At 32.5% G+C, this 72,089-nt stretch overlaps 3 protein-coding genes across 7 annotated transcripts; 1 reads left to right on the top strand and 2 right to left on the bottom strand.

Annotated features, from left to right (window-relative positions):
- The first annotated feature begins 39,593 nt into the window (after window positions 1–39,593).
- Window positions 39,594–47,061, top strand: LOC114195976 (lipase-like PAD4). The gene is made up of 4 exons (XM_028086432.2): window positions 39,594–39,703; window positions 39,835–40,159; window positions 45,247–45,972; window positions 46,144–47,061. Exons 1-4 carry the CDS (start codon window positions 39,681–39,683, stop codon window positions 46,960–46,962), a joined length of 1,893 nt encoding a protein of 630 aa, XP_027942233.2. The 5' UTR covers window positions 39,594–39,680; the 3' UTR covers window positions 46,963–47,061.
- Window positions 47,062–47,631: 570 nt separating this feature from the next.
- LOC114162324 (amino-acid permease BAT1 homolog) lies at window positions 47,632–51,074 on the bottom strand. Of its 2 annotated transcripts, none has more exons than XM_028046175.2 (8): window positions 50,907–51,074; window positions 50,550–50,669; window positions 50,261–50,443; window positions 50,026–50,145; window positions 48,977–49,168; window positions 48,542–48,847; window positions 48,284–48,466; window positions 47,632–48,174 (listed from the first exon to the last, which is right to left on the bottom strand). In XM_028046175.2, the coding sequence occupies exons 2-8, from the start codon at window positions 50,655–50,657 to the stop codon at window positions 47,683–47,685; spliced, it is 1,584 nt and encodes a 527-aa protein (XP_027901976.1). In that variant the 5' UTR covers window positions 50,658–50,669; window positions 50,907–51,074; the 3' UTR covers window positions 47,632–47,682. The 2 variants fall into 2 exon arrangements, with proteins under 2 accessions (XP_027901976.1, XP_027901974.1); XM_028046173.2 differs by having other exon boundaries at window positions 50,757–51,039.
- A 16,272-nt stretch (window positions 51,075–67,346) lies between these two features.
- On the bottom strand, window positions 67,347–70,104 carry LOC114164710 (Photosystem II reaction center PsbP family protein). Of its 4 annotated transcripts, none has more exons than XR_003599590.2 (5): window positions 69,620–70,104; window positions 69,075–69,230; window positions 68,599–68,861; window positions 68,315–68,370; window positions 67,347–68,214 (listed from the first exon to the last, which is right to left on the bottom strand). XR_003599590.2 is itself a non-coding variant. In XM_028049455.2 (3 exons), the coding sequence occupies exons 1-3, from the start codon at window positions 69,956–69,958 to the stop codon at window positions 68,607–68,609; spliced, it is 750 nt and encodes a 249-aa protein (XP_027905256.1). In that variant the 5' UTR covers window positions 69,959–70,104; the 3' UTR covers window positions 68,408–68,606. The 4 variants fall into 4 exon arrangements, 1 of the variants encoding a protein (XP_027905256.1); XR_003599589.2 differs by having other exon boundaries at window positions 67,347–67,634; XR_014984681.1 differs by having other exon boundaries at window positions 67,347–67,537.
- Window positions 70,105–72,089: the final 1,985 nt, after the last annotated feature.

Genomic DNA, 72,089 nt, shown 5'->3' with positions numbered 1-72,089 from the left:
ATCTCTAATTTTTAATAAGAAAAACTACTTTATGGATTAAATATTTATAGATTGAAATATATAAGTGTTAATTAAAACACCACGTAGTTTTTATTTTTGATTATTGGTAATTAATCTATAATTGTCCAAATTAATATACACTAGTAAAAATATATGTGCTACATTACATTCACAAGTGTATTATTTCTTTTATGATAATAAAAAATAATAAAATTAATATTATTATTAAATTAAATATAAAAAATTTTATAATGTAAATTATTTTTATTTATTACAGAAGATTTTATAATTAAAAATAAATAAATTTAAAAAAACAATCCAATTGAATAAAACAATTAAATTCAACGAAACTGTTACTTAAAAAGCTAAAATTGATAAAATAGTTATTTTAATTAAAAAACTTTTATTCAAAAGATTAAATTAAAAAACAAATACAAACACAGATCTCCTTTATTTATATATATATATATATATATATATATATATATATATATATATATATATATATATATTACCACTAATTTAATCATTACATATTCAAATATTTAATAACAAATAGTTAAAGAGTACAAATATATACATATATTATACTATTTTACAATCCTCTAGAATTTGTATCTAAAATTTTGGAATTACAAAATATCCAAATTATATACATATGTATATATATTATATACTAATGTCGCAACCTCACTATTGCTTGATACTACCATCTATAAAATTATTTACCCATGTATAATATACAATTTGTGCATGTGGATACTACAATTACAAAACAAGGGAAAGCCAATGAAAATTAAGCAATCTACGTACACCAACTTTTTTCTCAAAAAATAAAATAAAATAATCATAACTACTATACAAAGAACCTCAACAGCTCACCCGTTTTATCAGAATCTATCCGTCTCTATCATAATTTTGATTCAATAATAATCACTTTACAAACCAAAATCATCATCAACATTAAATCAACAATCAACAACAAGAATTAAATGTCATAATACAACGGCTCAATCATAATTTAGACATTTAATTATACTTTTAAAAGATCGATGTATTGAGAAAACTCATAGATCCTACACTTGTCATAACTTACTCATGACTCTCAGGATTTATAGTTATAGACTTCACATTGAGATACCAATCTTTCTCGAGTATGACATAGGTAAATTTCCCACATCTGCTAGATGTGATCTTATTTCATATTGAAGCTCTAGATATGCTAGAACTTCCTTTGACTCCCACAACTAGAAATATTTTTGTACATGAGTCTAATACCAGTAGAGTCAGGATAGTCTCTTCAAAATCTCTCTCAATACACCACCTAACACCACACCAGTGTAGCACTCCCTCCCTGGGTGTTATGTTACTACATTCATCACCTCCACACAATAACTCACTCATTACATTCATATATGAATTTAAATCATCATACCATGTTATACATATGTCTCACACCTTAATCCAAACTCATTATATATCATCAATTATATATTCTTCATTTCAATTTAATTTTTGATAATTGATCATTTTTTTGCATTAATATAACATTCAATTACAATATTTCTACAAACCATCCACCTCGCCTAGCGAAGATAAAACACGGAACACAGAACTCCTTAGAATTGAGGTTCCAGACGACGCCTAACACTACCAAGGCAGCGCCCAACGCCCCTTTGGGCACCCAGTAGTGGTTGTTTGACGCCTAGTATTACAACCCCTAGAGCTCTCTAGAATCCATTTTCCAAATGGTGCCCAATGGTATATAGTTAGTGCCCAACGTTGCAAATACCTAGAGCTCACTGTAATTCATTTTTCCTTTTGCGTCCAGCAGTTCTAAGGCTCTGCTTAATAACATTATCGAACTTCAGAAACCTTTTGATGTGACCCCAATAAGGCTTATAGCACTGGGCCAACGCCTAGCCTTTTATTTCCAAGCTGCCATTGATATTGGGCTTGCGGCCCAATTTGTAAGACCCATAGAATTTAATTAATTAAATAAATAATTAATTAATAAATACGGGAGGAGTAATAATTATGACATTAAATTATGGTTGGTATGATGTGGAATAGTGCTAGCTCATGTGGTTGAGAGCACTTTGATTGTGCGAGAGGACTTGGGTTTGAGTCTTATGTATGCTAACTTTTGATGTTATGGTTTTGTTATTTAAATTTATGAAAACATGTTCTTGTATATTATGATAATTGAATTGTGACTCCTAGCAAGAAATATGAATTGGTTAAATGGTTTGATATAGACTTGGTGATTACATGGTTGTGGGTTCGAACCTTGGAGAACTTACATTAAACTATATTTTTGGCATTTTGGCCTTGAATTGAATATGAAAGGTTGGGAAGAACCCTAGATAGTTGAGAGGTAGCCTTGGGTAGCTGGAAAACAGATCATAAAGGTCAATTAAATGATAATTAACAATACCAATAGGTAAATTCCGTTTTAGGTAATTAAACCCTACTAAAAGCCAAGTTTAAAAGGGTAAAAAGTGGCCATAGGGAAGGTTTTGGCAAGCTGAAATAGCAACCTAAATTAGAGCACGAAAATCAGAGAGATTGGTGAGGTTTGAGTGAGGTTCTGGTGAGGTTTGAGTGATCACATCAAGAAGGGGAAGACGTAGTGATCATTGGAATATCTCAAACAACTCAATTTAAGCAAAGGAAATTCCAGGTTAGGGGAGCTGGACGCCGTTGTTTTATTTTAAATAATGATAATATGTGATGTATGTTAAATTGAATGTCTATCTGTTGATGTGTTCACGAATTTCTGCATTTCTGGAAAATTTCCAGAAATCGCCTGGCGGGTGATGAATCACCGCCAGACGACTCATCTGTGTAAGCTTGTTTTGGGGTTCTTATCATTTTCTGGATTTTGGGATGAAGGGCCTGGCGGTGTTGATCCGTCCGCCAGGCGACGCAAGCGTTAGGTCTTGAATTTGATAATTTTGGGGTTCTGGGTGATTTCCAAACGGGGAAAACTCTAGGATAAGTCATAGAGAATAATTGGATGTCGAAATTCTTGTTAAATGTTGTGATATAAAAGTGTAATCGAATAGAACAGTACAACTAGGGATTTAGGTGAAAGATTGGGAAAATTTGGTACTGTGGAGTGTAGGAGAGTGAAGATTCTGAAAGGAAAATTTATGGAGTAGGTACAGTCAGATAAGGGGCTTTATATACGTGAAATTGTGAGGACAGAGTGGGGTCTGGAGGCCGAATGGTGTATTGCAGAAATCTGGAAATCTCTAGATCTGATGCACCGCCTGGCGGCGTGAAACTTGCCGCCAGGCGACGGCGATGGTAGTGCGGGAGTGGCGTTTTTCTTGGTTGAGGGGGGGGGGAGCTGAAGGTTAAAGGAAGTTTTGTACGATAATGAGTTCAGTTAGAAGACAATTGGAGTCATTGGGGATGGAGAGTTTTATGAAATGAAATTCACCTAAATGGTGGGTAGGTTATGCGAAAAAAAAAAGAGTACATGAGAATAACAGAGAACCAAAGTAAATTAGATCGTGATATGAGTTAATATTGGTGTGATGGTGATATGTGAGTTTGAGTTACATAAGTTAGAATTTTGTTTTATGTGCGACAGGTTGAATTGTGAAACCTTATAGGTAATTGGTACGCTCAAGTAGAGGTTAGGACAAGGATGTTAAGTTGTAATGGTAAATTATATTAGCCTTGGTGACATTTTAATTTGTTTTGAGGATATGTGGAAAAGGATTGGAGAGAAATTATCGGGTGAGGTTTGGGAAGATTGAGTCATATAGTCTGGTTAGATAGTTTGGAACTTGTGCTGTGCAGCTACTCGTATGGCGCCTGGCGGCAGGGTTGAGACCGCCAGGCGATAGTCATCAATACAGAGGGCCACTGGAGTGAGTGGCGCCTGGCAGAGAGGTGGATTCCGCCAGGCGGACGGAGCAGTGACAGTGGGAAACGGAAACATCGGCGCCAGGCGGTAGTGAATGACCCGCCGGGCGGTTGCGACTGAGGTTACGTGTTTTGACGCACTTGACGCCTGGCGGTACGCGACACCCGCCAGGCGATCTGGGAGCTGGCAGCACTTGGCGGCACGTGTCCCTCGCCAGGCGATTTGTACTGCTACAACCTTGAGTTTTGTTTATGAATTTGTGATCTACGGTGCGTCTAATGATGCTTTAAGGGTGAGATTGCTGGTGTTCCTGGAGTTGTGGCTCGGAACGTATCCCTTGAGTTGTGGCTCGGGATAGGGGTTAAGCACGTGGTATTCCTTGAGTTGTGGCTCGGAATAGCATCTCTAGAGTTGTGGCTCGGGATGGCGGATGAACACGGGGAACCCTTGAGTTGTGGCTCGGGTTGGCGAGTGTTGCCGGTGTGAGTGTGCTAGTTGTGGCCAGTACGGATGGGTCCGGATAGATTGCCCTCCTCAGTTGTTGGCTGACGAGTTTGGTAGTCTTGGGACGATACGGACTATGTTCGTATATGGGAACTCTACCTGGCGTTGCGGTGTATGATCCGTAGCATGTTTTCTCGCACGTGCTCTATCGGTTGTGGCCGATAGGTATGGCAGCAAGTCACCTTGGAGAAATCCTTAGACGTTGTAGAACACGAATAATCTGATTGGGGGTCAGATGGTAGGAATTAAAGAACTGGGTAATGTGATATGTTTATGTTATGTACGATAACTTGTGTTTATATGCTTATATTTCTGCAACTTTATACATGTGATTTAATTGTTAAGCTCACCCTATCTGCGTGTGTGTGGCGATGATCGTGTACGCGGTACACGGGAGCAGATTCTGTTGATGCAGGTGGCTCAGGTGACGCTTAGCCGCGGAGAGGGGTTAGATGTGGGGAAAATGCTTATGTTTCTTTATTGCCTTTGAAAACAGTTGTAAACCCTGATGGGTAATTTTATGACGTGTTGTTTTGGTATTCATAGACTTTATTTGATGGTTTAATAAAGATTTAAATTTTCCCGCGTTTTGGGAAAATGAAGTATTATTAAAAGCACGTGGTTTTATTTATTTCATTTATTTATTTATAAATCAGTAATATCCTGGCGGGATGTTACACAATTCACCACACCAATGTGAACAACATTTTTCCTGAAAGTGGCATGAGAAGTACGTGTCTTTGCTGGGCCAAGAACCATTGTCAAGCCATTCATTCCATATGTTTCAGCGGCCCAACACAAGCAGCACACGCGTCATCTAAATTTTTCCAGCACATCACACGGATCAAGGATATGCAGCCACGCTTCGTCAACATTCTCTTCTCCATTTGTTGGGCCGAGACTAATCATACATCAACCCAATCATTGTGAGTAAACCACCACTTTACAACACACGACAACACACCTCCTATATCACACCAGTCGTTGCTCATGAATCAGCATTATTGGGCTTAAGCCCAATCTGCATCAACGGGTCCAACACTCCACCGCTTCCAACCAATTCTCCAATGTGCGTCCATATTGAAGATAGGTGCGGCTAGGGTTCTTGCTCGCCCAACTTTCTTCCAGCCTTCACGCATCCAATTTCCTTTCACCCGTGCAACCCAATAACATTCTGCAAATCAGGGTTCTGGCTCGTGAATCCATTCCTTTCGCCTAAAATACACCCACGTCGCAGCTAGGTTTCTACATCACCAACTGCTAGGGTTCCTGAGAGGGTTGCGCCCCTTTAGGGTTCTGTCCTTTCATCCTTCACGCGATCCTTCCACCATTAGATAGGAATTCTTGTCCCGTTTCTCCTTTTTTTTTTGCCATTAGGAATCTGTTAGTTGGCTTCCTCTTTGTCTTTGCTTCACGGCTGCTTTTCCACCTATATAAAGACAGGCCAACCTCATGTATGGTAGCTGAGATGAATGATACAATCTGGTTGAGAACACTCCCCTTTCGTCTCTGCTCAAACCTAAACCCTAGATTAGGTTTTAGCCTCGTCAGGGTTTACCAAATTAGTGAGGAACCAGTGAGATTCGAGCTTAAACACCATTCCCTAAATCTTCTGATGCGTTTCCCTCGCTTCCCGCGAGATTCAATTGGTGGAACGCTGATTGGAAAGGCTTTCCGGCGAGTACCGCGACAGAGGAGAATCATCACCTTTGGATCTATCTAAGTCATTATACTACTTTCTTTGTATCAAAACAAGTTCAATTTAGTTCAAAATCATCTCAGATTACACCCACACACTACTTTAATACACCACACTCAAATCAACAAAATTCACTTCCACAAATCAAATCATCCATACCAAAAAGAAATAAAAACAGAACAAAAGCACAATAACAAAAATTTTCCCATAACCACATTAATATCACAAATTTATCACCACAAAAAAAAAATAAACAATAATATTTCTAAACTTCACTAGCTCACATTGCCTTAAGATAGCTTTTCCCAAGCTAAAACTCCACAACTCAATAACTTAAGCTACTTCCAACTAAAGATTTAGTGCAAAGTGTCCAAACAAGACAAAAATTTAGTATATGGTAAAATAAGATGGAAGGATCACTTCTCTCTCATGTCAATACCCAATTTTGTCCAAATAAATAAAAAATTATTTTCAAAATATCCAAAAAATAAGTGATAATAAATTGTCTAAAAAAATAATAAAATTGATTAAAGAAATGTTTCTTTAGATTTTTTATAAATAAATAAATAATAAGAGATTTTGTTTTTAAATTAAAGATTGAATTAAAATAAAAATAAATTAATAAATTGTTTTTACGTTTTCTTTATTAATTAATTGATTGAAAATTGAAAATTAAAAAAAAGAGGGAAAAGCGGTTTTGACTAATCGGTGGGTACAATTTTTTTATGAGCCTTATGTATACGTTAACTTTGATCTCTTCGGGGATCTTACAACCAACATTTCAAACATTCTGTATTCTTACACACGCTCATTCCTCTTCAGATTATATCAATCTTTCACGCTTCAGGGCTCGCGTCATCTCCTCCATTCACTTAAAGGATTTCAAATCCCTCACAGAATCATCCGATAATTTGTCATTTTTCAGAATCAGAAAGACAATTTTTCAGAAAGCAAAGGTATTTTTTTATACTGTGTCAAATTGAATTGAAAATTAATTTCGCAATCATCTACTTCCTCATCTCTAAGAACATCCAAATAATTACAAAAAATTATATAAATAAAATGGATGAGAAGGAAGAAAGGATTTGAATGGGGCAGAAAGAAAATGTGAACACAATGTCGTGGTGGTTCCAACGGTGATGATGGCAGCGGCGGGCCCCTCTCGGCGGCGTGGTTGCAGCAATGGTTCTAAGTGGGTACGCGATGGTTTAACTGCGTTGGGACGGATGTTTCACGTGAGCATGAAGGGCTGTTTGGTAGAAGTGGTATGCATCGTGAAGGTTGAAAACGAAGTTGGGAAAATTCTAGTGTGGTGCTTTGGAGAATATAAGATAATTGGATTACGGTTTTGGACAGACCCAACATTACCTTTCTTTATTTTCATTAAGAAAGGTAATGTTTCTTAATGAAATCCCGTCGCACCCCATGGTTCATTTTCACACCGCCATTTATTTCTTTATTTTATTTTGGACTGTTTACTTCGTTTTACTGTATGCACTCCCCCAAACCCCCCAATGTAATAATCCCCAACCCAATGCATATTTTGTTCCATGCTTACTGGTTTTACTTCCTATACTTGCATTTTCAATAAACACACACTTCACTTCTTTAATTTTGTTTGTGAACTGATTTACTTCCTGTACCATGTTGTTTCTCATGTACACTCCATTCTCACATGTGTAGTTTTTCTCGTTGTACCCACATACTTAATTATGCATTTCCATTCTCTATTTCTAGTTTTACTATTTTCTAATTAAATCTCACATTTCAATCATATCATTTTTTAAATAATAAAAATATTTTAAATTGAAATAAAAATAAAATTGTTATTGAAAAATGATAAAAAATAATAATAGAAAAATTAAAATTAAAATTAAAAAATGCATTCTTTGTTTTCTCTTTTAGTGTCTACTTGACTGCTCGTGTCTCACGACACTATTTTTTTTAAATGCAAAAATTATAAACATAGTTTTAGTGTCTAATCGACTGCTCGCGACGCACAACATTTTTTTTTAATACAAAAAATTATAAAAATTGTTTTGGTGTCTAATCGACCGTTCGTGTCGCAAGATACTCATTTTCAAAATATGAAAATCATAGAAATATTTTGGTGCATAATCAACTGCTCCCGTCGCACGATACTCTTTTTCAAAAATGCAAAATATAAAAATTGTTTTTGGTGTCAACCTGACCGCATGTGTGGCATTACACTCATTTTCAAAAATGTCAAAAGACAACTTTCTAAATTTAAATAATTTAATCAAACTTTTTTTGTAATGAGAATACGTAAGAGGAATGTTAATCATTGTCGAGTCCTTTTTACTCAAAAAATAATTTTGTTCAATATTTTCTTATTTATGGGAAAAATAAGTATTTAAAATAAACACATTATTTCTACACATTTAATTAAAGGTACCGCCTTTGGGCAGGCGTTATAGGTGTTAATACCTTCCCTACACGTAACCAACTCCCGGACTCTAAATCTGGTTTTCACAGACTTTATTTTATTTTTATGATTTTCCATAGCTTCCAAAATAAACTATCGTGGCGACTCCAAATCTCTATTTTAGAACTATTTTCTTTTTGGTTCCTTGTCCCGTCGCGATTTAGGTTGTAACACCTATTACAATTGATGACTACAACACTACAAAAACTTCAGATAAAGGATTCTATGAAGTATATAAAAACTCACACTATTTTGAAATCCAATCAATTCAAAACGCTCCTTAGCTTCCCAATTACTCAATGACATGATTGATTTCTAAAATGGATGAGATTTGAGGAAAATATTGAGAGAAATGAAAGTGAAAGAATGGTGGCGCAAGCCAGAGCTGAAGGAAGGATGGATAAACACGTTGCAATTCTTTCTTCTATTCTTTCTTTCTTATCTTTCCATTCTATTATAATTTATTTTCTCACTTGTTACATGATTCTACTTAACTCAAACAATAGGACTATTAAAATTGATAAACAATATACAAACACACAATAAAGGGTAAGTAGTGCTTCAAACACACACACCCAGACCCACACCCCCAACCCCCACCTTCCCCCCCCCCACACACACAAACACATAATATTTAACTTTCAAAAATTAAATAATTTAATTAAACTCTTTTTATAAAGAACTACGTAGCCTTGATTTCTCATTTTTAATTAGAATATGTAGGACCATCGTTAATCCTTGTTGGGTCCTTTTTACTCAAAAAATAATTTTGTTCAATATTTTCTTATTTATGGAAAAAATAAGTATTTAAAATAAACATATCATTTTTGCACATTTAATTAAAGGTACTGCCTTTGGGCGAGGTTGTAGGAAGCTAATACCTTTCCTATGTGTAACCGACTACCAAACTCTAAATCTGGTTTTCGTAGACTTTATTTTATTTTTATGGTTTTCCATAGTTTTCCAGAATAAACTATCGTGGCGAATCCAAATCTCTATTTTCAAATTGATCTCTTTTTGGTTTACCGTCCCGTCATGATTTAGGTTGTGACACTTACTACAATTGATGACTACAACACTATTTTGAAATTCAATCAATTCAAAATGCTCTTTAGCTTCCCTATTACTCAATGACATGATTGATTTCTAAAATGGGTGAGATTTGAGGAAGATATTGAGAGAAATGAAAGTGAAAGAATGGTGGCGCAAGCCAGAGCTGAAGGAAGGATGGATAAACATGTTGCAATTCTTTCTTTTATTCTCTCTTTCTTATCTTTCCATTCTATTATATTTTTTTTCTCGCATGTTACATGATTCTAATTAACTAAAACAATAGGATTATTAAAATTGATAAACAATACACAAACACACAATAGAGGGTAAGTAATGCCTCAAACACCGACACCGACACTCACAAAGACACGTGTTAAATTAAACTCACAGATCTACATCTATCATACTACATTCAATATATAAATTGCCAACACAATAAAGTTGTTGCTTGTAAGACCCGAGAAATTTAAATAATTAAATAAATAAATATTTAATAAATGTGGGTAGTGGAAACCTTTATGGCATTTAATGTTGGGGTTTATGATTTGGAATAATACTAGCTTAAGTGGTTGAGAGTACTTAGTTATGTGAGAGGATTTGGGTTCAAGTCCTTTGTATGTTATTTTAATAGTTTATTATTTTTAATGATATGCTTGATCATGATGAGTGATTATAAGTTCCTAGATGTATAAGAATTATCACAAAACATGAATTGGTTGAATGGTTATGCATTTACTTAACAATGATGTGGTTGTGTGTTTGAACCTTGGCTTGTGCGAAATAAGGTTCCTTTTTGCTAAAATTATTTTTGGCATGGATGGAAAGGGTCAGAAACCCTAGCCGTCAGAGGGGGTAGCCAAGAGAGCTAGAAAACCATCTCATAATGGTTCTTGAATGGACATTGCACCTATCATTAAGAGATTCTCGTTTTTTTTTACATTAAACTAAATTAAAACATGAGTTAAGAGGCCATTTGGAAGGGAGAGGGTGCATTGTTGAGGCTGTCAATTGTGAGTACGGTGAGGAAGGATTTCTGAGCAAGTGGACTGGAATCAAGAAGACCTTGTTGCAAGGCGTAAGAGTGGTATCAAAGGGAGGTCGTTGGGTATCAAGAGGGAACTCTAGCATTTTGCACAGTTGAGCAAGGAGACCAGGTTAGGAGAGTTGAATCTCATGATTTTGATGATCAATTGTTTAATTGCATGAAGCATGATAAATTGTATATGCTTTCATTGAATATCTAGGTTTCTGGAAAATTTCCAGAAACCGCTTGGCGGGCCCTCAAAGCCGCTAGGCAACTCATGTAAAACAAACCCAATTTCTGAGTTTCTACCTTGAATCACTTAGCGATGATGAATTGCCGTCAAACGATGCATGAATATGTGAAATAGGGATTTTTCATGAAAAAACGTTGTTTCTCGTATTTTTTATGCAGTAGGGACTATCGGGCAGTGGTTTCCTACCACCAGCCACTAGGTCTCTGGTCTTATTTCGTTGGGCGGTAGGATTTAGTCGTTGGGCAACTACATTTTTCTAGTCTGCACAGTTTTCGTAAAATTGTGTTTTCTAGTTCGTTAGCCATCCGATTTAGGTGAAATTTTGACAAATGATCCATAACATGTTCTTTACTTTGAACGGTGGAGATTTGAATTGGATGTATGTAGCTAGAGATAATCCCTAAGAGTATGAGTAATAATGGATGCTTAAGTGTGCTTAAGTGGTGGAATGGCCTTGATTGGTGAATGTGTGTGTGTGTGTGTGTATATATATATATATATATATATATATATATATATATATATATATATATATATATATATATATATATATATATATGATTGATAAGTATGTTTTTGGTAGTGCTTGCTGAGCCGTGTGTTAAAAAGGCCATTATTGATGATATCACTATGACCGAGTGTTGCATGATCATGACGGGTTTTGGGCAAGTATTGGAACATGATAATCATACTTTAAATGTAATGGAATTGCGGGGATATGCAGAATAAGTATATAGCTTTGATTGTGTCTTGTGTTGTGTATGTGAATTGTATGCATGTAAAGGTTGGGAAAATGAGAAGGGAAAAATAATGTGTGTGTTGGATTAGACTGTGATGTTTTTTTAAGGAGCATGAGTGTGTCTACTGTGTAAAGTGGTTCCATGAATATGAGTGATGGTTGGTGAAACACATGTTTAATATGTGATATTTGTATACAAGTATGTTAAAGTTATCTAAGTTAATATTGTGCATTTGAGTCATGTGATTTCTGGAATCATATATATTCTTGATTGTGCACATGCATAATTGTAAGAGTAGGATTGAATGTAACATGTTTTGAGGTGCTAAACCAACAACGGGTCATTACTGGTATAGCGCCTGATGGCACAGTGGTGGGTGCTAGGCGATATGAGTACCAAGGAAGTCCATGGAGCACGTGGCGCCTAGCAGTGAGGAGTGAACTTCAAGGTGATAGCCACTAAGACAATGACTTTGTTTTTGTCTGGCGCCTGGCGGCAACAAGGTTCTGCTAGGCGATGTTCGCTAGCATTTCACCTGGCAGCTTATAGGCAGCATCAAGCGATAGCATAGAGGATAATGTGCTCTTTTGAGTTGCGTTTGTGTGTTTGTGATATTGGACTTGGACCAGGAGGTGCTTGACAATGTCATGAGCAAGCAAGTTCATGAATGGTGACGAACACGTGGTTAATATGAGCGGGGAGGTTCATATTAATGATACTCTCATGTGAGGATACGAGTGGGGAGGTTCGTATGTTTCGTGCTCACACTTGAGGGCTGCTACAAGCGGGGAGGTTTAATCACGTGTGTTGGACTACGGGTTGGGAGGTCCATGGAGTTGGACTACGAGTGGGGAGGTTCGTAGAGATAGGACCACTAGCGGGCATATTTGTGGAAGCATGTATATCCTAGGTCCACGGTCAAATGTTGGTATGGTATGCATGGAATAGTAGTTATATGTGAATAATGAGATTTAGAGTTTTACATGACTTGTGGCTTGCTTCTTGTTGGATGTGCGTGGTCTACAAGGCTTTGGGTGATATCTTAAGGATGGACTTTGCTGTGGCATTTCTTGAGTTGTGGCTTGGAATGGTATCCCTTGAGTTGTGACTCGGGATAGAGGGTAAACACATGACATTCCTTGAGTTGTGGCTCAGAATGGCATCTCTTGAATTGTGGCTTGGGATGGCGGATGAACACGAGCATTCCTTGAGTTGTGGCTTGGATTGGCGAGTGTTGTCGGTATAAGTGTGCAAGTTGTGGCTCGTACGGATGGGTCCAGGAAGATTGCCCTCTTCGACGTTAGCCGACGAGTTTGGTAGTCTTCGTATTGGAACTCCATTTGGCGTTACGGAGTGTGGTTCGTAGCAAGTTTTCCGCACTTGTTCTACAAGTTGTGGTTCGTAGGTGGAGGCAACAAAAAGTATTTTGATGTTATCATCTAAAGACGTAGAACATAGATAACATGGTAGTGACCATGTGGTATGAAATCAAAGAATAGCCTTCCTTTGAAGGAGTGTATGCATATCTATTTGAATTATATATATATGTGTGTGTGTGTGTGTGTGTATATATATATATATATATATATATATATATATATACACACGTTAGCTCACCCTATATGTTTGTATTTGGTGATGATCGTGTAATTCATTACACAGGAGCAGATGATGTTGCAGGTGATGCTGGTGAGGCATAGAGTCAAAGAGGAGCTATTGTTGGGAAAGCTTTTATGGAGTTTTATTGAAGGATTTTCTTTTATGTTTTTGTACACAATATTTCAATCGGTTTATGAACTTATAATGATTAATGGAAACTAGGAATTTTAAATATATGAGTTTAATAAATGTTTTAATTTTCTGCGTTTTGGAAAGAGGAATTATTATTAATGTTTTTTTTGTATTTTTTTTCTTATTTTATTCATTTAAATTAGTAATATCTTATCATGATGTTACATTGCCCATGGATTTTGATTTGATACTTGTTTAATTTGTTTATGATGAATTGAATCAACTCGACATGCATTTTTTACAATTGTGCTAACAAACTACTATTTTTCGATCTAAATTAGAATGTGTTGCTTTTAAGATTCTATAATTAAAACAAAATTAATGTGTAGACCACTTATATTACATTACAGAGTAATTTCACAAGTATATTTAACTCACTAAATTCTCTTTTAATGTAAATTTTAATTAAGAATTCATGCATTTTTTCCTTCTACAATCATATTTTTGTGTTTTTTTTATATATCAAATTGAAACGGTGTGTGGAAAACGAAAAATATAAAAATGGAGAAGATGTAAATGAAGATGAATTGATAATTTTAAAAATGGAGAAGATGCAAACGGAAAATATACGTTTTCTCCTACAATCCATAATTTTTTTTTCTTTTTATATTTTAGATAGCCTCGAATACAAATGTTATATTTGAAATATATAATCAAAAATACTTTTTTATTTCATATTAAAATATAATTTTGGTATTTTAAAATATATTTTTTATTTTGCATACTAAAATGTATAATTTAAAATAAAAAGTATTTTAGAATACAAAAAATTTATGGAGTGCAAGTTGAAATTATGCATATGCTGACAAAAGAGGGCATGAAGTACAGTTCAATTTATAATTAGTTTATGGGGGAACTATTTCTCCAACTTCATGTTTTCATCGAGTATCTTATAATCTTTTAAATTTTAATTATATTTCTGTGAAATTAATAAAAAGATTGTGCTTTTTTTTTGTGTTCTTATTTTAGATTGTGCAATCCGTATATTTTGGATTACATAATTTAGAGTTTAAAAATATTAAATTTACATTTTAATTATATAATTTAAAATATAAATTTTTATTTGAATTATATAATCCATTATATAAATTTAGAAGACAATCCAAAATAAAAATTATATTTTTAATTATATAATTTATCATATAAATTTATATTTTAGATTGTATAATCTGAAATATAAATTTAAAAAAATATAAGATATAAACTATATTTCAAACGGTATAATTTGTAATACAAATTTATATTTTAGATTGTATAATTTATAATATAAATTTAAAAAACAAACCAAAATGTAAATTACATTCTAAATAATATAATCATAACATAAATTTATATTATTTATATTAAGAATCGTACAATTCATAATAAAAACTTAAAAAACAATCATTATAATATTTATAATAGAACACCAAAATCTCTTGTTTAACATATAAGAGGCGCTTTCACTTTCAGTTTTCATGGTCACAATTTTTTGAGTTAGATATGGTTAACGGATAATGCTTCTTGTCCGATCACCTGAAACAAACTTAAAAAATGAGTTTTTAATTTAATTTTTTTTTTAGTTTTTATTTATGCAAAATTATTTATTAAATTGTCATAATTTATTTACTTAACATTTATTTTTGAATATATAATATGACTAATCCGTTTAATCTTTATTGACACATTGTTGGTTTTAAATAAGTTTTTATTATCTTTAACTTTGAGAAACTCTTTTTGACTGAAATAACTTACACTAGAATTGTTAACATTATTATATAAGTTATATATGCACTCGGAAAAGAATTTATTCCTTTTATATAATTAAGAATGTCAATTGGCTTATCATTTTCTAAACCTATAATTTTCCTTAAGATATTTAATTCTGAAATTAAATCAAATCCATCAATATCCAACAAATTATCATGTTTTAAAGATTTTTCAAGTTTTAAGCATTTTTCTTAAAAAATGAAATATCTACGATACACAAGACATTTGCTCTTTTTTGTTCATAGCTCTTTTTTGTTATGCAATTAAAGTCTCAATTCTTCTTTTCTTTTGAATTCTTGAATAACCTGATTCAAATTTTCTAGTTGACATATTTATATATTTTTATATGAAATAAAAAATGATAACATATAAAAACACTACTAAAGATAAATATATAAAACAAATGAATTAAATCAATAAAATCTAGTTCTGGTTATCAAGAAAATAAACTCGATAGTAGACTTTATCTTGAAGTCTCAAGTCTCTTTTTCATTCTTAAGTCTCAACTTTTTCACAAACTTGCAAAGTTGTTTATTTTAAAATTAATCAATAATAAAAATAAATAAAAAAAATATTATTTTTCTAAACTCAATAGTAAGTCTGTTTTTTCCCTAAACTTGAATTACCTTTCTACAGAAAACTCCAATTAATCTATTATCCACCGGAAGAGTAAACCATAATATAATTAATAGTTTTGTAAACAAATTCAGTTTCTCCTTAAGATATATGCAAAAAAAAAAAACTCTTTAAATATAAAAGTACCGAAAAACAAAACTAGACAAAAGAAACACATTTCTAATTCTAATACAAATCCAAAATAGAATAAAAATAACCACAACACAAATAGAAAGAAAAAACATACTAACCAGAAATGAGGATGAAAAAATTGATACACACGAGCAACATGAGATTCAAGAGATTTAAGGGATGTAATCTGTCAATAATATAGAAAAAAGACTATTAGAAGAAAATAAAGTAATAAGTGTTGGCAAAAGCAAAAGACAAGTCAAATGCTGAAGCAAGATTTTGATGATGATAAAAGAAGCCTAAAAGCCATCTGAAAGTCAATATAAAGAACATGTGTTTTTATGTTTAAAGTAATCTTGTAAATTGTACTTATAATAGTTTAGAATCAACAGCAAGATCAAAATTCTGGTATTTCTCGAAAAACCAATGTGATAATCGATTATTAGTTAGGATAATCGATTATCATGAGTTGAGTACAATTTTTTAGAAAAGCACTGGAATAATCGATTATCACCTCTGATAATCGATTATCTGCTCAAAATTTTGTTTTTAGAAAATACACTAGAATAATCGATTATCACTGATAATCGATTATCCTTGTCAGTTTGAACGTGATTGTTCAATTTTTGACCTAATTTTTGGAACTCCTATTTAAGGAACATCAGAGTTACTTCGAACTGACCTTTTTGAGAAGCTAGAGTGCTAAGTGCTGTGACTGCAAAGAGAGTTCTCAAAAGAGCTTTGAAAATCCTAGTGTGGGTAGAGCGATAACTTTTCCTGAGAGGGTTTCTAGGAGATTGAGTGTTGCTGCTGTTGCTAGGAAAGCTAAGGTCAAGGTTCTCTGTGTGATTTAGAGATAGGTGTTCATCTCTTTTGTGTTTAAGAGAGGTGTTTTCTTTCCTTAATCTTTTATTATCTGATTGTAATATGATGTTTGTTAGTGATTGAGTTAATCTCTTTATTTGAAGAGATTAACAACTGGACGTAGGATCTTTTGATCTGAACCAGTATAAATATCTGTGTCACTTCCTCTTCTCTGTCTCTTTATTTTATCCACTATTGCTTTTAAAGGAATTGATATTTAAATTAATCGGTAAAATTTCAGAAAAATTTTAAAGTATTAATTTTGTTAATTAAAACCAATTCACCCCCCTCTTGGTTTTTGTCCAAACGATAAACATTCTGCTACGCGATACCAACAATAAGAGGTAAGAGAAGTCATAGAGAGACAAAAGAAGAAAATAGAATCCAGATTGATTATAAGAGAATAAAGATAGCTAATCATTCTCTTTCTTGTAAACAAAATTATAATCTTCTAAAAATATTTTTTAATTCATTAATTATTATTTTTACTACTAATAAAATTAACATACACTAATAATAATTTAATTAAATTTTATTTCCAAACATAAACTTATAATTAATTTAATAGAGCTATATTAATAATAAAATATTTTTTGGATGTTTTTTTATCTTAAACATAATTCTATAATTAGTTTAATAGAAATATATTAATTAGTACTAAAAAAAATTTTGAGGCATTTTTTTCTTAAACGTAATTTAATAAACTTTTAATTAATTTAATAGAAATATATTAGTAATAAAATATTTTTTGGGAGCCTTTTTTATCTTAAACATAATTCTATAATTAGTTTAATAGAAATATATTAATTAATATTAAAAAACGTTTTGAGGTTTTTTTTCTTATACATAACATAATAAAAAAATATTAGTAATAAATAATTTTTTTTTGAAACCTTGTTTAAGACCTAAAACGAGTAATTTACTCGTTTTATCCTTGAGCTTGACCGACACTTTAACAATATCTATGTATCCTCACATATAAGCTAGCAAATGGATCTTCTATAATTCACGATTTGTGTTGCATAACGCTACTTAACTTGATACATGTTTTTGTGCAAGCCTGTGGCAATGGAGGTGTGGCAATGATGCTGTGAAAGATGGGAGAAATATTATTTTTAATATTTTTTTTAATCAAAGATATTTAGGTCATTTTCATAAGACGATGGGTGCATGAAAAAAATATGGGGATGCAGAAAGAAATACCTTCGGTTTACCAAGTTGGACTTTTAAATCAATATGGATTGCAATTATCCAGACATGACATTAATAGTTCAAAGTTGACAAGCCTTTAACAAAGTAATTTAATTTTATAAATAATGTAACATTTTTTAGGAAATATGTTGGCGGCATAAGGAAATTTTTAAATTTATGAAAATTTTTCATTAATTTTAAATTTTAAAAAATAAAATAAAATAAAATACATCATACAATCTCCTCTTTTACAACTATATTTTTTCACCCTTCACTTCAGCCTTGATTCTTCCCTTTCAATTTCCTTTCTTTATTTTATTTTATTTATTTATTTCTATTACACATCTCTCTATCCCTTCTCTTTCTTATATAAGACCTTAAGATCATCTTCATCCACAAGTTCTTACGATAAAAATTGATTCATACAATTTTTTATTGTTATAGGATATAACTATTATTTTCAATTAATAAGCTTTTTATTATGTGATCTGGAGGACTATGTAGAGATTTGTCCCCAACCAAGGTTGCTCATATACTACTTAACGATTCAAGGATCTGCGCATGCTAGGATGTCATCAGATATAAAAGGATCATTTGGTAAATGTTCGAAAAATAAACGATGTTATCCTAGTTGTCATGTAGCTCACCATGAAACTACCAGAGTCCTATACTGGCGCTCCATAAGAAAAGGCCAAAAATTGTGGAACAATGTTCACGATTCAAGGGGACACGTACCCAAGTAATGCAACATGGCGGCATGTGGATTGATCAGTATATAAGGAATCATAATTACCTAGAAAAGGGGGAAAATTTCTTAACATTATACCAGAGAGACAATAAATGTTCTTGATCAAACTCGTCTTAAGAATTTAAAAAGAAACATTATGTATGTAAAATATTAAAGTAGATTTGTTAAAATAGAAAAAATATATTTTTGTGTTATGTTATTTAAAGAATTCAAATATGTAATATAATCGTAACGTAAATAATGATAGACTAACTTGATTCACCTTATTTTTAAACATGCAATATATCTAAATAGATAAATAAATTGAGTTGGTTCATTTTGGAGTCAAGTTGAAAAGTCAAGAGTTAACCAATAAGAAATAAGATATATAAAAGAGTAAGAAATATATCAAAAATATTTTTTAAAATTGTATCCTTGCCATGTGTAAAACTCTAGAAAATGGTGTTTTAGAAGTGATAGTAGTTATCCTTAGTGGTCATGTAGCTCACCACGTGATGAGGAAACTACAACAGTCCTATACTGGCGCTCCATAAGAAAAGGCCAAAAACACTGGAACAGTGTTCAAGATTCAACGGGACATGTACCCAAGTGTTAGTGAAAAACCAACACAGCAAGTGCACCGGTCGCACATAGCAAGTAATAAGTATTTTATCATTCTCTCCCAAGGGACTTGTGCAACGCATGACAACTCTCACAATTCACGACTCAATTAGACACAAAGTTCACAAAAATACTAAGAAACTATTTTTGTATTTTATGAAACAGTTGGTGTACAACAAGAAATTAACATAGGGTATTTACAATTTGTCAAGATTAGACTTCAACCATTTCATTGTCATGCATTCTAAATTATCTCAATTCCATATTCATGTTAAAATCAATTCACAAGAATACTCAAATCCTATTCCTAGAGCCTTTGAGCCTATGATTACTCATCAAGTTTCAATTCCTTGAATCCTCAACAAGTGAAATCATGCATTAGTTTCAAGAATCTAAGATTACTAATGAACCAAGTTCTATTCCTAGATACAAGCATCTATTAGGTATTTAATTTCAAATCTAGATTCTAAAGATGTTTCCCAACACCTTAAGAATCACAAATCAAGCATGGGAACAATCCACATCAAGCATTAAGCAAGGAAATCAAATACTAACATGAATTGGAAAAGCATATAAATTAACAACACAATTTTACACAAGAATTCAATGGTTTACATCTAATCTCAACAAATAGAAATTGCTCTCCATGGTGGAGAACCTAGGGTTTTACAAAATTGAAGAATAGGGAAGAAATTGGAACCATAAAGTAGAAACAATCTCTCTCCCAAGGTTCTTGAATATTGCTCCATGGTTCAATTGCGCCTCCCATTCGCATATCTGCCTTCAATTTCGTAGCCCATCATCCTCTCCAACCCAAAAGGGGTAAAACCTCCATGGATGAAGAAGGAAATCCAAGAAGGAGAAGGGAGAGTTTCCCAACACCCCTAATAGCCTCCAAGAGTCTCTCCCAAGCACCCAAGGTGTTTCTATTCGTGAAAAATGAGGAATCCCCCAATACTCTCGTAGAAACATGATTAAATAACCATATTCACGAATTAGGATCGATATTCTCGCCCAGCGGCTTCATTCTCGCCCAGCGAGGTCTAAAATCGACGTTTTCAGACATGTGCCTCGCTGGGCGAGCCACATTTTCGCCCAGCGACTTGAATACTGCAGTTCTGATCTGCCATTTTCGCCCAGTGAGCCACCAGCTCGCCTAGCGAGTGACCCTAGCGCCTAATGATCGTTTTTTGGCCTTCCAAGGGTTGTCCAAGGCAGTATATACATATAGGTGAGTCCTTTCTCCATGTTTGCAGTGCTGGACTTGATCTCGGTGCCCCTCGACATGATTATTTGTGTAAAAGTCAATCTTTCATGTCCAATCATGCTTCCTTGAGCTTTAGCTTGTTTTCTTCCACCAGAATTGCTTTCTATATTTTATTTCACACACTCATAATAGAGATTAGAAGTAAAAAAGCATAAAACAACTAAAATACGAAACAATGTAAAAACAACATAAACTAGAGGATTAAACAAGATAAAAGTTATGTAGGAGTTGATTTTATTCACAAAACTTAACATCAATAAAAGGTAGAAAACAACGTTATCACCAAGTAATGCAACATGGAGGCATATGGATTGATTAGTATATAAGGAATCATAACTATCTGGAAAAGGGGGGAAATTTCTTAACACTATACCAGAGAGATACAATAAATGTTCTTGGTCAAACTCGTCTCGAGAGTTTAAAAAGAAACATTATGTATGAAAAATATTAAAGTAGATTTATTAAAATAGAAAAAATATATTTTTGTGTTGTGTTATTTAAAGAATTCAAAATATGTAATATAATTGTAACGTAAATAATGATAGACTAACTTGATTCACCTTATTTTTAAACATGCAATATATCTAAACACACGCACACACACACACACAAAGAAATGTCAGTTCATATGCATATGCACGAGTTTAAAACTAGCTAAGATTAAAAAGAATAAGACACTTAATCATATTATTGATGAAATTCAAACTTTATATTAATTTAGTGCCTTAGATGATGCATAATCTCTAATACAAAAGATTCATGTTTTAAGTTTTTAATTCACTCGGAATTTGGAAGTGACAATTTGGGGTAGATTTATTACTAATTTGGTGGTGTATTTTGTTTTCTAAGTCAATGATTGAATCAAATAAAAAGTTAGAAGAAGAAAAAAAGGCATGTTTCTTTTATCAATAAAATTTGAAGGCGTAAACAATTTACAACTTATGCATGTTTGTTTTATTAGATCAGAGAAAAAGTGGACAACATAATTGGATTTTTTTGTATCCGACTTGATATTCATGTTTCTTGTAGCACTTGTTTTCATGATGACCAAGCATCTTACAATAATTGCATGGTCTCTCTTTCTTTATGGAACCAGATTGTTGTGGTTTGTTATGAGGTTGAGGAATAACGAAAGCAATTTGTGAAGATTGTTGTGTTAGAAAGCCAACCTCTTGTCGTTTTTCTTGTTGAACCACAAGAGGAAACACACAGCTAATGGACAAAATAAGGTCCATTAGAAGAATTTGAGCACTAATTTGGGAAAAGTTGTCATTTAGGCCCATTAAAAAGGACATGACATGCTCAAAATGCAGAAAGTCAATGAAGGGTTTAATGCCACCAAAAGTGGAGGAATGAGATGGTTGAAAATCACCCGATTCTTCCTAGAGACTTTTTAATCATGGCAAAGTATTGACTTATAGATATCGAGCCTTGTTGGCAAGAGAAAATCACTTTCTTCAACTGGAAAATCCTAGTTTTGCCTATATCAAGAATTTATATCTTTCCATAGGACGACAACAGTAGAAGAGTAGATGGTGTTGGTAGCGATATCTTTTGTGACTGAATAAAGAAGTAAAGAATGTAATATGTTGTCATTTCTTTTCCACAAAGAAAGCTGAGTTGAATTGGTGGGTTTGGAAAGAGATCCATCAATGAAACCCATCTTTTTTTTTTCAACTCAAGAGTAGTGGCGACTATGCATCTCCAAAAATCAAATTTTTCACCACTCAGAAGCGTAGAAACAAGATTCTAACTTGGATGATCACGATGATGAAATAAGAGATGATAATGAGGATCCAAAGCTAAGACGTAAAAGGTAGCACGACAAAATAAGCCATGAAGAACTAAAGGAAAGAATAGAAAGAGAGATTACAAGATGTGAAAGGTAAGGTTGCAAACTGATACCATATTAGATCAGAGAAAAAAAGAACCAAATAAATGAAAAAGTAGTTTATTCATTCAGAAATTGCAAAACTAACTAGAAAAGCCATTGAGTGTAAATACTAAAAAAAATACAAAAAGTAACAAAATAGGGGTAGAAAGGTAAAATGTTTAATTAATTGAAATGTTTTTTTTATATAAAAAGGTAAATAAATTCTATAACAAAAAAAGATTAAAATTTATATTTGTATTTTATAAATGCATTATTCAAGTTAAAGAAAAATGACCATATGAAAGAAAAAGTTCTTGATCTCATCCATTAATTTAAAATTATGCAAAAAAATGTCACAAGTTAAATGCCTATAAAAATTGTTGTTGTGATTGATACTAATTTTAGTGATACAAATATTTGAATAAAAAGTTATAAACATGTCATTATTAATATTTTGTAACAATAATAAAATTAAATTGTAACTAATACTTTTCTCACTATGTTATATTCTATGATGCAGTTATACTTCAACTTGGGTCACATATTCATGTTTGACACGTATTTATGTTTGATACTTTAAGATACTTTATCGATACTTATTAATGAAGTATCTAATCTATAAAGTCGTAGTACACTACAAAAAATATTTTTATAATGACCAATTTTAGTGACAAAAAATAATTAGTCATTGTATATAGACCAATTTAGGTATCAATTTAAAAACTAAAAATTATTGGCAACTAAAATAGTTCCAAAAAATTATAATTGATCTCTAAATTGATAATTAAAATAGTTTCTACTATGAATTGGTTTCTAAATTAATCAGTAATATTAGCTACCAAGGTTTTTAGTACCAAAATAATTGGTTTCTAATTTGGTCACTAACATTAACTATCAAGTTTTGACTACTAAAATAATTGGTCTCTAATTAGGAAATTGGTCTCTAACAGATTTTTTGGTTAGTAAAATGGGTTAAGAGTTTTCTTGTAATGGTACTTTTATGATGACAATAATTTATAATTTTTATGTTGACAACTTTGGTATATATAGTTTTAATTTGGATTCGCACAATAAAAAATCATATAATTGTTATGTTTTCAAAAATTATTGTACATTTTTCAATATTCATATATGATGTATTTGTCACGTGTCGTATCCTATTATTTTGAAAATAAACGTATCGACGTATTGGATACGTGTCATATTCGATACGTGTATCCTATCCGTACATCATAGGTTATATTATATGTAATAATAATAATAATAATAATAATAATAATAATAATAATTAATATTTTAATTATTTTATGTCACTATTTTAAAATATATGTTTTTTATAAAAATAGTTATCACTACTAATTGTCAACAAAAGTGAGAATGCCAATTCTTTTATGATAATTATTAATTATTTTTTGTAATAAATATCATATCATTCTTGTTTGAAATTATAATGATGTTAAACTGTCACTTATTTCTTCCATATTATAATAGATAAAAAAATGTTTTAAAATGTTAAAATAAATATACATTAAACATAAATATTTAAATTTAAAGTATCTATTACTCTTTAAATGACAGAAAAGAATAATAAATACATCCAAACATTATATACATGTACTTCTAGTTAATGTTTTAGAAACATAAAGATATAATTGTAAATATATTAATAACAAATTTTAAAGAACAAAACAATTTATTTCATTTGATGATAAATCTTGTAATAAAATAACTTAGCTTTTAATGTCTTCATTTGGTCTTGTTGTTGGAAAGAGATATGTCATGAGGATGTTTACCACTTTTACCCCAAAAATTGTACGAGAGTATATTTTTTTAAAGAATTGTACAAAAAGGTTTACAATTTTTCTAGAAAATTTGTATATTGAGTAGTAATATTTTATTGAGGATTAATGAATATAGACTTTGAGATGTTGATTTATGTTAATTTAACTGTTTGTTTGAAATCATTCTTAAAATGATGGTGAATGATTTAATATAACTATTATAAATGTAAATAAATTTACTAGATACTACTATGGTCATTTTTTTTCATTAACTATTATACTTTCAAAAAACGGCAATAGACTAAACAATTATTTGTTTCATATTTAACCAAATCAAAACATTTAAGAAACATAAAATCATTATGTTTTTTTAAATAATGTTTCGGGATTATGATAAGAAATAATTCTATAATGAATATTTAACGAGGTTAATGATTTTGTGAATCGTTATGTATATGTTTAGAACAATTTGATAAATATTTTAGATAGTCTGATCAAGTTGTGGCATTCAATGATTCAGAAGACAAAGATAAAATCTATAGAGAAATGAAGTTAAATCTTGTATTACACTCTCGAGTGAGTGTAGCAGTGTACTGTTAGTAGAGGAAGGGAGAAGAAACACTCTCTAGCAAGTTAGAAATACTACACATAGTTATATGCACACTATATGTTTGAATATATGATTTTAAGATAGTATATTGATTCAACAACTTTACAATAGAATTGTAACTATCATATACTTGTAACTATAGTGTAACTATTTATAACAAAAAAACAGAAAAAATATAATTAAATTGTAACTATCCTATACTTGAATTAATGGAACATTCCCCTTTAATTCAAGTATTATAGCACTAACAATGCCTAGCTCATCTCTTAAAATTTTAAACCTCTTCTTCTTCAAAGGTTTGGTAAAAAAAAATCAGCCAATTGCAGCTGAGTAAGGCAATGGATGAGCTTCAACTTCCCATTATTGACTTGTTCTCTTAGAAAATGAAATCTAGGCTCTATGTGCTTGCTCTTTCCATGTGATACAGGATTATTGGCTAGATTTATGGTTGACTTGTTATATAAAAGCAGCTGAATAGGTTTTTCAATCTCAACACCTATTTCACTCATTATAGAATCCAACCGCATAGCTTAACAGGCAACACTTGACCCTGCTATATATTCAACCTCACAAGTAGACAATGTCATCATAGATTGCTTCTTACTCTACCAAGAAATTGGTGATCCCATGAACATAAACACATAGCCAATGGTGCTTCTTCCGTCAAGATTATCAATGCACCAATTTGCATCAAAATAGCCTAACAACTTGTTATGCACATGCTTAGATTTCGGAAACAAAATTCCAAAATCTAAAGTTCCCTTTATATACGTCAACACCCATTTTGCAGCGAATGCATGTTTCTTTTGTGGTTGCTGCATAAATCTACTAAGAAATCCTACTACAAAGCATATATCAGATCAGTTGTTGCACAAATACTTGAGTTATCCAAAAATTTGTTTGTACAAAGTGTTGTTAACCTCCTCTTCACTATTCTCTAATGAAATAACCTTTACCTTTGATGGTGTTGTTGTAACATCCCGTCAGGATATTACTAATTTATAAATAAATAAATGGAATAAATAAAACAGCGTGTTTAATAATACCTCATTTTCCCAAAACGCGGAAAAATTTAAAGCTTTATTAATCGAGCGGATAAATTTTAGAGCGTCCATTACAAAACTAAAACCACAATGTCATCAAGTCACCCATCAGGGTTTACAATTGTTTTCAAAAACAAATAAATACATATAAAAGTTTCCCAAGTCAATCCCCTCTCCGCGACTAAGCTGCACCAGAGCCACCTGCATCACCAACATCTGCTCCCGTGTACCGCGTACACGATCATCGCCACACACACGCAGATAGGGTGAGCTTAGCAGATAAAATCACATATATACAAAGCTATAAACATATATATATCAACATGCATACATATCACAGGACTTAACTTAACTTTCCATATTGCTCTATATTTTTATTCCCACAATCCGATCCCCAATACGTTTATTCGTGTTCTACTTCGTCTGATGATTTCTTCAAGGTGACTTGCTGCCATACCTATCGGCCACAACCGATAGAGCACGTGCGGAAAAACATGCTACGGATCATACACCACAACGCCAGGTAGAGTTTCCATATACGAACAAAGCCCGTATCGTCCCAAAACTACCAAACTCGTCAGCCAACAACTGAGGAGGGCAATCTATCTGGACCCATCCGTACTGGCCACAACCAGCACACTCATACCGGCAACACTCGCCAACCCGAGCCACAACTCAAGGGTTTCTCGTGTTCATCCGCCATCCCGAGCCACAACTCAAGAGATGTTATTCCGAGCCACAACTCAAGGAATACCACGTGCTTAACCCCTATCCCGAGCCATAACTCAAGGGATACGTTCTGAGCCACAACTCAAGGAACTCCAGCAATCCCACCTTTAAAGCACCATTAGACGCCACATAGATCACACATACACAATCCAAATTCAAAGCTGAGCAGTGCGAATCGCCTGGCGGGGGACACGTGCCGCCAGGCGCTGCCAGCTTCCAGACCGCCTGGCGGGTGTCGCGTACCGCCAGGCGCACAGCGCCTTTTAAATTGTTTACGCAACAGCGACCGCCTGGCGGAACTGCCTCTGCCGCTAGGCGCACCAAGTCCTAAGACCCCTCTGTGATCCCGCTACCGCCTGGCGGTCCAGATCCCACCGCCAGGCGCCATGACAGTACAACATCCTCTGGTTTTACTATTCAAGTTTAACACAGTTTCTCTCACATCTCCATTTGATCTATTCCCGAATTATTACCTAAATGGTTACGAACGATGATAAGGTCCAATCCTCAACATCCTAACTTGGAAACAACACCCCATTTGGTCATAACACTAAACTCCTCCATTCTTAACTTATTAATACTCCTAGATTCATTACACCTAAGTTACTGCCAAGTCCACTTCGCTGTTTGAGCTCTCATTCCCGATAGTTGGTCAATTCTTTAACCCCTTTCGCACCCAACTATTGCACTATTCAGAATCACTATTACCCCACAACAGGGAAGGACCCCCAAACTATTTCATATCACTACCTCATAAAGCAATTCCCCCCTCCTTGAGACTCATGCACGACTCCCTCATCAACCTTCCCAAACATCACGAGAACTTTCACTTATTGATTCCAACCCAATAGAACAAAATCCATCCTCAGCGCACAACACCTCAGCTTGTAGTATCTCTGCCACTGCACGGGCGCCTGGCGGCCAGCCCACGTGCCGCCAGGCGGTGCTTGCCATCTGGGTATTTCCCAGATTCTTCCCGCACCCAAAACCCCACCATTCCTCCACCTCTGTGAATTCCCACTTCACGTAATCCAGTCCAAGTACAATCACAACGACTCCATATTTTAATTATACTAATCGTTATCCCTGTATCCAATTCACCACAATTCAGTTCAAATAGCAATCCAAGATAACACACCTTCAACCCTAAGCTTACACACACTGTTCCATTCAATTAAGCCCTTAATTAGGTGTCCATGCCTACTGTTGGTTAACATTATCACCCTTTACGGTTCCCCACTGACTTTTGCCCCGATTAGATTTAGCCCAGAACCCCAGAAAAAAACCAAAACATGAGAAATGCCCCGCGTCACCTGGCGATTCAACCAGCCCCGCTAGGTGCTTCATCTGCAAACCCAGAAATTGGTACAAACCCTAAGCGTCGCCTGGCGGCCGAAAGTGTGCCACCGGGCGGTTCCCTTTCCAGAACCCAAAAACAGTGCAAAACAGATGAGTCGCCTGGCGGTGGTTCATCACCCGCCAGGCGGTTTCTGGAAATTTCCCAGAAACGCAGTAGTTCAAGATTTTAACAGTATATAGGCACTACAAATTAACATACATCACATCACAATATTATTTGAGGCAAAAACAGCGGAGTCCAGCTCCCCTAACCTGGTTCTCCTTTGCTTAAGCTTGACAATTTGTAGGATTCCCCCTTGATCACCCACCTTCCTTGCTTCCTCCCTATTCAGCCACGCAAAATCACACCAGAACCTCTCACACTCTCTCAGATTATCGCTCTCTCTTTAGGTATAGTTTACCAGCTTATCAAACCTTAGCCCTTAACCTAATTTTCCTTTTTAAAGTGTGCCTAAACTAAGGGATTAATTACCAAAACGAAAATGGCATTGAATAAGACATAATGTGCCATTCAATCCCTCCCTATGGCTGCCCTTCCAGCCTCCTTTGGCTGCCCACTCACTTAGGTTTCCTTCCCACCTTTCCATATTCACGTCAAAATCAAAAATGCCAAAAATATAAAGTTTAATGTAAGTTCTCCAAGGCTCAAACCCACAACCATGTAATCACCAAGTCTATATCAAACCATTTAACCAATTCATATCTCTTGCTAGGAATCACAATTCAATTATCATAATATACAAGAACATGTTTTCATAAATTTAAATAACAAAACCATAACATCAAAAGTTAGCATACATAGGACTCGAACCCAAGTCCTCTCGCACAATCAAAGTGCTCTCAACCACATGAGCTAGCACTTTTCCACATCATACCAACCATAATTTAATGTCATAATTATTACCCCTCCCGTATTTATTAATTAATTATTTAATTAATTAATTAAATTCTACGGGTCTTACAATTGTTGTAGTGTTATATTCTTCCATATCAAATTTTTCTAGCATTTCTACATTATACTTCTTTTGATGTAGTACAACAAGCCTTTCTCATTTTCCACAAACTCCATCCCTAGAAAATATCTCAATTTGTCAAGATTAGTCATCTCAAATTCAATCATCAAAAGCTTCTTAAATCATTCTATTTCTTCGATATTTCTCCCTATAATGAGAAAATCATCAACATATATACACATCAACACCAGATTAGCCTTGTCATGAATTTTCACATACACTCCATGTTCTACTAGGCATTTTTTAAACTCATGTTCCAACATGAATGCATCTATCTGCTTGTTCGAGACTCTTGGGGTCTGTTTTAAGTCATACAAAGCCTTTTTCAACCTATGCACCTTCTCCTCACTACCTTCTTTCACAAACCCATGTGGTTGTGTGACATGAACCTCTTTCTCAAGAGGACCATTCAAGAATGCAGACTTAACATCCATTTGAAATAGAAGCCATCCTCTTCCATTTTCCAAAGCAATCACAACTCTTATGGTTTCAATTTTGGCAATAGGAAAAACAGCTCAATGTAGTCCAGACCTGCTTCTATAAAAATCCATAAGCCACCAAGCTCTCTTTTCTCTTATCAATGATGCCATTTGGATTCATCTTTAGTTTGGAAACACACTTCACATCAATTGGTGTTTCATTTAGTGGCAAATTAGTCAACTCCCAGGTCCAGGTTTTGTCCATTGCACGTAATTATTTCAACATGGCGGCCTTCCATAGATCATATTTTATAGTTTCTTCATAATTGATTGGCTCATGCTCAGCCAATAATGCAAAATGGACCAAATCACCTTCATCAGTCATTGCATTATCAAGATAAACCTGAAAATCTAGTAAAAACCTTGGTGTTCTTTGTTACTTGAGAGCTCTTTGTACTTGTGATTTTTTCTGTTGTAACACAGTAGAAAAATATATAGCTTCATCTCTTGCATTCATAACTTCATCTTCAAATACCACTACACCATTATGCTTTGAGCTTTCTGTAGTATCAGCCCAATTCGATGTCTCAATTTCATATATAACCACATATATGCTTATAGAGATTTTCTTTCTTATAGGATTGTACAACCTATATGCTCCTATTGAGTGATAACTTACAAGAATCATGGCTTCACTTTTGTCTTGTAATTTACTCCTCTTAGCATTTGACACATGTTTATAGCATTTTGACCTAAACACTCTCAAGTGTTTTACTGTAGGTTTTTTGGCGCACTATACCTCCTTTGGAACTTTATTTTCCAACTTCTTAATAGGACATTTATTCAACAAATACATAGTTCTTGATACAGCTACCCCCTAGAGTGAATGTGGCAGCCCTTTCTGTTTAAGCATGCTCCATGCCATATCCAGAATAGTCTTATTCCTCCTTTCTGCCAAACCATTATATTATGGTGTATAAGGTGTTGTTACTTAATGTTTCACTCCACAATCACTATAGCATTGCTTAAATTCATTTGACATATATTCTTCTCCTTCATCTATCCTTAACACTTTCAACACCTTCTTACTTTGCCTTTTAGCCATCGACTTTAACTTCTTGAAAATAGAAAACACATCACTCTTGGCTTTGATCGAGTAGAGCCAAATCATGTGACTAAACTCATCCACAAATGTCACAATATTTGTTCTAACCTAGTGATAACTCTTCAATGGTCCACACATCTATCAAAATATACAACCTACAATACATCATTAGTTCTCATGTGCATATGTGATTTGAACGCATTTATAGGTTGTTTACCTAATAAGCCCTCCTCACAAATGAAATAGGTCTATATTCATCCATAATCTGAGGATTATCTACCTTAGGTATTAGACTGATAAAAGATGCATTAGTACCTTTAGGCCAATTCCCACCACTATGAAAACAAGTTACTTCCCTCATTATGTCCTCTTTAGTAAGACCCCAAAACTCCTTTATGAAATTAAAATTAAAGCTATCTGAACCTGGGCTTTTACTACAATCACAATTTTATATAACAATTTTAATTTTCTCTTCTATGATTTTATTGATCAGCATATCATTTTCCTCCCTGCTAATTATCAATTAATTATTTTTAGTAGCTGCACTGCATATTTATAAGCCTAACAACATGCTAGAATTATACTGCTATATAGAAGGGTACATAATTTGCGAGCACATATATACATTGATCTTGGATCTTTTCCTTCATCATGTCTGTGAGTCATGGATTTTTTACCCTTGGAAAAAAGTGTATGCATAATGGTCTCTTGATGAAGAATTTGTGACTAGTCATAGGTAGAAAGAACAACCTTACGAATTCCATTTTCTTTTATGATGAATCCTTGAAGCTTGAAGATTTGTGTATTCGTCCTTACATAGCCAAGAATTAATTTGTGTCTTGTAGTTATTTAGTTTGTTAAAAAAAAGGTGTTTAACAGGTTGAATGAATCTTGCATATATATATATATATATATATATATATATATATGTGTGTGTGTGTGTGTGTGTGTGTGTGTGTGTGATCAACATATCCAATCAACTAAAATAACAATTAATTAGCTGGTTTCACTTTCTTCTGTGAAATCAATTGATTGATAGTTGCTTTAACCAATTTAATCTGTTAGTCAGGATAACATATATGTTCTCTTTTTGTCTTTGAGATATCTGACTTTTGAAACTAAGAAAAAAATGATTTGACAAAAATCATTCAACACACTTTCTCAAAAAGAATCAAAGGTGCTGCAATCTGAGTAGTTCTGCATGAAGTCTTGAAGTTATGATTGTCTTGATCTTGATCTTGGAAGAAGATTTTTTGTTAGCTAAGGAGAGCTAATCATCCAGGTTTTGTCATTCCTATATTTATTGTCCTTTTTAGTGTTTCTAGTTTGATTCTAGGTCGTGTTGTGTGTTCTTCTTGTGTGTGAGTCAAAAAGTTTGTGTTTAGGCGTATTTTCTTCAAGAAATTGTTTGTAAAGGATGTTGGAATTTCTTGTGATAATGGAAAGTCAAGCTCGGGTATTGTTTTGGCTAATTGGATGTAGCTCCTTGTGAGTTAACCAATATAAAAACTCTTAGTGCACTGATTTTACCGTTTTTGCAAGAAAGTTGATAAATGGTATCTTTGTTAGTAAATTCATTGTGATATAGTCTTCAATAAACTAATATGATTGTTTGATAACATCTTATTGGATCTTTGATAACAAAGTACTTATATATTTCAAAAATTTGATGTGTGATACATAATCATATATTTTGCCGGATTTTCATCCTGTTAATTGTTCATTTTAATCAGTTAAAATGTATGATTCAGTAGTGTTGAATGATTAAATCTCTTGGTCAATTTGATTTAAGCGAAAATTTCTCGTAAGTTCTAATTAAGCATTGGTTTTAACAAGTCCAATTCAACGCCATCCCCCCTTTCTTGGCCTTGAACTCTGTTTCATGTTTACACAATACACATTAGACAACATTGTCCACACTAATTAGATGGGAATAACAAACATTATTACACAAGTCATTCCATATGTTGATTAGATGAGTATAACATAAATTATTAGACAAATCTAGGAATGCAATGATTAAATGAGTAAAGCGAAAAAAATTGACGAGTTTGCCGATGTATTGATTAGACAAGTCTAGCAATACACATTAGACAAGTAATTCATATATTGATTAAACGACTTTAGTAATATAAATTAGTCAAGTTTTTCCATACACAAATTAGATGAGTTTTTTAATACATTAATGACAAGTTTGTTCATTCACTGTTTAGATGAATCTTGCGATATATATTAGACCAATTTGTTCATACACTAATAAGACGGGTCTAGCAATACACATTAAACGAGTTTGTTTGTACACTTATTAGACAAGTATAGCAAAAAAACATTAGATACGAGTAATTTCATATATTTATTAGATGAGTCTAAGAATACACATTAGGCGAATATGTATATACACTAATCAAATAAGTCTTGCAACACATTGTTGAAGGTATCGAGAAACAAAGACATTGTTCAAAACACCAAGGTTATTATGAAGTCAAGAGCTAGTAGAAAGGTGTTTTGAAAAATTGATCGAAGTTTAGGAGAGGTTAAGTCTTATAAAATGGTGAGATCGAAGAAGTCGAAGTGAATGATACCATAAAATAGGCATGTAACTCGTTATAAGTCGGTTATTTACCCCTTGTTAGATTATGGAAAGAGATAGAAGTCAGCTATTGTTGACTTCTAGTTAAGGATGTAACTTATCTAGCAAGTGCACTTATTCGATTGTTGCACAATAAGGTCGTATCCACAACACTACAAGAAAAAGCAAAATTTTCCATGGTCAAAGTTCGTGGAAAACACTCAATTTCTGTAAGTAATAGTAATTTTTCCATGAACTTTCCACGAACCAAAACATGGAGGCAATATATTCGTAGGTAACATTTCCCATGAATTTTTATTTTCTATGGGTAATTTTAGATGGACTATTTTCATGGAAAAAGTTGTCATCTTAATGGGTAATTTTCCATGGATTTTGCTATAGAAAATATCATAACTTTTTCCACATATATTTTCCAAGATTTTGCTAATAAAATCATATACCCATTTCCCACAAAACAATCCATGAGAAATATACAATTTTCTTTTAAAAATTAAATAATTAAATATTAATTTACTATATATTGTCGCCAAATTATGCATTAAATTTTCTTTTTTCAATTCAAATGATTTTATACATTTTTCAAAATTATAAAAAACGTGTATATATTACATTTAAAAATTTTAAGAATATAATTTAAAATATAAATTTTTTAAATATTTAGCAAATGATTAACAAAAAAAACATGCTCTATTCATAATTAACAATTTTAATAAATTTAGTCAAGTTGTCATTGTAATAAATATAATAATAAGAATTGAAATCGGAACTTAACTAAAAATAAAATTAAACTATTTTGAAAAAGTATTTAGCAATTGAGACTATCTTAGGAACTTGATACACAAATAAATATTACAAATTTTTCGCATACCAAGCTTCACCAAGCATCGCAATAATTCCGCCAAGTTCCGAAAAAGATACATTTTTAGATATGTGTTTGACATTTTAAAAGTGGATTCATAGGATTCAAATTTTAACAAATTATAAAATAAATATTCCATAAATATTTCAAAACAAAGTCTAGCATATAACAAAAGCATGTTGTGAGAAGCTATTAATAAAAAATATCTAAACCACATAATGATTTTTGGTTAAGTTAAATTTAAGAAAAAAGAAAAATAAATGTAAGCAATTATACACACACCAAACCTATATAAGATGTGTTTGGGATATAAAATATTTTTAGCCTTTAGTCCTTTGTCTAAGTTTAAGCTTTCATGAAATTTGACACCCTTAAAATGGGCAGAGTTTGAACTATATGTTCATATATAACATCTAACTGTTGTATTAAATTCCACAATGGTCATCAAGTCTAGAGAAATAATTAAACTTAAATTATATATTAGGTTATTAAGAGTTGTTAGTAGTTATAATTTAGGCTTAAATAGTCATTTGGTCCTAGTTTTGGTTAAGTTTTTTCAATTTGGTCCTACTTTAGGATTTTTGTTCAATTTTGTCCTAAATTTTGAAAATATAGTTCAATTAAGTCCTTCTACTTAACACTGTTAAAATCAAGAACAGAACAGTGTACACGTTGGACTGTTCCACTGACGTGGTGCACTGTACAGTGACGTGGCCATTAATCTATTGTGACTTGTATTGTGTTGTTTAATTGAAATTGAAATAGGTTTACAAATGGGAGGAAATTGGGATGAAGGTTCATTATTGGGAGAAAATTTGATTAGGGTTCGCTGATAGGACGAAATTGAATTGAAAGGTTTGATTGTGTGCACCACCAAGCTATGATAAAAAAAAAGATGATAATATCATATACAAGTTAAGATGGTGAAAGCAAATGAAGGGTAAAAATGGATGCATCACTGTCAAAAAGCAAAAAGAATAAGAGAGAGCCCTCTTGCAACAATCATCATGTTCACCTAATGGACCTCATTTTTCATTGCAGATAGCAGGGATAATTACGATGGGAAGATTACCCATGTTTCCTTATCAAAGATGCACCATTGAAATGAGAACCTTTTTTGGAATTATTATACCCAACAACGAACCTTAATCAAATTTTCTCTCAACAACGAATCCTAATCCCAATTTCCTCCCATTCATAAACCTATTTCGATTTCAATTAAATAGCACAGTACAAGTCATAGTAGATTAATGGTCACATCACTGTACAATGCACCACATCAATGGAACAGTCTAACGTGTATATTGTTCTACTATCAATTTTAACGCTATTAAGTAAAAGGACTTAATTGAACGATATTTTTGAAATTTAGGACCAAATTGAACAAAAAACCTATAGTAGGACCAAATTGAACAAAAATTTACCAAAACTAGGACCAAATGACTATTTAAGCCTATAATTAATTAGGGATTTTGTTTGATAAAATAATAATCTATAGTCTACTTTAAGTTTGCAATGAAACAATAGCAAAGATTTAGTTTTACACTTTGAAAAAAAGTGTGAAAGCTTGGTAAAGATAATTGATGTTGATTTAAGGTGTTGGGATTGAACTTGGGTTCTTTCACTCAATTGCACTATCATTAATTTGAGTTATGTTCTTTATTTTTAGTGTTCTTGGAAGTACTCTTAATTGTAATTCTAATCTCATTCCATTAGTTTTAGAACATAAGGGTGTCAAACGTTTATAGCAAGTACATGAAGTAGATTTCCTCCTTCCATGGCTTACTAAAGATGTTCTAATAGAAGCTTAAGATCTCTATGGAGTTTCTCTCTCTAAAATGATCTACATGATCAACCTAAAAATAATAGAGGCATGCTCTCTTTTTATAGAAATTATAAGTGTTGCTCTAACTCCTATCTAGGTTGATCAGCCATGAGGTTTCTTCCATAGGTAGGTTTACTTCCAAGCTTGGGTAGTCAACTTGGTGATCAATAATGGAGCTTTCCTCCTTAAATGTGTTTTCTCTTAAAGCTTAGCTACCATTCTTGAGCTTAAGGTTTCCTTGCAATGAAGGTTTCTTCATATGTAGCTCAGCGCCAATATCGTTGCTCAATCGCGGGCTCATATTTTGAATCTTCACAATTCATCTCTTATGGTTGAGCTGCAACTTTGAAGCTTAGCACCAACTTCTTAATTCCTTCATTTTTCCTGCAAAAAATAGCACAAATATATGTTAAATTCCACTTTTTCACTCATTATGTATCTTAATGCAAAAGGGGTTATTTTATTGATACAAAGATATGTAGAATGAATCTTAATTGTTCAAGACATTGGCATTTAACTGGTAGTTATCTAGGGAAATTGTTTTAGGACAGTTATAGGTGATTTGACATGTAACTTATTTAACTTTTGAATTTACTATATGTAATTATCAAGGGGGGTTAGAAAATATAAATAACTTGATTATGCATTTTATAAGTGTGACAAATTGGGGAATCACAAACAGGAAAATGTCTAATTTAGTGTTGGTTTGTTGCAATTTGGGTCACCACTTTCATTGATTAACTCTACATGTTCCTTTACTTTCCTTGATAATTTAGTTTATGCAAATTATTTTTGTGTTCTTTACATTTCATTGCATCTTTGTGTAATTCGTTTGTCGTTGCCACCACACATGTCATTTCTTGATTCACGTCGTAAGACCCAAGAAAATAATTAAAATTGCAAGAAAGGTGGATTAAACGAGGGGGATATTATTTAAAATGATAAATAATAATTTGTATAAAAATGAAGTGTAGCACAATTTGTTAGAGCCTTGTTATGGGGTGGAGGCATGTGTTTGATTCCTTATGTGTGCAATTGGTATGATTTATATGTTATATTTATTTATTTTGGATGAATGAATTGTGTGCTTAATATTTTAGAAGGGGAAGAGTAAAAGGTACAAAATATTTTATAAATTGCTCAGAGTGATATAGGTCAACGTGAGTTTTAGAGAGAGAGTGATAAAAAGTTTTGTTAAGGAAAGAAGAGTAAAGAAGGAAGAGATTTTTTTTTTCTGTTGGAAGAAGAGAACTCGTGGTCAGGAAATTCTAGGCAAGGGGAGTTATCATCTTTTATGTGTTTTCTTTGGTTTGGTTGGGTAGAATATGATTTGTCTATGATCTTCTTGTTGGTATGATGCTAATATTTCAAATTGGGTTTGGGCAGAATTTCTATCTTCTAGGTTGTTCACGTTGGTAAGATGAAATTTTAGTTTGTGGTTGGGCAACACTTTCATATTCCTATGTTGAAATGATGAGATGTTCATGGTCTTGGGGTATAAATTGTATGAAGAGAATCTTTAATTATTGTTATGAATTTTTGGTAGGGCATTGGATAATTATTTTTGTTTTGGACAACAAAGAAATGTGTTGGGAAATTGTTTATGGAAAAAATTTGCTTATGAAAGGTAAGTTCATTGATTCTTGTTCATGGTCATGTGTGAAGTTGGTTGTGGTGATGATTTTTGGTATGTGGCAGTTGTGATATTGTTTGGTGCTTTAGGACTTGATTTGATGTTGTGAAATGAGGTTGAGGTTGAATGGTTGTGAAATTATGTGCAAACTGATAAGTGCAAATTTTTATTATGGTGCAATGTGAGTATAGGCAGTGAAAAGTGAGTAAGTTTTATTAAATGTCATGAATTAAGTAAGTGATGTTTTTCTATTCAAAAATTGGATTAAGTGGTTGAGTGATTTCGTTGTGGAAATGTGTGATGTACAAAATGAATGATTGAAAATGTAAGAATTGAAATCCTTATGAATGGTCAACTGTAGATTAGTGTGGTAAGTGTTAGTGGTGTTTTCCAAGGTTGGGTGCCTTATAATTCATAAATATATGCTTTTTCACGATGTTTTTCGTATCTTAAAAGTGAGTGGTCATTGGGTGAGAGAATTTACAAGGCTTAGGGCGCTAAGCATCAGCTTCTTAGCATTGAGCAGCAAGATTTACGAGTTTTTGACGTTTGGCGCTAGCCTTTTAGAGCTGGGCGGTGAACATTGCGAGGCAAATGACGTTGAGCGTTAGGTTGCCTGTTTCGGGTGTTTTGCTTGATTTGATGATGGTGATGATATATTATATGCATGTATGTATGTATGTATGTATGTATCTGATGGTGGTTATTTCTTCTATCGTAATCGTAATACCATGTCGGTTCTTTTACTAGAGGGCTTTAGTGAGTCAGGTAAAAGAATTTCTTTCGACCGTAAGGTTTGACATGAGCTTAGTAAGTGTGCTTTGACCGAAGGCTTTGGCGAGCAGGTAGAGTTTTTGCTTGTAAGTTTTATGGAAAGTAAGGGGAAAGGCCTTTCCAAGAGGCGTCAGTGCATAAGAAAGATCACTGGTGGTTATGAGAGAATGACATACTCGATGGTTATTACTTGGTGGCAATAAGACTTGTTTATTCTCCATGTATGATTTTGGAACATGCAATGGGTTTGCTTGGCTTTGACGGTCTGGGTGAGTATATAGTTTGATAAATGTTGTTCTATGGAAGTTTTCTTTTGTTAGCTCACCCTTGCTTTTGTTGGCTTTTGTTGGTTTTTGTTGTTTTTGTGTGTGTGATGATCGTATAACTTGTGTTATATGGGAGCATATGTTGATTCAAATGTTGTTGGTGATGCATAGGTGCAAGGAGACATGCTGGAGAAAACTTGGGGAGTTTTGGAAAGCTTTTGCAAAAGATTTTGGATTTCTTTTATAATGGTCTTTTCTTCAAAATTGTATGGCTTAAAGTATTGTAATGGAAATCTTTATGGTTGTTTTGAATATTGTGTAAGGTTTTTATTTGAATGAACTTTGATAGGTATTTATGAAATAAAAGTTTTAGGAATTTTCTGTTTATTAAGATGGTATTAGAGAATTTTGTTTGGTTTTAAAATGTACAAGTGATGTCCTGAAAGAGGTGTTACATTCACCATCTGAAATTTATACTTCATCCATTATACCTTTGTTCTCATCTCTATTGTTAAGTAGAAAACGGAACAAAAAGGAGGATTGTATTAGTGGAGCATGAACAATGTTTTAATTAAAATTCAAGTGAGAAAGAGATTGAACTCGTGGAGTTTTTAGGTGGGATTAATTCACAAAATATATGATGTCTACGTCAAATTGATCTTGTCTGTAGATGTTTAAAGCAAAACATCATAATTAGATTGAAAAACAATTGTTATTATTTATATTTTTATACATGAACTAACCTATTAATCATTTTTCACGTTAATTCTATTTAAAATTTAATTATAAACTTAAACTTGTTTATTATTTCTTTCTAATCTTCTAAATTTTTTTTAATAAACCCTCAAACAAACATTAACTCATTCGTAGATACAAGTTTAAAATGTAGACACAATTTAAAACTAACAATATATAAAATAAAAAAGAGAGAACAAAGAAAAAGGAAATAAACACATTATAAACCATTTGAAGTATGAAAAGAAAGACAAAAGATAGATATGTTTAAATAAAAATATCATTATCATGGTAATTAATGAATAAAATACAAAGAACGAAAAAAACAATAATATATTAGTTCAAAATTAAAATATATATATATATATATATATATATATATATATATATATATATATAATAGTTCATCCCACTGTATAAAAGCATCTGTATAAAAGCACCACCATTGAAAAAGTTCATATCTTCGATCACATAAATTCTCTCCACGAGACTTCAACCAAAGAATCTCTCATGGTGGCCGACGAAGCTTCATCGTAAGTCTTCACTCTCCTCACCACTCACCAACTCTTCAAAATCAACAATAACTTCAAAAATTTCCACCTAAAACCAAAGTCGCGCTAATTTATTAAACTTTTCTCGTTAATAATTTCAAATGATGTGTCAGATTCGAGACGAGCGAGATGCTCGCCACGTTCCTGGCTTCAACGCCGCTGTTGTCGGAGTCGTGGAGGCTGTGCACCGCCGCGGCCGCCTTCGCGCCGCGGAGTTTCGTCACAGAGCAAGGTGTCGGCGGCGTGGTGTACGTCGCTTTCCCCGGCATAGAAATGGTGGCGGCGGACTCTAGCTGGAGAACCTTGGTGCCGTTGGTTAGCATAGGTGATGTAACACTCTTCTCCGCTCGTCGCGACAAGGATGACGATGATCCTGTGATGGTGCATGCCGGGATGCTGAATCTCTTATCCACCTCTTTCGATCCATTTCAAAATCAGGTTTCATAATTCTCAATTCTCATTAAAGAATTCCTAATTTTCACAATATTAGGTTAAAATTTAATGCTAATGCATAATTAGGTTTATACTAAATCATGAAAATATCGATTATACATTGACAGTGTAATTATACAATATAAAATTATTTTCTCTAACAGTACTATTTGATGGCCTAAAAATTGAAGTGTTGGAGATGATTTTTCTTTCCAGATAAAACGCAGTATGTTAGTCGTTTTGTTAGTGTCTTTGGCATCGTTTTGTCTCTTATATACTTGCAAACTTTGTTCTTGTAATAACACTGTAGCTTGTATGTTAAAAGAACCTATGAGCTATGAAGTTAAACTAAATACTCTAAATACTCTAGTAAGAGAAACTAACTGAAATGAATATATATATATATATATATATATATATATATATATATATATATATATATATATATACTACCGAGAGCTTTTCTTTTAAAAAAGAAAATAATTTTTTAACAATTAAATTTTTATGACAACTTTCTGGTATAATTTAAGGTGTTATTTTTTAAGTAACTTTTTATTTTTTTATATTTTAAAATTATTTAAAAGATGTGACCACTTTATATTATAAAAAATTATTCAAAATATAATTATTATTTTTTTAAACTATTCCACTTATCTAACCGCACTTGGTGTTCAGGATTTTTTTTTCAAGAAAGGAATTTGTTTTGTATTTATTAGTTAAAACATACTTTTGGGAGAGTTTAATTACTATATCTAAACAGGTAATAAATTATTCACTCGATCACTTTAATTTTCGTCATTCTAAAAGTTTTAGTTTTTTTATTGTACACATACAAAAGAAAGGCTAAGTTTTAATGTCTGTGTGGACATTAAATAAAAACTTTCAGACACTATAAATTACAACAAATTTTTATCTATAAAAAATTACGTAAGAACCTGAATATCTTTCTTCGCTGTACAATATTATTTCCTTAATAATATTCCTGTGCTCAATTTTTTTCTTTGTTTCTTTTTCATCTTTCATCTTCACTCATTTTATATGTTAAAAATAATAGTATTTATCCAGTATTTTTCTTTGGAGAAGTTGTATATATACATTTTCTATGGTACCACTTTATTTTTTATAGGATATATACACTATATTTTCTTTTATCCAATTCTTTCTCATCTATATGATGAGTGTTATACCAGTACTTTTCTCTCAATTCTGAAAGAAGGGATTGTTCACAGAAAACAAAGAAAGTTGAAATGAAAATAAAGAAAGTTAGTATCCTGCATTTTTTTTCATCTTACTTTCATTGTATCATATTTTCTTTTCTTCAGCTCTTTCTTCTTTATACTCTAATAATGGAGGATTAAATAAACATTTTTCAAAAGAAAGGCCTTAAAGTGACATGATAAACATCGCTCTCATCTCCCTTTCACATCAATCCAATGTACTTTTCTCCATTTTCCTGGGGTGGTAGTTAAGCTGAGAAAATAAAAGCAAAGAAGAATGATACACTTTTCTTACAAGTGAGCAAAGAAGAATAATACATGGAATATTCGAAAATTTAACAAATTTCCACACTCCATGTCGTATAATCAAATTATATTGAAGAACCCTAATATCTATATTTTCTTTTGTTCTTATACTAAAAAAACACATTACTTTTTAAGAAATTGGGAAGTCATTCAGTTCGTAAACATGAGGATGATTATTGAATCGAAATTCTTAATCTATTTTGAATTATCAATCGAATCTTATTTATATAATCTAAAAAAACTAAATAAACAATTTTTTTAAACAATTACTAACTTATATAAAAGAAATACAAAATAATTAAAATTGTATACTAATTTGAATATTTTCTTTTAAATAACAATTAATTTATATAAAATATGTAGTAAAAATAAAAAAAATGTAAGAATAATGATAAACGTACTAATTTAAATAACATTGAAAAACTTTAACAAAATAAATAAAATAATTTAAGTTAAATAATTACTAATTATTTGTAAAAAAATAAACAAATATAATGACACTTATATATTAATTTAAACAATAAATATTTTTATGAGAGATAATTTTATATTTTTATAAAATAAAAATAAAAAATAACATAAAATATTATTGTCACTACAAGCAAGATGACATCATGAAAGTAAAATGGTATCATTAGATCGGTTAGTGCAAGAAAAAAAAAAGGGAAAAAGCATTTCACATTTTAGTTTAAAACATTATTCACTATTCCTTTCTGTGGGATCATCTATTCTCCTTCTTGGTGTTAATTTTCTCCGACTCCTTTTTTTTCCTTTTTTTTCTCTCTCATTCTTTTAATTATATGATGTCATCTTCTTCAATGTCTATCTTCTCTGCGGTTCATCTTCTTTGTGATGTTTTTTTTCCTTCGTCGTCTCAAGTCAATCCTGACAGAACTAAATTACAAAATCACAAATTTCGCAGTTCAAATCATGTGATTCTTAATACTACATTGAACCTGAGTTGGATGATATATTTTTTTATGAAATTGTACAGATAGCACTAACCATCTTTGCTTCTCAATTATCATTGTCATAAATATTTTAGACACCACTACTATGTGTCATAAAACTTTTTTAATGAGTTGATATTTTTTTGGCTCTTCAAAGAGTATATATACATCATTTCATATAAAACCTAAAAGTTCATTCAACCCTTAGCCACAATAATGAGTGTCACCAATTATCCTTTTGCAATAAATCGAAATCAATCAAGTTTGTCTGTGACAAAGAAGAAAGACTTTAAATTGGAGTCTAGTCTTCAGTCCGAAAATGTTTGCCCTTTCACGTCGTTTAGCATTATGCACCATGTGACTCGGTGTTTTATTAGAGAAATTCTTGATTTTCATGTGTATTTCTTAACTCTATATAAATTAGGGTACAAAAAGCAAAGAGCATTGTTGGCCTGTGAAGTGTTGTTTCGTACCAATCAAAATGGGTCCCCTTAAAAATCTCTCGCATATTCCAAATTGAAATTGGAGACCCACTTTTATGAAACAATTATTGGCCTCAGCCAGCCACCAAACAGATAATGCTACTGAGTATTGAGTCTTAACGAAGACTATAAGTGGAAGATATTTAAAGTCAACAATGGAAATTATACACATTCCATTATTCTTATTTTATATCTTCCTCATCATTATATAATGTGCCTATAACCACTATTGGCGAAAACAGGAAAAAAAAATAATTTGTTAATTTATTGCCCATCATAAAATAATTACAGTTTCAAGAAGATTTTTTTTTTGTGTTCATTGTTTTTTAATTTTATCTTTTAGATAATTTTATTTTAAATTAAAATAATTATTTTATTAATTTTAGTTTTTAAATAATTGTTTTTATTTTAAATTTGACATTTTTTATTTGAATTTTTTTAATTTAACCATTTTTTTAATTATAAAACTATAAGATAAATAAAAACTATATATCATAAAATTATAAAAATTATTTATATTTATAATAATATTAATAATAATAATTTTGTTATTTGTTATTATCAAGTGAACGCGTGCACCTGTTTTCACTAGTATTAATAAATATATCATTTATTAAAACAATTTTCTCTTCATAATCTATAATTATCATTTTTATTGGCTCAAAATACAAGTATTAATTAAAAATAAAAATACATATATTTTACTTAAAACTGAAAACAGTCAATTATATAAAAATAAATATATCATATAACAAAAATATATTTTTATTTTCAACTTTTAGCAAATAATGCTTAAATTTTGTTTTATCAAAGTTTTTTTTTTCAACCTACAGTTTTTCTACATTAATTTTGTTATAGAGATTTAAATGTCAATCTAAATCTCATATTTAATAAATAAAAAATAAAAATTAAACAATGTCATAATCTCATATTTAATAAATAAAAAATAAAAATTAAACAATGTCATAATCTCATATTTAATAAATAAAAAATAAAAATTAAACAATGTCATAATTTATTGTGTTAAAGTTTTGAGACAGGATTAATATTTCATTATCGAATCTTCTTAATAAAACCTTTCAAAATATCCATCAAGAATCATGTTGAATCTAAACTCATCTCCAAACATCCATCAAATATATTATTCTCACAATAATTTAGAACTTGTATATATGTACATAAAATAACAATAGTATTGAATACAAAAATAATTAATATTTTGGTGAACTGAAAAGTATTCATTTAATAATGATTAAAAAATAATATTATTTGATTTCAAGTTTTTAACTAAAAATTATCATAACTTAAATAATTTAGTTATTATAATTAATTTTTATTGTTAATAACAAAAAAAAGGAATGAGTAACTATTTATAACAATATATAAAGAGGATTTCATTTTTTGTGTCTACATTTCAAAATACCAATTTTATCCTTTAAAATATAATTATTTATTAAATTTTTGAGAATTGATAGTTACTTTTACAATTTTTTTTAAAAAATCGTCTATTTACAATTTTTTTTAAAAAATCGTCTATCTCTGCTCCTTATCTTTTTTTTTCTATTTATCAACAATTATTCTTTCATTTTTTTATGTATTTACTTTATTTTTAATAAAATATAATTTTATTTTATATATTAACTTAATAATATTACATTATCATCACCTACTAATATAATATTACACATATTTAAAAAGTGTGTACACACATACCCGACAGCGCCTATGTATACACTAGTATTTCATAGAGAACTTATTGAATGGTTTTTCTTAAATGATAATTATAAACAAGGTTGTTAAATAATATTTACATGCTCAAAATTAATATATATATATATATATATATATATATATATATATATATATATATATATATATATATAACTTAATAAATGATGATGTTATGTTACCACTAGTTTTTTGATCGTGATCATTATAGTTTCATTTCTTGCTTTACAAAGAATTTAAGCACTCTACCCTTTAACTTGAAGAAACATGTTTCATTTTGACAATTCCTGTATCAAAATCACTTTAATCATCAATTTAATGATCCATGTTACAATATTCTTAAAACAGTGTTTTTTGTTACTGTTCCTTATATTACACTCTTGATTCCTAAATTTACTCTTACCTGTCAGATGTTGGCACTCATGGGAGATTCCAACACCAAAACAGTTGTCATAACTGGCCACTCCATTGGAGGAGCCACGGCCTCTCTGTGCACTCTTTGGCTATTGTCTTACCTCCACAACATTTCTTCCTCTTCATCTGTGTCAGTCTTATGCATCACTTTTGGTTCACCAATGCTAGGGAATGCCTCTTTCTCCCGTGCCATTCTCAAAGAAAGATGGGGTGGAAATTTCTGTCATGTGGTCTCAAAGCATGATATAATGCCAAGGTTGCTCTTTGCACCCATAACCTCTTACACTGCTCAGCTAAACCTCCTGCTTCAGTTTTGGCGACTGTCCACAGCTGCTCCAGGCTTTGGGAAGCTTGCAGTTCCAGTTTCTGACCAACAGCAGGAGTTGTTCAACGTTGTAATGAGTTGCTTGGATGCAGCCACACAAGATGAAGAAGGGTTTGCAATTTTGTTTCACCCCTTTGGGAGCTACCTTTTTGTTTCATCTGAAGGAGCCGTTTGTGTGGATAGTTCAACGGCTGTTATAAAAATGATGCATTTGATGTTTGCATCTGGTTCCCCAGATTGCAGTATTGAGGACCACCTCAAGTATGGAGACTATGTTCAGAAATTGTCTTTGCAATTCTTGAACCATAAAATCTCCATGCATGGGAACATTCCTGATTCCAGCTATGAAGCAGGACTTGAATTGGCTGTTCAGTCTTCAGGTTTAGCAGCAAACCAGGTAAACCAGCTAAACATTTAATTAAAAGAATTAAATTCATCTATTTATTGAAAAATTAAATTAATTTAAAGTTTAAAAAAAAGGTTAATTCTATGACAAAAAAATATTTAACCCCGAAAAAACGTGAAAACAATCTCAGTAAACAAATTACTTTCATTCTACTGTATTTAGGAATCGGCCAAGGAATGCCTTAAGCTGACAAGGAGAACGGGTCCTTCACCAACCATGAATGCTGCTATGTTACCGATCAAATTATCAAAGGTTGTCCCTTATAGGACTGAAATAGAATGGTACAAATCCTGGTGTGACCAGCAAGTGGATCAAATGGGATACTATGACTTGTTCAAGAGGAGAAGGAACACTTCCAAGAAAATGGCCATGAAAGTGAACATGAATCGTCATAAACTGGCCAGGTTCTGGAACGACGTGATTGAAATGTGGGAGAGAAACGAGCTGCCCCATGATTTGGCAGTGCGAGAAAAATGGGTGAATGCTTCCCATTTCTACAAACTCCTTGTTGAGCCTTTAGACATCGCAGAATATTATGGGAAGGGAACGAACACGACCAAGGGCCATTACATGCAGCATGGCAGAGAGAGGAGATACGAGGTTTTTGATCGGTGGTGGAAGGATGGAATTGCCGCCGCCGCCGCCGCAGAAGAAAACAACGAGAGGCGAAGCAAGTTTGCAAGTTTGACCCAAGATTCGTGCTTTTGGGCGAGGGTGGAGGAAGCAAGGGACTGGTTGAATAGTGTTAGAAGCGAGAGTGACTCTAGCAAGTTGTCTGTGCTTTGGGATAACATTGAGAAATTTGAGAAGTATGCTGTGGAACTTATTAACAACAAGGAGGTTTCTGAAGATGTTTTGGCTAAGAACTCAAGTTACAGCACATGGGTGGAAGATTTGAAAGGATTGAGGGAACTCAGAGCAAAGGTGAAGAGGTTCCCACACAACTTTAACCCGTTTCTCGATGGGGAAGTAATTCCTTAGAATCTTTAAATGAAACCAAGAAATAAGCTTAACTTCCTAGTATGCCTATGAACCACCACTAGTTTGCAAAATAATTATAGTGCTTATGGCTTGCTTGAATCACTATTTTCCTTTACTTAAATGCCTCTCATGAATTATTAAAAAACGTTTAATTACTTGTTTGATAGATGTTTTCGTTCAAAAATGTGAAACAATTTTTTTAATTTTTTTTAACTTTAAATTGATTTTGATTTGTGAAAATTGATGAAATTTGTTATTGATTTGTGAAAATTTAATATAATTTAATCTTTTTGGTTAAATTTTTTAAAACGGTCCGAGATTTCTTATATCAAAATTGAAGTCGTTGATAAAGATAATTTATTTTGTTATTGTAATTAACATAATTTTAATGTTAATTTTAATAAAAAAATATTAATTAATTTTAAAAAACTTAACATAAATTAACATAAATTTTTTAAAAATTAAGATTAAATTACATTAATTCTCACATCAATTTGAGATTAAAAAATTTGAAAATCAACTTTACATTTTTAGAAAAAAAAAACATTGGCTAAGTAATTAAATTTAAAAAAACAATTCAGCTATGGTTCTTACCCTTTTGAACCGAATGATGAACTTTTTTCAATAATTTTGAGTATACAATGGAGAAATCCAATCAACACAGCAGAATGAGATAAAGGGTATATTCTACTAATTATTCTGTCTTTAAACTTCTACAAGTTACACTTTACCATTTTGAATATCAATATTCCTAACTGGCCCCTTGAACCATTTCCTAGCATCTAAAAGCCACCAAAGCATTATTAGACCCAAACCCACCCCCAAAGCAACTGGTGCATAGTTGAAAGTATCCCAAGCAATTGGGTACAGAGTTGGCAAAAGGAATACAGAACACGTGTAACAAATCCATAGAAATGCCACCAGACAAACCGGTCTTCTTGCTTTGCCTAAATAAAATGGCCCAGGCTTAAAGTTTTCCTCAGACATCACAAGTCTTGCAAAGATAGGAACTGCATAACCACCAACCCATCCAATTGTGCATATTGATGTTATAGCAGTGAATACTACATTCACCTTCAAAATTGGGAGACCAAGAAGAATGCAGATTGCTGCACAGAGCCACACTGCATTTGAAGGAACCTTGTGCTTTGGATGCAATTGTCTCCATAAGTGCGAAAAGGGAACTCCCTTGTCTCTTGACAAAGCATAAACCTGAAAGTTGTTTAAGATAAGTAAGGAATCAATATTGTTCTAAAAATTGGATAATCTAATACTTTCTTTTCTCAAAAGATCAATCTTGGCAAAAGATTAGTGCACTTACCACTCTGGCAGCACTTGTAGTAATTGAAAGGCCACCAAAAAAGAAGGAACCCCAAATGACAAATAGTAGAATGATTGCTCCAGCAGAATTGTGATATCTTCCATGGAATGCATCATAGAGTATTTGTGCTGGAACGAATGCTCCAGCAGTTTCATTGTTTGGATCATAAAGGTACCCAAAATCCTGATTAAGGGTTGAAGAAGTGATGTTATTAAGTTATTGATTTTATAGTGTTTACTTAGATTTACATGAACTTACCTGAATGCTGAATGTAAGTGCCAAGATATATGCCCATCCAAATACTGAAATGATCCCAATACTACCTAGTATTGCAATAGGACCATTCTTGTCTGCACCTTTGGTTTCTTCAGTTAGATGTGCTGCAGCATCATAGCCATAGAGAGAATACTGGCTCACAAGAAATGATAGAATAGCAGCATACGGTGTGCTTGATATTCCTGTTGATTCAGGGGCTAATTCTAAGTGTGTGAATACAAATGAAGCAGATTTTGTACTTAGTGCTACCAGAGGTAACATTATCACTATCACCAATCCACCAATAACCTGACACACAATAAACGACTGTGTTACTTCCTAATACACCCAAAAACCTTAAGAGCATATTATGAACTTTATTTCAGAACATTCATTATAAAGAAATGAGCAATTATTAGTTGGACGTAAGAATAGTACCTGCCACCATATTGAAACTATATCAATCAATGCAATGACTTCCAAAGCAAAAGTGTTGAGTGCAGCCCATATAACAGTAAGGCCAATGTACATACATAAGAAGAGCCATTTTGGGGCAAAGTACCCTCCACCTTTGTTTGTGCCTGTTGAGAGTAGGATTATACTCTGCAAAGTTTGTGATCCTGCATATGCCTTTTCCAACCATTATGAGTTACAATCTATGAAGTCCAGGCACGGACACTCACACGGAAACGTCTAAATAGAAAAAATGTAAGACACAAACACGGCCATATATATATATATATATATATATATATATATATATATATATATATATATATATATATATATATATATATATATATATATATATATATATATATATATATATTGTAAATTATGATGTTTAGCTATCATATTTTATAAGTCTTTTTATGTATTTATAGGATATATATATACGATTTTTATTATTAAAAGATGAGATATAAAAATATTTAAATAGATATGTTTAAAGATTATTTTGTTAAAATTTTTAGTTTTAATTCTATATAATTTATTAAAATTTTTAGTTAAGATTAATTATGTATTTATCTTTATTTCTTTTATATAAAATAATTTATCTAAATTTATTTAAAATACAGACATGTATTTATGTATCTAGTAAAGTATATTAATTATATAATCATATAAATTAATGTAATAGAAATTAAATTATTTAAATATAAAAAATAAAAGATAAAATTAATTATAATATAATATATTATATACAAATAAACAAATTAAATTTTTTTCACATAAAATATTATATTAAGAAGGAAGAAAATACAATGTGATAACTGAAACAATTTATTTGGGATCTGTGAAATTAAAACGAATTTATTATATAAAATAACTAAAGTATTAAATTAAAGTATTAAATTAATAAGTCCGTGTCCCGTGCACCTCCGAAACGGGAAAGCGTGGGTGGGTTTCAACGCCGTGTCGGAGCTTCCTAAGTTAGGATACAACATTGTCTCTGAAAATATTGAACAGAAATTTCACCAAAGTACCTGAGTTCCTATCCCAGCTATAAGCCCTATGGTCTCAAGCCAAGCGCAGCACCATGAAGAAAATGGTCCCCATTTTGGACCAGCTAAATGAGCAGCCCAAAAGTATAGAGAACCAGTAGTCTGTTAGGTTTTCAATAGGAAGTGAAAGTTAGTTCACTAAATTCATTCCATACTCATTTTTATTTGACACTTTTTTTTCATTACAAAGGAAAAAACTTTATGAGAAGAAACAAACCGGGAACGATGAGCATATCTCAGCCATTGCAATCCCAACGAACCAAGTGAAGAAAGAAACCACTATCCATCCCCATACAAGAGTTGCAGGGCCTGCATATTGAAGACTAGAACCATAGAGAGGTGTAATTCCAGTGAAAAGGGTCATTGTGGAAAATGATATGGCCAGAGTTTTGAACATAGTCTGCACCATAAAAAGAAAACCAAAACAGAGTTAATCAAAACTCAAGGTTTTTCATCAAACACAAGATGGCAAAAAACAGTAGTAAAATAAAATAGAATACACACACCATTTCTCTTCTCAGTTCTTGCTTGTAACCAAGCTCGTTGAGCCTTTTCTCGGCTGAATCCATAGGTGTGTTTCCTGAAACTTCGCCAAAACTTCTTTCACTCCCCATAGAAACAGACTTCTATTAGGGAGTTCCAACTTCCAAAATCAGTAATACAAAAATAAATTAAAAAGAAAAAGAAAAAAACTAACAACAGAGTTCAGAAACCTCATAAATATATCAGACTCAAAGAAGATATTTGACCGGTGTTTTAGTTGAAAGATTCAAACTTTGAAGTTGCAAAATTTGAATGGTCTTTTGGGGCAAGTGACAAGTGCAACCAATATGTTTATGAAAGAGGAACGATTTCACATTTACCAGTTTTTGTGTTGCTTTTACTTGTTGCTTGAAAAGTCAATGCATCAGTGTAATGCTTCTTATAATAGGCCAACTTGGCTGTCACTCTGACGCAGGGCACTTGAAAATGACGAAAGGCATGGAAGAAAAAATGAAGGAGGAGAAGAAAACATTGCTGCGGCATAGAATTAGGTTAAAATAAAAGTTAAAACTTTTGTACTGTTATCCATTATAATCCGACCCATGTAAAACTAATCCATTAACAAAGATTCGGACGGACCCCATAATATGCTTTCAAATAGTCAAAGGGCTAAGGCCAACGTAATAATCGATTAGTTTCAAATAGTCAAACAATTGTGTTTCTTTTTGTCTGAGTTGTGTATTATATTATGCTACAACTATGAATTGGATTCATTTAATGCATCTAAGTTTGAAATACGATCTCTTGATTTGCATAATTGGACTTTGCCTTGTTGACATTTTCCGAGGGGAGTGGATACAGAGAGATACAGAAGGAATTATATAGAAAAAAACTGCTGAATTATAGAGGGGATCCAGAACATGTCCATTTCTCGTGTTCACATGTTACTTAAGAATCACAAACACGGATATCGACATGAATATGATATGATACAGACACAAACATAAAAAATACGATTAAACTATACTGTAACACGATTCTCGTTATAGAGAAATGTAGAATATATCTATAAATTCTTTTCGAAAAATTAAAGTTGATCATCCAATATATAAAAATTGAGAGAAATTCTGTGACTTTTTCTAAAAAAATGGTACATTAACAAAATGACATTTGGTTGGTACCAAAATAATATATATATATATATATATATATATATATAAACAAAAATTATGTCTTTTTATGTTTTTACTATAGAAATAATTATATATAATTGACGATGTGTGAATAGAAAAAAAAATAAAGTTAAATTTTAGACAATGTCTGAACTTAGCTCTTATTCATTGTTATTACAAAATATAAATATATAGAGAGTTGTTCTATTTAAAACTTAAAAGATAATCTTAAAAAAAAATGAATGAAATAAATTTTTAGTCTACATTTGTCATTAATGTTTCATCTTTAATGATAATTGTTCTTATCAGAAAGGTCGAGTGCAATAATGAGGTCTAAATGATCGTCCGGGTGTGCAAGCGGGAGAAAGCTTTTTGATACTTGGGAGTTTTGTATATTTACTTAAAAGTAACAGAGAATATGAACATATCTTAAATTGAGTGGAATATGTCTATATATAGTTTTTTTCAACCTGAAATGCACTTAGAACTACTTTTCCATGAGGACTTAATATCTCATCAAATACGCAGAGCGGCTGGGATCGTGCTAACGAATGCATGGATGTTTGACCCAATATTAATAATTCAAGAAAAAATCAATTAAAATATATAATTGATTGAATAAGAATAACAAGCAGAACAAAATATATATGATCATTCATTAAATAATAATAATGGAAATTAAAAAGATGAATATAATATAATATTTGATTAAATTATTATTAATAATAATAACAATATTAATATTAAAAATTTTAAAAAAAGTTAAAATTAAATAAATAGTTAAAAATACAATATAACCATCTATTATAATTATGATAACAATATTAACCGTAATAATAACACTAATAATTCAAGAAAAATGTTAAATGAAACATAATTATTTAATAAAATAATAATAATAATAATAATAATAATAATAATAATGATATTAATAGTTAAGGGAGAGAAAATGTGAATCGAATTTTGAACTTTTTGTTTAAAATCAAATATAATTATTATGATTAAAATAATTTGAAACTAATATTATAAATGAAGGTAATAAAGAATTTTTCAATTTCCAAACTCAATAATTAAATTAATAATTTTAAATAAAGTATAGACTTAATTATGTTTTAAATTTTTGATAAATATATAAAAATATATATTTCGAAGTATCTCTTGTTAAATTTTCTTGTTAATTGAGTAATATAGCTGTTAATTGTTCATATGATTGTTATCATGACATGTCATCTTGTTAACTTGTCATTAGAGATGTCAAAATGGGTTGGAACTCGCGAGTTAATCCGGCTCACTACAGGTTCAGACCGAGTTAGGTTGAAATTTTTTTACAAATTTCAATACGGGTTGATTTTTTACTAGACTCATCTAGAACCCGACTCATCCGGGTTGAACCCATGGTGAGTCGAGTTGACTCATCAACCCGCAGATAAAAGGGTCACACAAGTATTTTTTATTAAGTTGGGTTTTACATTTGGGTCATGTTAGTTTTTTTAGTCAACACATAAATAATTTGTATTTTTTTGATTTTGGTTTGTATTTGGATTGTATTATAATTTATTTAGATTTTAATTAGAATTATAATTTAGTTTTGACTGAAAAAAAATAAAAAAATTGTATTTTTTTAATTAAGTGAACCCGTGAGCCGACCCGTTTAATCCGCCAATCCGTGGTGGGTCGAGCTGAGTTCAAATTTTTTTGGCTCACTAAAAAGTGAGCTAGGTTGGGTTGGTTCACTAAATCATCAACATGTGGTGGTCTGAGCCGGGTTACCCGTTTTGACAGCTCTACTTGTCATCATATGTTATCTTACTATTTACTATTTTAAAATATTATAATTTTAAAATAGTAAAATTTTATCATTTTATAATTAAATATTTTATTATTTATATATTGAAATAATAAAAACAATAGTAATAATTAGGTTAAATTATACCTTTGGTCCCCATTTTCGTAGCAAAATATTAATTTGGTCCCTCTATTTTTTTTTATCTCAATTTGGTTCATATTTTGAGAAATTTGATGCAATCAAGTCATCTCCGTTAGTGGTGTAGTAACTAGAGATGACAAATAAACTCGTACCCGTGGGTATTGCCCGAACCCGTCCCCGTTTTGACGGGGAATCCCCGCATTGACTATTTCAATTGGGTATGGGGTATGGAGAATCCCCGACTTTTTCAATTGGGTATGGGAATGAGTATGGGGATGTACATATCCCTGCCATAATACCCGTCCCCGCCATATCTCCGTCTCCGTTTAAATTATTAAAATATTCATGAATTAATTAAGTAACTCTCTCTCTCTCTCTCTCTCTCTCTATATATATATATATATATATATATATATATATATATATATACTTTCTATTTTTTATTTCTTTTAATTATTTGGTTTGTCATGAAACTCATTCACATCTCTAATATATTTTTTTATCTTATCGTAACCTTTATATAATTATGTTAAAATGATGTATGTTAATTAAAATTTGTTTATGCCTTACATTTGAATATTTCTATTATTTTTTAATATTTTTATTTATTATATATTTTCCTTTCACATAAGAATGTTTATACTCTCAATATAAGGTAATATAAAAAAAATTCTTTACTTATTATTATTAATTTTTGTTTAATTTGAAGAACTCTTTTGTTTCATTAAAATAATTTTCGTTATTTTTCAACTATTGAGTATATATGTTGATATTTGAACATTTTTCTTAGTTCTCTAAGGTATTTTTCATCTTATCATACCTTAATTATACATTTGATTTCCTTTGTGCGATTTCTTTCGATAGTCTCTTAAATTATTTCTAAAACACACATTTGTTAGTTTTTTAATATTTTTATTTATTGTTCATTTTCATCATGTAGAATAATATTTTGATATATTCTATCTATTTTTTTATTTTATAACTTATTATTAATCATACTGTAATTTTTTCACTTTAATTGTATAAATAACTTTTGTTTACTACAATATAAAAATTTAATGTAATTGTTATGAATATTTTTTTGTCACTATCCAATATATATTGAAGTTCAAAAGATACAAAATCTATGTCAAAATTTTATTATTGTGTTTATTATTTGTTCTTTGTGTCATTTTGATCAAGTGATGTATTATAACTTTTATTAGTGTACTAGCGTAAACACAGGCGCTATCGCGCCTATGTGTATGCATTTTTTAAACTAAAATGTTATTAAGTTAATATATAAACTAAAATTATAATATTAGTAGATGATAATATTGTAATGTTATTAAGTTAATATATAAACTAAAATTATATTTATTAAAAATAAAGTGAAGTATATCAGAACAAATGAAAAAATAACCATTGATAAATAAAGAAGAAGAGAAGAAGCAGAGATAGCCGATTTTATAAAAAACTTATAAAAGTAATGGTCAATTTTTAAAAATTTAATAAATTATTATATTTAAAGGGTAAATTTTGTATTTTGAAATGTGGACACAAAAAAGAGAATCTCCTTTATATATTGTTATAGATAAAAAAGAGATTCATTAGAATTTAAAAAATTGAAGTAAACAAACATTTAAAATATATTTTAATTTGAATATTTGTTTTCCTTTTATAGTTTTTTGAAATATTTTTTAATTTTATCAACTAAGTTTCATTAATGTTGTAGTTTGCAAATTTAATAAATGTTTTGGTTCTCATGAAATTTTATTTGGTATTCTAATATAAAATGTAGACAATTATAATTTATTTCAAAGTATTTGATATGGAAGAAACAATCATCCTCCTAATATTGAATATTTGATAATATTATATTTTCTTTACCGTAATTTTTTTCTCTTATAAAAATTAATATTGAAGTTGTTAGAACACGGGTACGGGTATGGGTACGAGATTATACCCGTTACCCGGTGGGGATAGGGATGAGACAAAAGTTTAATACCCATTGGATTTGGGTATGGGGATGTGGATGAATTTTTTCTGCGGGGATGGGTATGGGATAGCGAAACCCGTCCCCGCCCTGTTGCCATCCCTAGTAGTAACGACATTAAATGGGGTGTCACGTGTTAGTTCTTGGATTTTTTTGAATTTTTTTTATTATTTTTAAATTTTTTTTTTTAAAAAATTAAAAATTTGTCACGTGTCAAGCTAAAAATATCCAATAAAAATATCCAATAAATTTTATTTCCACACCTCCATGAACTCAACTTAGTTGCAGCTGCACTAACACATATTAAAATATCCAAAGAACATTTATGCAACTAAAAAGTTATTTTTAACATGTTTTTATATCTCATGCTCAATAAACCCAATTATAGGAAATCTTAATTAAATCAATCTTTTAAGAATCAAAATCCAATAAAAATCCATAATTAAACATTAAATGAGGGCATAAATATGAACTCATCATCGACCCTTGACCAAATTTTGTTGTACTCGATCGAGTTCACCCCGATCTAAATTTGGTTGTATTTGATCGAGTCAATCGCGACCACAATTTGGCTAGATTTAGTCTAGTTGACTCCGGCCAAATTCAGTCGAATCGGTCCTGATGGAATTTGGCCGAATCGATCTTGGCCCAAATTTAGTAGTATTCGTCAAAGTTGGCCTCAGACAAAATTTGGTCGTTTTGGCCAAGGTAGTCACGACCAAAATTTTATAGTATTCAACTGAGTCGGCCCCAACTGAAATTCAGCCGAATTTAGTCAAGTCAGCCTCGACCAAAATTTGGCCTAGTCGGCCCTAGCCTAAATTTAGTCTTATTCAGTCGAGTCAGTCCTGGACAAAATTTAGCCATATTCAACTGAGTCAACCCTAACCGATTTTGGTGAGTCGGTGCTGGCCCAAATTTGGTTGCATTTGGCCACCCAACCGAAATTCAATCGTATGCAGCCAAATTTTACCGAGTCGATCTTGACTGAGATTTGGACTTATTAGGCTAAGTCGACCCTGATCAAAATTCGTCCAAATTTGGCCGAGTTGGTCACGTCCAACCATGCTAAAATTCAGTTGAGTTGGCCCCGACCAAAATTGTGCCAAATTCTATTGTGTCGGCCCTAAATTTCTTTTATAAAAAATAGATTCTGAATTTTGAACTTGATCTAAATATTTGGAATGGATTTAAATCTTGATCTAAATATTTTAGAAAAATCCAAACTAATTTTACTGAAAAAAAGAATTTGGATCAAAAATCAAATTCAATTATTTAAAAATTCAATTCGTATAGAACTATGATGATTGATCTTGATTGTTTCAACAAAAAGACATGGATTTTGGACTATGAATTTGTGGGGATTATTGCTTTTAAGTATCCCTTGTTATTGAGATGAAAGTCACGGAAAGACAACATGCCAAAAATGATTTTACTATTTTATAGTGTGTAACCTTAAATAAAATTTATAAAACATAATTATAATAATAACATAAATATAATATTAATAGTAATAAAATTATAAAATAATAAAATAATAAAAATAAAAATTAGAAAAAATATTAATAGATGTATAAAGTGATAACAACGAAATTATAAAATAATAATCATAATAATAAAGATAATAAACTTGAGAATAATAGTAATAATAATAAAAATAAATTTGTAAAATATTTATAATAAAGTTATTAAATATAAATGAATAACAAAATTATTAGTTAAAAATCAATGATAAAATAAAAAATAAAAAATTATGAATTGAATGGGCTTTGTGTGGATTTATTTTGGATAAAACTTTGGACCCCTTTTCATGTAAGAATTTTCAGAATTTGTTCTACGTAGTCACTTATTCAATATAGTAAGAACCACATAAAAGAAAAGAATTATTAAATTGGGTCAATGTTTGTGAATTTGACACCTATTGAACCGTAATTGTAAAGATTAATATTGGAAGTAAATTTAACCATGAATTAACTTTGAGTTTTAAATATTTTGTCAAAATATTTAACAAAGTTTTCTAGCTTAAGTTAAAAATATAATTGTAATAATATTTTAGTTACAAACTTTTTTTTTAATTTTATTCTTTTTCTTAATTGTATTTTATTCTCCATTCGTATTTTTTTTTCTTCCTAATTTAAACAACTCCACTTTGTGTTGTTTTTTTCTAATTTCCATCACAATCCACTTATTAAAATAAAGGCTTAAATAGTAGTTTGGTCATAGTTTTCATTCAGTTTCTTCAATGTGGTTCTATTTTTGTTTTTTTTTTTTTAAATTTGGTCCTAATATTGGTAAATTTTTTCAATTTGGTCCATTTCGCTAACACCGTTAAAATAGTTAACGGATGTGAACAGTAACTGCCACATGTCATTTTGTGATTTTTTTTCTTATTTTTTAAATTTTTTTTAATTTTTTTTAATTTTTTTTATTTAAAAAAATGTACACGTGTCAAACTCATATAATGTCACGTGTCATTTTTGTGATTTTTTAATTTTTAAAAATTTTTTTAATTAAAAAAAATTCACGTGTCAAGCTAATATCACGCCACGTGTCAGAATCAGATTTTTATATTCAATTTGGTCCTAATATTCATTATTTGTTTTCAATTTGGTTCTAGTTTTTTCTAATTTAGTATTTTTGTTCCTCTCCAAAGACAAAATAAAATTTGTATATAAATGTTATATGGATATTCTTATTAAAATACATATTTTTACTAAATATTTTTAATTTAAAATTAGAGTTGGTTTAAAATTAAATATTTTTAACCTTTTAAAATTTTAAATTAATGGTGTTATTGTTTTTTTTCGTTTTAATTTTAAACTAACTCTAATTCTAATTAAAAATATTTAACAAAAATATGCATTTTAATATCAAATTAAATTTTGTCTCAATTTGTTGAAGAGGAAAAAAATGTTAAATTTAAAAAAAAATTAGGACCAAATTGAAAACAATTAACAAATACTGGGAATATAAAAAACTGACTCTGACACGTGGCATGATATTAGCTTGACACGTGGATTTTCTTTTAAATTAAAAAAATTAAATTAAAAAATCACAAAAATGACACGTGGCATGATATGAGCTTGACACGTGTACATTTTTTTAAATAAAAAGAAAAAAATTAAAAAAAAATTAAAAAAAATTAAAAAAATCACAAAATAACATGTGGCGGTTATTATTCACACCCGTGAACTATTTTAACAGTGTTAGCAAAAAAGACCAAATTAAACAAAATTTGCCAATATTAGAACTAAATTGAAAAAAAAAATAGGACCACATTAAAAAAACCAAACAAAAACTAGGACCAAACTACTATTTATGAATAAAATAAACATACCCACGACGTTAATGAATTACAGCTCTTACTGTAACGTCCCATTTAATTTAATACGTAAAATTAAAGGAAACGTCACATGATAATAGCATAACAACGCAGTCCTGGGGTCCTTAATATCGCCCCTACAAAACTAGGCACACCACGATGCCGATAAAGGTAGAATAGTTGTTTAACTAAAAGGTTACAATCCAGAAACAATGAAACACAGGGGCCATAGCCCTAAAGAAAACATGAAGGAAAGAAGCATGAGATCTAGCCCAGATGGCTAAGCTGCTGGATCACCGTTCCCTTGCTGACCACGAGAACCTCGCCCATCTGCTCCCATCAACCAAGTTGATGATCATCGCAAGAGAAAAACGGCCACATACAACAAAAACATACAACAAGACGGGTAAGCTAGAGCTAACAACATAAATCATGCAGTCAAGCATATTTTCATCATCTCATCCACATAGCAACCAAACATGTTATGACTCTTCATTCAGTACACTACGACTCGACTCGACTCATCCGGATACGTATAACTTGGTCGGATTCAGCGGATGCTTGCACTTGTGTCTAACATATATCTAACATACTGACTCATTTTCTATATGTTCTCCGCTACCTCTTGTAGGTTTTTATCAACTTCGCAGATGACCTTAAGTCTCCAACCAAGGCACGCTCGTTATCACTTCACATCACCTTGTTCACTCCTTTATGCATCACTCCACTGACTAGATCACTCTTGAGTGTTGGCCTACTGCCACACCATCAACACTTTTGACCACTTTTATGTATATTGAGACTCCTATATCTTCTTCTCATTTAAACCTTCAACTGCCTTTTTTTTTTCACCATATCGCATCGGCATCCTATCTTCATCTTTAATCCCCCTAGCTTATAAGCAACATTCCACAAAACCTCAGAACCATAACTTCCATTGGCTTCAAATTTCTAGTCTAGTTCGTACCACGCAACTCCACGATACACCTCAAACTAAGATATTCCGATTTGGCTTTTCTCAACCTTGTTGAGAGGTTCACTAGTGCTAGTAAGATGACGAGACTAATGAAATCCCCTCACACATTCTCTTCCCAACCCAAACACTTATGGTTCTCAACCAACTCTCACTCTTACTTCGTCAAATCAAGGATCTTCAATTCCCTTCTCTGGCTAAACACCTACTCTCACTTCCTCACTTCCAAGTTGGCACCCTAACTTGAAATCATAACTCAAACCATCCCCTACTTCTTTTGCACAACGTTCTTTGAGCAACTTCATAATTCCAACTTTAACTGGTAACTGAACATCCTTAACCGGTACTCATATGAACGACACATTTGTTGTTCATAAGTAAGATAGTTCTTTCCACACACCTTCTACCCCTCATAAGTATCACTTGCCATCATCTCGCTGCGCTACTCTGATCACCACAAAAGCCATTCATTTGTTTACTCGAAATGATGCCCCTTTTCATGTCTGCCGTGACAAGGAATCAATCATCACCGAGAAACCTTCTTTCAAAACTCCTATGCAACTTGTAAAATCCTTTGGACTCACCTCTTTATAGTCTTAGCGTCTTATTTTCGCAACATTGAATCCATCCTTCCTAACTATGCGTCCTGTTAGGCACTTCATCCTTTGTCAATACCCTTTCTTGCACGTTTTAAAGACTCTGTTCGCACTTGGATACTCGCCGTTAAACCTTGTCGACACAGCTAACATGTTTGAGATTGCCTTACCTTCATCATGTTTTCCACTCTATACAACCATAGGTCCGAAAAGCCAATCCTCCCTTATTTAACGTTTTCCCTTGAACAATCTATTCCACCACTACCTTTCCTCTGATGTTCACCAAATTCGCTGTTATCCTTGTGGTCATACTTAGTATAAGCCACTACTTCTCCGACATCTCTTCCACCTCCCTATTTATTTCAGACTCGCTGTAGAAACCATTCCATTAGGGACTATTGTCTCAAGTTTCCTCTTCAGGCACCAATGCAAAGGAAAACTTTATCACACCAAGGTCAAAACTCTGGTACTTGTCCCATAGCACGTCTATAACTCCTTTACCACTGAGATCCTCTTCGTCTATCATCCACTTTCCCTCGTCAGATGTCTTTGATTCACGTGAAGCTTTGTCCCCACTATGTAGCTTGGTCCATACTTCACACGCCACCATTGAATCATCTCTTTTTAATCCAAGGACACCACCTCGTGGGTTGTCCCAGCTCATCAGGATGAGATTTAGAAAACAACTGATTCACCCTTGAGACTACGTCCCAACATCGCATAATTCAGGTCGAATTTAGATTTAAATACTTTGATCACCCCGAAGGCACCATACCCTCGAGCGGATCTTCACTTGGTCGCAATTTTGGCAAAACCATCGTCTCAACTCCAGTCCTTCCTTAAAGACAACCATCACTCATTTACCATACTGAAGACATCAAGGAGTACACGATCCCAAGAAAATCGGCCCTTAGTCCAAGCATCTTTTCGTAAGGCGCATCTCTGTATGAGATTTATTCGTGCTAACCACTATAGCATCAACCATCGTAGACATCATGCCAACCACTCAGAACTTCCCTCTTCATTTCCCTCATCATTGTGTTATGACATCAGTTGGGTTGTCCTTCCATACGAGAATAACCCTTTAAAGGCTTGCCCCATCTTCTAGTACGTGAAACCTTTCACTTTATACCCAGGGTCAGATGTCCCACTCATGGGAACTACTTTCCCTTTGAAGCATCCCACTCACAAATTTGAAAATACCCATCATTACCTGCTGACTATTAGTCCTGGTATGAATCCTTTATGTCATTTCTTCCCTATCCATCAATTGTTCCTCCCCCTATTCAGAAACGTCATCTTTCCTGACTGATCAGTAACCCTTATCCATCTCAGCCTCTCACTAGAGGTTTGCCATCTTTTTGCACTCCTCAGTCTCCCCCTCTTTTACCTTTCTTGTTGCTAAGCAATTCCTCCACTTTTAACAACCTCAGATTTGCCAGTTGTTCCTCGTACACCACTCCAAGAAGCACTAGATGTGACCATATGACTATATTCAATGACACTCCATCTAACACCGTATGCATTTTCATAACTCGGAACCTCACCATCGTCGGGGTGTAGAATCAGCTTGATTTCCTCAAACGATGTGGCACTTGCATGCGCTGATACCCCTTAGTGTTATTACCCTTTCGATTCAACTCCTTTTAGAAAACTTGTAGTATCTATTTTTCGGAGAGTCCCTCCTTAAAGCTCCCTCTGACCAATCGTTATTTTGGGAACTCTAGCATATTCTCCAGTTTATTAGTCCAAGACATTAAATCTCAATTCCCTCATTTCCGTAAACACTAGACACAAAGCACAGAGGCGCAGCAAGACAAACTAGATTATACCAAGCAACAATCTATCACTTACAAACAACGAACCCCTTTTTGTCTGTTGCCCCTATTTCCCCGAACCATCAGAATTAAGAAAGGAAAACAACCTTTAATCTAGTCATGAGTGTGCACCCTCATCACTCTATCAAGGCGTTTTCTGTTCCTAAACTTTTGGTTTCACTGACAACTCGACTAGACATGACCACTTACGCTCGCAAGGAACGACAAACCCACAACCTCAGGTCATCCTAAGGACGAACTGCTCTGATACCATAAATGTAACGTCCCATTTAATTTAATACGTAAAATTAAAGGAAACGTCACATGATAATAGCATAACAACGCAGTCCTGGGGTCCTTAATATCGCCCCTACAAAACTAGGCACACCACGATGCCAATAAAGGTAGAATAGTTGTTTAACTAAAAGGTTACAATCCAGAAACAATGAAACACAGGGGCCATAACCCTAAAGAAAACATGAAGGAAAGAAGCATGAGATCTAGCCCAGATGGCTAAGCTGCTGGATCACCGTTCCCTTGCTGACCACGAGAACCTCGCCCATCTGCTCCCATCAACCAAGTTGATGATCATCGCAAGAGAAAAACGGCCACATACAACAAAAACATACAACAAGACGGGTAAGCTAGAGCTAACAACATAAATCATGCAGTCAAGCATATTTTCATCATCTCATCCACATAGCAACCAAACATGTTATGACTCTTCATTCAGTACACTACGACTCGACTCGACTCATCCGGATACGTATAACTTGGTCGGATTCAGCGGATGCTTGCACTTGTGTGGGTACCTCTGCTCGAACCTGAGCTGCTCGATCCCTGAGCTTTGTAATACCAATGTTATAATGAATCAAATCTCTCCCACCACAAGGTTAGCCCTTAGTGAGTTTCAGGCCTCCTGCTACTCCCACCACAAGAGTCAGTCCGCTCTAAGTGAGACTAATTGACACCTCGGAGTGTCAGGATGCAACCTTACCTTGAATCCTTACCTAGTTATACAGATGGGGCACCACCATGAACACCCACTAGCAGGGGCCATGGAATTACGTCCCGACCACTGAAGCGCGACCCCGGAGGTCTCACCTAGAGACCCCAAGGAATTATACGCTGACACGGACCAACATTCGTAAATCAGCAATAAGAGAATATTAAATTATATTTTTCAATTTCCATATCAACCCTTGAAGTTTCATCCTCATACCAATCACATCCCAATTCCATACCTCTGGTCATCACCACCCCGATGAGTCTGGGGTCTCATCTCATATCAAAACCATGTTCTTTTAATTTCAAACCACACATTCATTTTACATGCCAAGTCTCATACCAACCCATTCATCCACAATTCATGAATCATGCCAAAAATATACCTCATACCCCATTATATACATGTTCATCATCATACAATCATACTCAACCAACATGGATCACTCGGGAAACATCAAACATCCAAAACACAGCACGGTCTCGCCCAGGCGAGACGTGCTCGCTCAGGCGAGCCTCCCCCTCGCCTAGGCGAGAGCGCCAAAAACTAGGGCATGGGCAACACGGGATCTCGCTTAAGCGAGATCCCTCTTGCTTGGGCGAGTTGCCTGCTCGCTCAAAAATTGAGCGAGCCGCCCGGGCGACTTTTCGCGCAAAAAAACTTAGGCGAGCTCCCTGTTTCATCTCGCCTAGGCGAGATGGACTCGCTTGGGCGAGATTAACAGGTCTCGCCACTGTTCTTCGCTGTACCGCCATGTTTTCCGATCAAACAACACATGCAAGCTGTTTTCACACATCACAACAACAGATCCAACCATGAAATCAACAACCAACGCAAAAACAGTTCTAAAAAGACTCGAAACTAGAACCCTAGCTTCCCGTACCTGGAAATCAAGTTAGCAGAGAGCCTCGACACCCAACTGTGGAGGACGAACGGCGTCTAGGAGCGAACTCGAAGCTGGAAAACAGTGCAAGAATGGGTCAATTCGGAACCCCAACAACAGCTCACGAAAACAGACCAAGGAAAGGAGACTACGAGTCCGAGGGCACTTACGTGAGCTAGGAACGGCTAAACGGGAGGCGGACCTTAGGGCAACCCTAGCGGAAGGGGTGACGGCTGCAGCTCCAAGCAAGGGTAAGGTGCCTCTGAAAGTGTAGGGTACCCTAGGTTTAGGGCAGACCTAAGGCTTATATACACTGGGCCAACCCTTAGGCCCACTTAGGAGCAGCCCACTAACCTTTAGGGCTGGAACAAAAGAAAATGGGGCCTTACACTTACTAAACTCATTGACCAGATTACACGTGAAATGGTTATGAAAACATGCACGATAATATAAAATATTTCAATTTTCCTACACTTTTTCTAAATATTTCAATTTTCCTACACTTTTTCTAACACTTGACAAGGTATTAATATTTTAAAGTTTTTTCCTTGGTTCATTTTAATTTATTTTATACTTCAAAATAAAAAAGATATATATTTATTCGTATTGAATAAATGTAGAATAAAAAAATTGATCTTTATTTATCATTACTTTAAAATATTTTCAACTATCAGATTCTTAATTGATTGCTATTAGCCATCTAGCACAACTACCATATATAAAAAAGTAAGCAACAGATTCAACTATGCTACACCAGAACATTATGGTATCACAGTTTGTTTGTGATCACAATAATATCTCTAATATTTAATAATATATCACACTTACTAATTAAAATAAACTTCACTTTCATTCTAATCCCATCATCACTCGTTATCCTTACACAGTACATGACTTTTTCTCAATCAGGAAAACCAATTCCCAATGCCTACGCAAAAGTCGTTACAGGGTTATACGACTTATTCCCAAAGTGAACGCACAAGCACATGGAAAAAGTCGTTCAAAGGTGGACCACAAAATGAAGTCGTAAGCACGTGGCACAACTTCCAACCAAAAAGTGAAGTCGGATGTACATGACACGACTTCATGATCTTGGCACGACTTTCCATTAAAAGTCGTTATGGTGCGGCACAACTTCAATACTGCATAATCACGCGTTTTCTCTGCTGGGTTGCTTTCTTCCATCTCCATACACTGGTACAGTTCGTCGCAGCGTTAATTGACACCATTGAAGAAAGGTTTGGCAGAGATTCCCTGACATTGGCAGACGCGTGAAAGTATACAGAGAGTGGGAAGGGTGAAATTTATTGTTTGACAGTGTTTTGGAAGAAAATCGCATTCAACGTTTCCTCTCCTTTACTCTTTAAGTAGTCATGTATCTCAGATCTGCAACTCCAATTCCCTTCACGTAGTTCTCTTGCACTCGCTTAATTTTTGGCCTGCAATAGATCACAACCGCACACGATACTCGGAAAACTGGTGCTTTCTCTGGGCCAAATCACAGCATAGATCTTCGTCACTCGCAACTAAGGCCACAAGTAAGTTTTCACCACCCGTAAATTTTGGTACAGTTTTTAGTTGATAGAATCTGTATATAAATTTTACAACAGTTTTCACTGTTGTAAAATTCGTTTCTTTAGGTTTTGTCATTTCGATTGAACTTTGCAGAGTAAAAGTTCTCATAACAGACATAAAGAAAGAGTATCATAAATTATTTAATTTCGTAAACTGTTTTTCCTTTATTCGTAAAATTTTTATTAACTATACTCTGAATTTGAGCTAATGATAGATTATATAAAAGAAATTAACTTATCTTTTCAGATAAATAGTAGTCAAAATATTGCCTAAAGCGAACTGTTCTAGTTTATGATTTTTACCTTTTTTTGTTGTTGAGATCAAGTTCAGCTATTAACAGTGAAGGTTGCATAATATCAATGTATACAGCACTATTTTTTTTTCCAACCGATCATTATTGGTTACCATGAATATATAAATTTGGTTTCTTTTTGACAAAAATTAATTTGAACTTGCAATGCCTATAAATTTTTTTTTCATTAGTAAGTAATTTATGCAAAATATGATACATACTTTTTTTTACATATTATTATTCCTGTATTATTTTTCTCAGGCTAAATTTTGTAGAGAATGGCTTCCAACCGGTGTCTTCCTCGTAATATGTCTGTATTGCGTCTGCAACACAAACACGTCACTGAGACTATTTGGGAAGGCAAAGAAAGACTCCTTCGTCCAAGACGACATGCCATTTGGGTAACGAAGCATGTCGATTTTCTTGATCCAAGAGTACGAAATTTGATAGATATTGCTGGATTTGGACATGTACTGACCTTGACAAATATCGACATCAACCACCATTTGATCACAGCGTTAGTGGAGAGGTGGAGAACAGAAACACATACCTTTCATCTTCCACATGGAGAATCAACAGTCACATTGGAAGATGTTGCCCTGCAATTTGGTCTTCCGATTGATGGAGAACCTGTGACTGGAGTAAGCAGTGGTAACTTGGTGCCATTGTGTGAAACGTTGTTGGGGTCGATACCTCCCCCAGATGTGGTCAGAGGAAACACAATAAAACTATCTTGGTTAAACAATAACTTTCAGCAGTTACCTGCTTATGCAACTGATGATGTTGTCGCTCAATATGCACGAGCACATATTTTTACATTGATTGGGAGTTTACTTATGCCCGATACATCAGCAAGTCGTGTTCATCTCATGTATTTATTACTGTTGGCTGACTTGAACAAAGTCTCGAATTATAGTTGGGGTTCGGCTGTTTTAGCATGTCTTTATCGTGCTTTAGATCGCGGAATTGACTTCAATCAAGACAATATTGGAGGCTGCATGTTACTTTTGCAGTGTTGGGCTTGGGAACGCATCAAATGCCTTTCCCCATCTATTGAGCCATTAACTTTTGATGATATTGGCGCCGGACTTGGTTTTCCACTCGCAAAAAGGTATATTTTTATGAATATAATTGCTTCCCCTTGTTGAAGTTTTAATCAATTATAACTTCTCTGTTCTGAAAAAAAACATGTATTCTTTTTGAAAGGTGGTGTCGTGCATCAACGCAAAAGCAACACACATCCTCAAATACAGTCACTTCAATAAGGAGAACGTTGGACGAATTACAGCCGAAACAGGTTCTCAGTTAAACCTTACTTATCACCATAATGTTTACATCATTTTTTCACTCATACTAATGATCATTTTTACAGTTTTTGTGGACTCCTTACCGCAAGGACGATGTCTCTCCCTTGATTAATGTTGTGACTAATGTTGAAGTTTCTCCTGTTAGTCGGGCTGTAGTTCCTTTGATCTGTTTTGCCACAGTAGAATTCCATCAAGTTGATCGGATAATGCGACAATTTGGTTTTCGACAAAATATTCCAATCGATCCATTAAACTTAGATCAACTGCACAAAGAAGATATGAGAGGCAGAACAGATAGATGTTGGCCACAATACCATCAAAAGTGGATAGCAATGTGGAATGATCGACATAATCGTCTCATTCAAGGTATCCCGTTCAACGGTAATGGCCACTTGCGTGATAATACAACTTACATGGAGTGGTACATTAACCATACTATTCGCTACATATCACCTCCACAACAATCCTCAGATGATGATGATGTAAGTTTACTTCTTAATAAATCTCATAATCTATTTTTATTTATCTTACATTTTGCATCTTTTTCTAACAGTACGACACTGGAGAGTAATCAATCTCAACAACAACCTTATGATCAGTCAATTTGTTCTATAGATCATCATTACCATATGTCGTTTTGTACACTTACAACATTATGTACACACACTACTTGAGTCTAATGTCTCTTTGTTTATATCAGTGATACAAGTAGACTTTTATAGATTTGGCTTGTTGTATGTGAAGTCCAAAAACTTAAGATGAGTTGACAATGAGTATATTCTCAGATTTTGCAAATTTGAAATTCAGTGCACAACCATGTCTATTTTGACATTCTTTTTCTCTCTGGGATAACCATTGGAGATAAAGCAAACTTAAAGAGCAACCATCACAGTAATTAAAAATATAATTAAATTACAGTAAATGAATAGAATACAAACTTTACCTTAAATATTAATCACGTACGAGCATCCACTTAGTAAATCAATTTGGAATCGGCACCTAAATACGTAAATGGCAGTTCATCAACACAAAATAATGAAGCAAAAACTGATGAATCACGAGTAAATATACTGTAATACATAAACCTTTTTCTGTTTTTGCCCTTTAACTAAATATCATGTCGAAGTAGCATGTAAGTACTCGAACATAACTCATTAGCCATAACTTGGGAATCAAATCAAAACTCAAGAAAGAATAGAAAAAATCAGAAGAAGGAAATTTTCATACGCCACAGTTTAAGCTGCTGCATCAAAGGAATGGAGTACTTGCTCTAAAATTATTCTCTTATGCGGGTCAAGAGGACTCTCTGGTTTATCAGAGTGAGCAATGTTTAGAAGATAGAGCTTCTTTGAGGCCACAAATGCTGCAGAAAATATCCTCTTCATCCCTCCACGAGTACTATCCACCTTGTATTCAAATTCATAAATTTGCAACCCTCCCTCTCCTGATCTTTCTGCTACTGTAATCAATTCAGCCTCCTTTGTACTTTCCTGAATGTCAAAGCAATAACAACAAAAGTTAATGCATCACACAATCATTTTATCTCTACCCGCCAATTCTAATAACACTAACACATGTTTTACTATGATAACACGGACTTTGAAAAATGAAATGGTCAACATTTGAAAAAAAGTGAGTTTAACTCGTTATGCTCATGCTAAAAGGCTCTATGAATGTAGAATGATCATAAAAGAATAGTTTACCTTACGTTTTTCGGCTTGTAAGAGCTTATCAGCAACGAACTGAGGTGTCCCGAACTCTTCAAGAGACTTAAGACGAACTGGGCTTACAACAACCCCAATATTGTTACTTCCCATATTTTGCTCTTCAAACAACACAGTTGCCCCTGCTTTATCAACCTGTTAAACCAAAGACTATTCCTTTAGGACAAAAACACATACCATTATTCATGATATGGCTTTTTTTCTTCTGGTTTTACACACTTGCCATAAAAGGATGTCAAGTTAAGAGTGTTTCCTATATTATTATGATGATGATAACATTATTATAGGTTAAACAAGTTTTCGGTCTCTCTAATATTATCTGTATTAAATTAATACCTCAAAATGAATTTCAGTGTTTCTGATATTAACTTGATTATGCCAATAACTTTATTATTCTTGAATTGACAAGTAACATTGTTAAATGTAATCAACTTCTCCAATATTGTTCACCTAAACAGGTTTAGTGCTATATTTAACTGTGATAGTTTGAAGTTTCAAACTGAAAAGGGAGTAGTTTAGATTACCTTAGCCCAAGAAGAGGGTGTAAGAAGAGTGAAACCTTGATTGGAATCAGTGTATCTCTGAAGCTCCAATTCTTGAGCCAATAAGAGTGCATCACCCATATTTGGCAACGGCACAGGCTGAGCCCACAGAAACATTGTGAGAAGAAGAGTGAAGTTGAGGTTCCTCTTGGTAAAGGATGGTGCCAAGTGCATATCTTTGTGGGATTCGTGAATGCAGGTGAGTGAAGTGGGTTTGGGGAGCAAGATTGAGACGAAGAATCTGGAAGAAGCATAGGTGGATTGAGAGTGTTGGTGGAAGAAAGTAGAGCGTGGAAAGGTAAAGGAACTTCTTAAAGCCATTTTATTTTGTGGATTTAAGGATTTGGTTTAAGGTTTGTGGAATTGGGTTTCAATGTTTCATCGTCATAGGATGAATCGAGGAGAGGTGACAAGGTCGTTAGAAGAAGGTGTTTGTTAATCGTTATCCAGATTTTTATTTATTTTTTTCTCTTTTCGATCTCTTCCACGTTTATCAAAATTTTACACTTTTTATCTTTTGGAATTTTTTTCCCCTTTCTCTTTCTTTTTCTTTTCCTCTCTTCTCGTCTCTACTTGTTTACGCTAGATTTCACCATATTTCGTTCTTTTTTATCTATCACGAGAAAGAAAAAGTAAAAGAAGCATGTATATGTTGAAAAACATGAATAAAATTAATAATAAATCATTTGTAACGTATTTTATTATTAAAAGATGTGAATAATTTAAAGAGTATTTTGGTGTTAAAAATGTATGTAGTTTAGTTAGTAGTTTATTTTCATTTTTATTAGTTTTAAATTATATAATTAAGGTTAAAATAAGGATATAAAATAGATAAACAAAATGTTTAAAGTTATACAAGAAAAAAGTAAAATACGAATATGAGATAAAAATACCATAGATAATTCTCTTTACATATTATTAGTGAAACAAATGTGAAATTCCAAACTTTCGGTTAACCAATAAAGACTTAAAATTTTCAATAATAAATCATAATCTCCTCGATTCTTTACAAATACTTCTTTGCAAGCATTTGCTGCCAAAGTGCGGGTGAACCAAAAGTCTATTAACAAACAAGAACATGTTCTAACTAATTCCAAAAAAAAATTGTATCAAATTTAAACTAAAAATTAATCCAACATTGAAATATTGAAAAAGGAAAAAAGGAAAAAAAATCTCAAATATCTTTAATAATGAGACATATAATTATAATTACAAATAAGAACAAGAATGTTTGTAGTAGTAATTAATATTGACATAATAGAAATAAGTGAATCAATGAGGTAACCAAACTCAAATCTTGTGTTTGAATGATGAATCTTAACAATTTCAATAAATTGAAATACATAGTATTTGAATTACTTTCACTTGAATTTTCTTCATTTTTTAAATAATTTGTTTGGAATAAGTAGTTGAAATACCTTAGATTTCAATTTTTTTGTTTGAATAAAATAATTTAATTTCTTTTTTAATAGTTTGACCTTCAATTCAAAATGACTCATCTCGACTCTTAATCTGAATCAACTCTAGAAGATTCAACCTGAGTCGACTAGGTCCGACCTTTAGCCCGCATTGAAAAAATCAATCAATATTAGTGAAGATAAAATATTATGATACATGGATGCTTTATAGGTCGTGCATTGGATTGGTAATGGACTAATGTTTACATATCCAAATTTCAAATTAATGGTAGACAAAGACCTCCATCTGTGATCTTTTCTATCATCATTTTGTGATTTAAAAGAATAATTGATGTAAACACCATTTGTACAAGGGCTAATGTAAGATCTTTAGGGCAAGAACCATATAGGAAATTTAGAAAATTAGTGAGAGAGTGGATTGGAAAGTGGTTGAAACTTCAGGTTGGACAATATTTTAGAAATGCTCATATCTCGAGATATAGAACTCCAATTGAGGTGATTCCAAAACGAGGTAAAATTTCACATTTTGAACTTCAATTTAAGCTTAAGAATCACTTAATTTGGGCTAGTAGAAATAAAGATATGACCACGAGATAAATCTATACAAAAGTGCATTTTTTTTATAATTCGAGTGAAGGAGGAATAAGAAGTGAATATGAAAGGTAGAAAGAAAGAATCACTCTTCCAAAGGAGACAACACACGGAGGATGGGGAAGTCCTTTGATATAACCAAAGGTTATTGAATCACTCAAGAATCGAGGAGTATCATTCTCACCAAAATAAAAAAGATAAACTCTAATTTTCTAAACTCAACTTGTCTCATGATAAAAAAGATTCAGCTAATATAGAAGCTTTAGCCATTAATTACAATTACATCTCACTTAAGCTAATAATAGTCTCACTACTTAATGTTTGATTACAACTGAAATTATGACAACCAAAAGTCACCCAAAAGCATTCTGCTATGCATCATCTTGGTCTCCAAAAGGTTGATGCCTAAGTTGCCAATTGGACCTATATTACAAATTGATATA

This window comes from Vigna unguiculata, chromosome 9 (genome assembly GCF_037176805.1).
Source record: "Vigna unguiculata cultivar grain cowpea cultivar isolate G323 ecotype 2 chromosome 9, ASM3717680v1, whole genome shotgun sequence".
Taxonomy (NCBI): domain Eukaryota; kingdom Viridiplantae; phylum Streptophyta; class Magnoliopsida; order Fabales; family Fabaceae; genus Vigna; species Vigna unguiculata.
The sequence above is the reverse complement of the archived record's forward strand: the minus strand, read 5'-3'. Positions and strand labels throughout refer to the sequence as shown.

What these genes read in the sequence shown, in the direction of transcription:
- LOC114195976 (XM_028086432.2), top strand. Translation starts at nt 39,681, where the DNA reads ATGGTGGCCGACGAAGCTTCATC. An exon ending in TCGATCCATTTCAAAATCAG is followed by an intron (nt 40,160 to 45,246) that starts GTTTCATAATTC and finishes CTTACCTGTCAG; the next exon opens with ATGTTGGCACTCATGGGAGA. An exon ending in CAGGTTTAGCAGCAAACCAG is followed by an intron (nt 45,973 to 46,143) that starts GTAAACCAGCTA and finishes TACTGTATTTAG; the next exon opens with GAATCGGCCAAGGAATGCCT.
- LOC114162324 (XM_028046175.2), bottom strand. Translation starts at nt 50,657, where the DNA reads ATGGGGAGTGAAAGAAGTTTTGGCGAAGTTTCAGGAAACACACCTATG. An exon ending in CACTTACATTCAGCATTCAG is followed by an intron (nt 48,467 to 48,541) that starts GTAAGTTCATGT and finishes ACCCTTAATCAG; the next exon opens with GATTTTGGGTACCTTTATGA. An exon ending in CTACAAGTGCTGCCAGAGTG is followed by an intron (nt 48,175 to 48,283) that starts GTAAGTGCACTA and finishes AACAACTTTCAG; the next exon opens with GTTTATGCTTTGTCAAGAGA.
- LOC114164710 (XM_028049455.2), bottom strand. Translation starts at nt 69,958, where the DNA reads ATGGCTTTAAGAAGTTCCTTTACCTTTCCACGCTCTACTTTCTTCCAC. An exon ending in CACCCTCTTCTTGGGCTAAG is followed by an intron (nt 69,231 to 69,619) that starts GTAATCTAAACT and finishes TTGGTTTAACAG; the next exon opens with GTTGATAAAGCAGGGGCAAC. An exon ending in TACAAGCCGAAAAACGTAAG is followed by an intron (nt 68,862 to 69,074) that starts GTAAACTATTCT and finishes TTTGACATTCAG; the next exon opens with GAAAGTACAAAGGAGGCTGA.